Source organism: Notechis scutatus, chromosome 5 (genome assembly GCF_049901735.1).
Source record: "Notechis scutatus isolate UNSWTSFEM ecotype Mainland chromosome 5, rNotScu1.2, whole genome shotgun sequence".
Lineage (NCBI taxonomy): Eukaryota > Metazoa > Chordata > Lepidosauria > Squamata > Elapidae > Notechis > Notechis scutatus.
The window spans coordinates 64,407,815-64,479,903 of NC_142013.1; positions in this window are offsets into that span (position 1 = coordinate 64,407,815).

Sequence of the window (72,089 nt, forward strand, 5' to 3'; positions counted from 1 at the left end):
GGGGAAATTAGGTATGCCCTGGGAAACTGTGAAAAGATTGTTCCTTACAAGAGGGGTGGGGAGAAATTATCATACTGGCTTTTGTTTCACTAAATACACATCGAGATAAGGGGAGGGATTCTAAACTCCCTTATGTATCCCTGTATGCCTGAGAGACCTCAGACGCTGCTTTGAACTCCTACAGGAATTGTCTCGTCTCAATAAAGAATTCCTTTGTGATACATTTGGATACGTTTTCAGAAGTTCATTCTAGTTGAGTGAATGGGAAAAGTTCTGTAGCCTGACAATTACTAATGTTAATCTAGTCATTTCTGCACATTCAAATATTTTCTCAATTATTTTTCCTTCTGTCCAATTTCCAATTTTCCAATTCTGAGCAAATACAATTCTAGCTGCTGTTAATAGATGTTTAATTAAATAAGTTTTTTCTTTGCTATAACCTTCAGGTACCATTCCTAATAAAAATATTTCAGGTTTCAAGTCCATGTGTTGTTTTATCATTTTTTTCCAACCATGTGTATATTTTTGTCCAATATCTTTTAGCTTCTATACAAGACCACCACATATGGTAATACAGTATGTTCCCAGTGTTTGGTGGCACTTCCAGTATTTAACTGGTTTATCTTTGAACATCTTAACTAATTTTGCTGGTGCAAAGTGCCATCTATAAAACATCTTATACAAGTTTTCCTTATATGCCGTCGATATTGTTAATTTATAATTCCTATCCCATAGCTTTTGCTATTTATCTAATTCTATAGCATATCCAAAGTTTTTTGCCCATGCTTCTTTAAATTGTTCTTCTTCTAATTTAACACTTAATAAATAGCAATATAATCTTTTAATCAGCTTATCTTCCATTCCTGTTAATATTTTATCCAATTCTGTCAACTCCTTATAAATCCCTTCAACTTTAATATTTTTTTCATATCTTGATTATATTTGCATATATGAATACCAATGCATTTCCAACCCTTGTTCATTCAATTCTTGTTTGTTTTGAGCTCACCCTTTTCATTTAAAATATCTTTATATCTAGCAATAATTCCCATTTTACAAACATTTGGATATATAAGCGCTCCCATTGTTGAAAACCAGACTGGTATCTTCATATAATGGTGTTCTCTAGTTTTTTCCCATGCTAATTACAATGCATTCTTGACCATGTGTCTTTGAAAGTACCCATGTATTTTGCTTCTCCCATACCACAAAAATGCATGCCAACCCATTTGCAAATCATGTCCTTCCATCATTGGCTATCTTTTATTCCTCAGTGTTATCCATTCTTTCATCCAGGTTAATACCATGGCCTGATAATATATTTCCCAATTAGGTAACCCAAATCCTCCTCTAGTTCTCGCATCCTGCAACATTTATACATTAATTCTTGCTTTCTTCCCTTGCCATATATATTTAAATACTATTTTATTAATATCTTCAAAATATTTTTTCAAATTTTATCAGAATTGTTTGAAACAAATACAATACTTTTGGTAATATGTTCATCTTAATCACCACAATTCTTCCTGTTAATGATAACTGCATATTACCCCATTTTTCCAAATCTGTCTTAATTTGTTGTTTAAGTTTATAATAATTGTCTTCTTTAATTGTTCCACATCTTGCCATCAACTGAATTCCTAAATATTTAACTTTCTTTACTTTTTCTGTTTCTCTGTCATATTTTTACCAATATCTTAGTTTTCCCTTTGTTTATTTTCAATCCAGCCATTTTCCCATAATCCTCAATTTTTTATTAATTTGGGTCCTGTTCCTAGAGGCTCTTCTAATATAAAAACTAAATCATTTGCAAATGCTTGCAATTTATATTCCTCTTTTCTTATTTCCATCCCTTTTACCTCCTTGTCTTTCCTAATATTTCTATTTAGCACTTCTAATGTTAATACAAATAGCAATGGTGACAAAGGATACCCTTGCCTTGTTCCTTTCTCAATATGAATTTTTTCCATCAGTTCTCCATTAACCAGTGGTGGTATTCTACTGGTTTGGTCCAGTTCTGCAGAGCTGGTAGCAGCGATGAGCAGTGGAGATCAAACTGGTTCTCTCTCCCCCGCTCTGCTGTTGGGCCCACCCGGCCACCTGAGTACCATGCTCACCTTTATCCTATGAATGAAGCAGAGCTGCTTTGCACAGCACAGAAGACCGGGATCGTGCAGGCTTGCAGGAGGTGAGTTAGAATGCCTCTACACCTGTGCAAATGCCTTTGCACCTGCGCAAAGTACGCATTTGACATGTGCGCGCACGCAAGCCATGCCCACTGAACCAGTGGTAAAAACATTTGAATCCCACCACTGCCATTAACCATTATCTTTGCATATTGCTTATAGTACACTGTCTTCGTCATGTTAATAAACCTTTCCCCAAACTCCATTTCTTCCATTTGTGTCTACATAAACTGCCAGTTCACATTGTCAAAGGCCTTCTGTGCATCTAAAAATATCGATGCCATCTGTTTTTCAGGATGTGCTTCATAATATTCCAAAGTGTTTTAAATTATTCTCATATTGTCCTTTATTTGTCTCTTAGGTAAGAACCCATTTTGATCTGGATGAATAAATTGGTTTAAATATCTCTTTAATCTTTCAGCCATTATTGACGCAAATATTTTATAATCTGAGTTTAATAGCAATATTGGTCTATAGTTTTTAATAAGTTGTAAATCAGTATTGCCTTTCTGAATAAGAATAATGTATGCTTCCATCCATGAGATAGGTATTTTTGCCTCAGTCAATATTTTGTTTACTATTTCTAATAATATATTGCTTAAAGAGTCCTGTAAGGTTTTGTACAATTCTGCTGGTAGGTCATCTGGCCCTGGTGCTTATTTTGTCTTTTAATTGCTTCTGTTAGTTCCATCATTGTGATTCTTTCCTCTTACATTATTTTAATTTCTTCTGGTATTTTAGGTAATTCTACCTTCTTTAAATATGCTTTTATTTCTCCTTTCCCCACTTGTTCTTCCTCATATAGTTCTCTATAATATTTTTGTATTATTTCTTTTTTGTTTTCGTTTCTATGGCAGAGGTTCCCTTTACCATCCATTAATTGAGAGATCCTTTTCTTTTCCTTCTCTTTTTTCATTCTATATGCTAACCACTTTCCTGGTTTATTTGCATTTTCAAAAAAGTTTTATTTGGATTTTTTTATTTTTTGTGCTAATTTTTCTTTATCTATTATTTCTATCTTGTGTTTTGTTAAATTCATTTTATTTTGTATTTCTTTTTGGGGTTTTTTAAAGTTCTTTCTCCAATTTTTTATATTCTTCTAATATCTTTTGTGTCTGTCTTTACTTTCTATTTCTCTTTCCCATATATGTTATTGTTAGTCCTCTTATATAAAGTTTAGCTGTATCCCATACGTTTTGTAATGAGGTTTTCCTTTTATATGTATCATGTCTGGATGGTATGCTTAACCTATATCTGCATTCAACATGTTAATTAAGCACAATTTTCAGAATTTAAGCAAATTAAGTTCATTCAAAAGAATAGATGACAAACCAAATGCATTGTCTGGAAATGTACAATAGACAGGCCATTAGCCAATAAACCACATTTTGATCTGCCATGTTTGTCAATCTATTGTTGTGTTTACTATAGGGACCTTGTTCTTGTGGGTATGCGTCAGAGTAAATGAGAGAAAAGCAAGAGTACGGGTAATCCCCGGGTTACAAATGTTCCTTTAGTGGATCCACTCCTCAGAATCTCCATTTAGGCATCCAGAGAACTCCCCCAGCATGTTGCAGTCCAAAATGGAGCTTCTGGAGGCTGGATCCAGCCTCTGGAAGCTCCATTTCAGCCTGCAATATGCTGGTGGAAGACTGAACAGATCATTGGAAGGCTGGACGTAGCCCCTGGAAGTTCCATTTTGCCCTGCAATGGACTGGGGGAGGCCTGTGGAAAGCTGAATGGAGTGTCAGAGTGCTGAATTCACACCTCAGAATCTCTGTTTTGGCCAGCAACCTACCAGGCAAGTCTTGTGGAGGCCCCATGGTTGAGGGAGGGAAAGCAATTTTGGGGAGCATGAGGTATTTCAATGGGTTGGGCAGGTGTCCTGTTCCATCAGTAGACCCCCACATGGCCTTCCCCACCCTGAAATGTGCACTTAATGAGCCTCACATTCAATTAGCAAATGTGTGGGGAAAGGGGGGGAGTGATTCCATTCAAGGTACGAGATTCACTCCCACGCATCCTCGGGTTACAAAAGGAATGGGCAGGACCCATTTCATTTGTAATTCAAGGACTATCTGTATCAAAATTGACAGTCTGATGTAGATAAATGAAGAGTTTGTGTGTATGTATTCTATTTCTGTACATTTTTAAATGAAAAAACTCAATCCACAAAAAGACGAGGGACAAATATTGATATGAAAAAATATCATATATCTACTTTTTAAAGACCTGTTTTTTTCAATTCTCATTTCACATAAATATAATGGTCTGGGAATAAGACAAAGCTTTTCTGATGACTTGTTAGAAGGACAATATCTAAAAGATCTGAAGTGTATCAATGAAACATCTGTATGGTAGAAGTAAATATTATAAACTATGGATTTTGTATTCATTCTGTATCATAACAGGTTTTTTAGAAAACAAAACCACATCAAACTCTTCCAAATACACAAAGAAGGACTAAGACATCTAATCCTTGCCATTATAATTTCATTTTCATTTTTTGCACTCTAATTGTAAGTGCATATGAAGACTTGAGCTTATTAATGCATACTCCATTTGTAACATCAATAATAATATGAAAAAAGTCACATTATTAATGTGAAATCAAGGTAAAATGCTATCTTGTTATGAATTAATATGAGATGATTAAAAAAAATCAATGGTCAGTTAAGTCAATCATTCAAGCATACTTATTGTAATTTTTAGATAGGTACCATATTTCCCCAAAAATAAGATCCTGTCTTATATTTTTTTACTACCAAAAAAGGCACCAGGTCTTATTTTGGGAGGATGTCATCCACTGACTAACCTCACTTGTGCACATCACCCCAGGCCTCCTTTTTGCTGTCAGAGGCCTTCAGGAACTTCTACCAGCAAGGCTTTCCCTAAGGCCCCTGCAGGTGCTAACAGAGCTCTAGATCAATCCAGACCTTTGTAATCAGCTACAGAGGCCTTCAGGAAAGCCTTGCCAGCCTTGCTGGTTGCAGAAGAATTGGCTTGCAAGGCAGTTGTTGGGGTGTGCGAGGCCTGGCTAAAACTGTCCAAAGGTAAGTAGTAGGGCATCTCCATTCCCCCATCCCAACCTAGCTTAATTTTTACCCGTGCACTCTGGAGTGGGTGGGGTCTTAATTAGGGCTTATTTTGGGAGTAGGGCTTATATTGGGTGCACATGTAAAAATCAAACTAAGACTTACTTTTGGGGTAGGTCGTATTTTCAGGGAAACAGTAATAATTGCTATATTGGTTCCAAGGAATAATTATACTCTGCATAGAGGATAATGAGATAATGAGGTTCCTGTAAACCTGCATATATTATACTGTCTGTCAGAATATATTATAAAGCTGCAGTCTTCTAGATATTGTTGATCTGTAGTAAACATGGTTAGTAGTGAAGGATTCTAAAAAGTATAGTTCACTTGTGGTAGATCACAAATTCCATGTTGCTGTTATATTTTCAGCCAACCATGAAACCAAAATAATGAAAAATGTGTCATGATATCACAATGCAAGATTAACCTTTTCATCCTTGTATCTTGATGTTGCAAACAAATGTGTAAAGGGCATAGTTTACATAATATTTTATCAATTGGCTGCCTCTGTATGATCATGCTATTATATATATTTTATATATAATTATATATAGAAATAATATATTTCAATGGGGAAAAAAGGAAGGGAGATAAGAAGGAAGAAAAAGAAAGAAAGAAAAAAGAAAGAAAGAAGAAAGAAAGAAAGAAAGAAAGAAAGAAAGAAAGAAAGAAAGAAAGAAAGAAAGAAAGAAAGAAAGAAAGAAAGAAAGAAAGAAAGAAAGAAGTTGGAGGAAAGACAAACTCTGTTGTCAAAGTGTAGTTCTTTTTTATTCTATTAGAATGTCTCTTTTGAAAGTTACCATGCTGTGATTTTGAAACCAAGTCTTTTTCATAACCCCTCACAAGATGGTACTATATCATAATGTAGAACTCTGCAACTATATGTGAGGTGTGAAAGTAATACCCAGAGGATGGTAGCATCTCCTATCTAAACAATAACAGAGAGATGCTTTAGCTATCTCTCTCTCTTTTTCTATTGTTATGTTTGATGTTACTTTCATCTTTTGTGCACTGCAAGATAAGAGAGTTTTAAGTTATTGGTAGCTGTACCACGGTTTCCTCCTCAATACTCTTTTTTGTATCTTATTGTGACAGAGAAAGGAAGGAAGAAGGGAGGGAGGGAGGGAGGGAGGGAGGGAAGGAGAAAGAAAATCTAAAATCCATTTTGTTTGTATCCCCCAATACCTTTGATGGGAAGCCAAATGAATTGTAGAAACAAAGGCAATACAGGTATGATAGAGATTACCAATAGGAAGCAAATTTTATGCCAGTTAATTTTATGGATTCAAGAATGGGTGACAATCACTGTAACATGGCAGTGGGGAGACACCCTGGGAAGTGAACTGAGACAAGCTTTTGATATACACTGCTTATATAAACAGAGAATTCCACCCTCAGCCCTACCCAGAAATTATAAAAGTGATTAGGTTTGGAGCCTGATCCAGGAATCAGTACACACTCACACAATTATTGTCTGCTTATGACATATAGAGATTGTCCTAATTTATCATGGCTATGGGCAGTTTACAAAATAAAACAATGAACCCCCCCCCCAAGATGCACGTGATTGAAAAAGAAACTCCAGGAAAAAGAAATACAGTCCAATAAACCAAAACATTGCACAGGGTATGTCTCACCCAGTCTAGCCTGGGGGAAAGCTTGATTTGAAGGGCTTCTTTAGATAAGGTTTACAAATTTCAAGGTTAATATTGTTCTAGAGGGCAGGCACATTCTACACAAGAATGGAAGTCCATGGTGTCCTCAGAACTTGATTGTTTTTTTGCAGACATTTTATTATCCAAACTAAGTAACATCATCAGTGGTCTGAAGTTTGTATTTTTAAATGATAAACATGTTGCTTGGAATATGATGATAGCTGGCCACCCATTCCTAATAGTCAACATTTAAAGAATCAAAAAATAGCACCAAAGGAAGTATCTTTCAACTCCTAATATTAGGTCTAAAAATCATGTATTTTACTTTAGAAATCAGAACCTACTGTAGATGTCTCAACATCTCTTACTCCAATAACTTTTTTCAAGATTTCCCATTCCTTTTTCTTATTCCACTTTTGGAAACCTGCTTTCCTTGTAACATAAAACAGGTTGTGAAAAGCTTACCTCCCTCCCATTTCCCCTGAGTCCTTCTGACACAGCTCCTTCATCATTGTTGCTTATGCCCTTGCTCTGCCAGCAATTGGCGTTAATTTTGTTCTAAGTACAGTTTATCTTCTATCTCTACCTTCAAGCCATATAGGCAATCTATTGTAATTGTAGCTTTTATATCATCTTGAAGATGCCCTTCACCTTGGCTTTACCCATATTTCTTTGTTCATCCTGTTTTCCCATGTGATACCAACTTAATATCTTTCCAGCACTGCTATGCAGTTCAAAGCTTGTGCTTTTTTCTTATCTTGGCAAGTGGGAACGACATTTAATCTTTCTCTAGCTTATATACAAGATTGACACAACACAATCCAAAGTGGCTTCTTGAAACAAAGGACAGGAAATAGATAGCTATTGATATATTGCTGAATAGTCCTTCATTATAATAGTGGGGGGCAACTTTTAATCTGTAGAAAGCCACAAGCTGACACTTTCCTATAGATAGGTCTCAGACAGAGAAACTGCTATCCATGCTACTTTTAACTTTACATAGGGGTTTTCAGGCAATACCCATTTGTAATTAAAACAATTAATTACTCGGGGGGGAAAGATTTTGGCACCTAGAAGATACAAATTTATTATTGCTTAAGTTTTTGTTTATCATGATCCCTTTCACTAAATACATAGAATATAACTTGAAAAAGAAGCACTTATAACATAACCATGACCATTGTTATCATGGGAAAGAAAAGTGAATATGGGAATTATGCAAGGGTGGGCTTCAAAATTTTTAGCAACGGGTTCTCTACTCAATTGCTGGGTGGGTGTGGCCATGGTGGGCATGGTCTAGTTCAGAGGTGGTATTCAGCAGGTTCTGACCAGTTCTGGAGAACCGGTAGCGGAAATTTTGAGTAGTTTAGAGAACTGGCAAATACCACCTCTGACTGGAGATTTTACTGTATCCTTCCCCTGCCATGCCCACCAAGCCATGCCCACAGAACTGGTAGTAAAAAAATTTGAATCCCACCACTGGCCTAGTTGGCGTCCTGCACCATGGCAGGGGCCCATTTTTGCCCTCCCCAGGCTCTGGAGGCTTTCCTCGAGCCTCCAGGAGGGCAAAAAGCCCTCTGGAGGCTGGAAACAGGCAGCCCATTTTTTGCCCTCCCCAGGCTCTGGAGGCTCAAGGAAAGCATCTTTTGGATGCCAGATAAGTGCAGGGCCTGTGTGGAAGCTTGGGAAGGGCAAAAACCACCTCTCCGTGCTCCGGAGGCCCTCTACAGCCTCTGGGAGGCCCGTTTTTCACCCTTCCCAAGCTTCCACATGGGCCCTGCACTTACCTGGCATCCAAAATAGGCTGTGTAGAGACTCCTGGGAGGGGTGGGGCAGGGTAGGTGAGGCTAGCCAGGAGTGGGATTTGCTGCTTCGCCGAACCGGTAATTAAAAATGATAAAATTAGCTACCAGTTTGCCCAAACCAGGGTGAACTGGTAGCAGCCCACCCCTGGAATTTTGAAAGAAGAGGTGAAAAGGCAGAATTGCTTACAGACAGTGGCTACTGCAACACATAAGTTAGGTATGATATTTTCTTGCATTGATGACCTACACAGACACAGATAATAAAATAAGAAATTTTATTTTCCATTTAATCCATAAAGAAAACTTGTTAAAATTTCTTATAATGTAATGAATTTATTTTTTCAATATAAAATTCTAGTTCAAAAGTTTTGTAATGAAATTCTTTTTTTCAGAAAAAGATACTGGGTATTCAGTATCTTGATGAAATATTTTTCCACTGGCCTGGGGACATTGCCATTTCTGATTTGTGTCCATTTGTCTCTTATGCAGAGATTGGGCAGTTTATACAACCTAAAATAAAGTTGGATGATAACCTCTGTTACACTGGGAAATAAACAAAAGGATATCATGGTCATTTGATTTTTTGAGTAATAGTATAGGTCCTGTTGCCAGGGGGACAGTGCTGGTGTCCAGGTCTGTTGGAGTTTCTTTCTAGTGTTGTACCGCTCTCAGCTCAATTCACATATCATCACAGTAAAAACATGGTACATGATGTTTTTTAAATGAAATGTCTTTATGAAATTCATTTCATCCTCAATCCACAGTGGAGGCAGTGAAGAGTTATATTAGTTGTAGTTTTAAAGCAGTGCTTTCTCTCTTCTCCTGATACAATTTTTTGCAGTGACATGTTCTACAGTGATTCTGTCAACTATCCAACTAGTGAACCCAAAATAAGGAAACACTCTTGGGAGCTTTGAATTTCCAAAAGTAAAATTTTATTGGAAACACCATTTTGGTACTGAAGAATCAAAACCAGCTTGCCTAGTTAAACAATAGCTTCCCCTTCTCCCTATCCCTGGATAATCATATTGTCCAATTACGAAACATCCTATTATTATGGGAACGGTCCATCTCTTTCTCAAGTACCTGCAATGGTAATCTTCATGGTTTCCAGGCTCTTACGATCCATGTACACATTCTCAGCATTCTAATTCCCTCTCTCCTCTCCCCAATTCATTGGCAAGTTGAAAAGCATTAGGGTTTGAAAGAAGCAAAGCTGTTCAATCTTGACAAATTCCTTGACAATGTAGCTGATATCACATTAAGATGCTGAGTTTTACCTTATTGGTTTTTGGCAAGTTTAGATTGATACAATCTTATCTCTTCCTTCTACTTACTGAGTATAGACCTCTATAGCAGTTTTGACTTGGGGATATAGCAGATTTCTGGGTTTTGCAGATACAACTCTCCACCTAATTCTTGATTGATGTTTTATAAAATTTTGAAGAAGAAGAAGAAGAAGAAGAAGAAGAAGAAGAAGAAGAAGAAGAAGAAGAAGAAGAAGAAGAAGAAGAAGAAGAAGAAGAAGAAGAAGAAGAAGAAGAAGAAGAAGAAGAAGAAGAAGAAGAAGAAGAAGAAGATTTATTGTCATTGTACAAGTACAACGAAACTGTGGATGCACCCCAGCAACTGTTCGCAATACAATAAAACCAGAGCACTTAAAAATAAAGATAAGAAAAATAGAGTACCCACGTCTCCATTTGCAATTATAGAGTACAATATCTATGAATATACACAAAATATACATCCAACACTGACTGTGACGCTTTGCCGAGTATAATACACAAGAGATGGATTGTACTGTAATATGTTATGATCAGATATTACCCAAACTCCTTGGTATTATTATTTTAAACAAACCATCTTCATCTTCATAAATAACCTGAGCAGATATAGAGCCATGGTGGTGCAGAGGCTAAAATGCAATATTGCAGGCTAATTCTCCTGACTGCCAGCAGTTTGGTCCAGCTCAAGGTTGACTCATCCTTCCAAGGTGGGGAAATGAAGACCCAGATTGTTGGGGGCAATATACTGACTCTAAACCACTATGAATCAGTATATAGGTCTGTGTGCTATTGCTATTGCTATATAGTTATACTGAATCAGTGACTGTTATTCATGTAACCGGTTGTTCCAAGCACCTGTGAATTCTCATTCACACACCCAATCTATGTTAAGGAGAGTACTTTGGTTGTTTTTCTGCTACAGGTGTTCCTCAGTGAAAGATAAATAAAACTGTTAATTTTGTTTAACCTCTCTATATTAAAATGATAAGGACAATAACACTTACTAATCTTTTTATTAAACCATAAAGGAAGAACAGTCATGAACTTATGACCACAACTGGGACTGGAATATCTGTTGCTAAGTGATATGGTCATTAAGTGAGTCGTGCCCAATTTTATGACCTTTTTCCCATAGTTGTGAATCTGACTACCTCCATTTACTTTGCTTAATGGAAGTCTTTTGGTATGGTCACAAATAGCAATCATGTTATCCTGGCATGCTGCAAACATTATAAATACATGCCAGTTATCAAGCATTGAACTTAGATTGACCAACCATGACAAGGCGACACTGCTATAGTCATAAGTATGATGACTGGTGTTAGGGTTTGAGGATTAACCCTAGCAGAGTATTGCAGCAGTAGTCAAGCCAGGCAGCCAAAGGAGAGCGGAAGGGCCCCAGAGTATACACACACTGAACACAAACACTGTTTGTAGTTTAAATAGTTTTTAATCCAGTTAGAGTTTAAGCATTGCAGCCAATGGATTTCTTTCCTGCAGGTAATTTGGCATTCTCATAGACCTTCATATCACTTAATGAATTTAGTTCCTTATTCATTGCTGCATACCATTTTTCTTTTTCCTTATTAGGATACTTTTTAATTTCTTCAACAGAATTAGGAACTTGATTAATCTGGCACACTGTGTTAGCCTGGTACCTATCAGGCGGTCTAGATACACGTGTAGTTCTTCTGGGAATTACAGGGCTTACAGGAGGACTTTGTTGAACTACTACCTGTTCATCTTCCTCATCCTGTTCAGCTATTGAATCTGTTTCTTCCTCTATGGGCACTATTTCATCCTGTATTTGTCTCTTTACTTTATTTTTAAAGTTACAGGGATAACTAATGGGATTTCTATAGGATTCAATAATTACATCTTTATTGGCATCCTGTTCTAATTTCTCCCATCCTTCATGTTCTAGAAATTGGGCACTAGCACTACATAACACTTTAGATGTGCCTTTCTCCCAAAATCTATATGCCCTATGGTTTGCCTGATAACCAACGAAGAAAATCTTTTAGCTCTATGTTGCCCTTTTTCCTGAGTTGTGCAGGAATATGCACCCATGCTGGTGCACCAAATGTGTGCAGGTAACTTAGATCAGGTTTCCTGCCATGCCATCTGGTAAATGGAATTTCACCTGTTGTTGTATTAACAACGTTGTTCAATATGTTATTAGCACACATTGTAGCCTCCCCACAAAGAATCAGGTAACCCAGAATCATTTAACATTGTTCTAACCATTGCCTGTAGTGTTTGGCCTCTTCTTTCAATAAAAGCGTTATGTTCTGGCCTGTATGGAGCAGACTTCTTATGCTCTATTCCAGCTATCTTAAGTCTGTTCTGGAATTTGTTATTAATAAATTCCGTACCATTATCTGTCACCAGGGTTATCAGTTGCCTTTTAGACTTTCTTTCAGCAAACCTAAGCCAATTGAAAAAATGTTGATATGTTTCAGTTTTGCTTTTCATTAAATAGCAAACCCATATCTAGAATAATGGTCCATAATGCTCAGTATATATCTAGCACCCCCATACTGGGTTTCTTTGGACCTATTATGTCTGCAAATACTACTTCTAAAGGTTCTTTTGTTTTGAAACCATTTAGCCTATTTGCAGGCAATACTTTACTCTTATCTTCACAGCAAACATTACAACGCAAATATTTATCACAATGTTTTAACCTTATTCCTTCAGATAACTCAACTGTACGCTTTAGCATTTTAAAATTTACATGCCCCAAACGCCTATGCAATAAATGGATACATTCATCATGAGGCTTTGTATTATTAAATACAGTTTGAGCCTCCCCTTTCTTACTATTATCTAATACATATAATGTTCCATTTAAAGCTGCAGTTACCTTTTTGTTATCTTTTCAATTATGCAATTATTATCTTTAAAAGTAATTACATAACCTAATTTATCTAATACCCTTACTGAAAGCAAATTAAACTTTAGTTGCGGTACATACAACATTTTTATATCCTGGTTTATGTACGGACAACGTGCAAAACCTTGACCTTTCGCTTTCAGGTTCCAGCCATTTGCAAGAGATATATGTTGAGAACTTGTAGACATTTTTATAAATTTTGTCTTATCTCTTGTGATGCAGTGGGATGCGCCACTGTCAACCACCCATAAATTATTCTTCACATCAGAGTTGCTAAACATGGCTAGTTCAAATGCTTTCTTTGGCTTTTTTACATTCACCGGGGGTTGGTCCCCACCTCCGGAAACTTCAGACCTGTTGCCTCCAGCCTTGGCAGGGACCGCCTTCCTTGCTTTCATGTTTGTTTTACAGGGCACCCCCCTCGCTTCCGTGTAGCCGCGGCCCACCGAGGTTGGGGTAACCCGAGGGGGTCAGCGCGCCAAAGGAGGCGGAGGGCCCCAGGCACCCGCCAACCGTTTGGTTTAGTTTTCGTGGAGCTTGCCGTCTTCCAGTTCCCAGAGCCCGTGTCCAAGGGCCCTCGCCGGTCTCCCCCGGCCAGGCAACGTTCAGAAAAAGAGAAACAACGCGCACAGGCCTAGCCCGGGGGCCCGAAGTCAGCAGACAGGGCTTCCGCTCGCCTTTGCCAGCCGCTTAGGCTTGCCGTTGGTAAAGGTAAGCCTAACCGTTCTGTTTTTTTCACCCACTTTGGTCAGTTTCCTGGCATAAGTAATTTTATTCAATGGTATCATAACTTCAAAAGGTTGTAAAACAAAGGGTCGTAAGTTAAGGACTACCTGTATAAATCTCCTAGAATGCAGCATGACAAAATGTACACAGAACGAGAACAAGAATTAAACTATGATTGTGTTAAAATTAATTAATATAGAAGGAAAAATAAGAGATCAGAGATATATAGCCCATGGTTTGTTATATTACCTGTCTGTCCTCCTGTCTGTTGACAGGAGTCAAAATAAGGTTATTTTGAAACAAGAAAGTAATTGTAATTTAACATTATAATTAGAACCTAACAGAAGTTACTAGATTAATGTTATTCAAAAGAAAAAGAGCAAATAGGACATAGGGATAATTGTAGAGTAAATGTTTATATACATGCTAACAAAGCCATGAATATTTACACACTAGCAATTTATTGCATAATCCTATTATCATCATGACTGTATATTACTAATGAAGATAGGCTTTAGATTGCTACTGTGGCTTGGAGATGCAATAAATCCATTAAAGAAAATATTGAGTATGATAGTCAGCTTAAAGCATTTTAATAAAAATAAAAAAAGATAGGAAATAGTAATAATGGTACCATTGAAGGATAAAAAAAGTAGAAGAAACTGCAGCAAAGTCTTCTACTTATATAAGTCAGGCTAAGCAGATTTGATTATTCCACCACTGATATTAATAAATTTTTAAAGAAAGTATAGGCTTTCACCAGTTAAGATGTTGGTCAAGAACTAGAGAGACTCAGTGTGATGACACAGGACAGGCACAGAGATAATACACACAGCTGGCAGTTGAAACCACCTTTTTATTGCTCCAAATTATCCCAAACGCTCCCATGTTTCTGGCAAGTCCTAGAGCAGAATGTTAACAAACCCCCACACAAACCTCAAGCAGCCTCTGGCTACAAATAGCCCAGTCCAGCGCTGTCTGCACCAAAATTGCATGTCCATAAATCCCAAATGTATTTGGCAAAACAAGAGCAAATCAAGGAATTCAGGGAGCAAAAGATCTAGATAATTAGTCCAGAATGCCAAAAGGAATGCAAGGACTCTTGGCAAGTTCAAATATCATCATGCAACACTTCAGGAACTCAGCGTTTATTCCCGACAAATGCCCCTCCCAACAGCATCTCTTTAAGTCTCATTCCCCAGGTGTGCCTAGTGAAGATGGGTGGGGTATTCTCGTCACGAGTAGCCTGCTCCGTCTGTGCTGATCACGCCTTCTCTGCACTCTCCGAGCCTGTTCAAGACTTCTTGAGAAAGTAACAATCACACGCTGTTCCCAAAAACCTTTTGTTATTTCAGTGGCTTGAATTATACGCATTCACAGCCCGTAATGAGTCCCAAGCAGTTTATGAATACAGAAGTCTGCCACAGTCTTTTGGGATAAGGCTGATAAACAACCACCTTTATCTCCCTTGAAATTCTGCCAATGACTAAATTGCCAATTAGCTGTACAAGGCCAAACAGAGTACAAAGTCAACATGGAGCTTCAGATTTTAAACTGACCAGAATGAACAAAGTTGCTTCCTGCAAAGGCTCATGTCCCTTTGTTCCTCCTTTATGTATTATGGGATGTGCCAATCATCTCCAAGCCTTACTCCTGAGTTGACCCTTTTGTCTTAACTGTTCTTGCCTTCTGGCAGCTCTATGCAAGCGTGCACTAGGAACAGGCTTGTCCTGTTCCTCTGCCTCACTGATGTCAGATTCTGGAGGCTCCAGAGTCAGCACATAACTCTCAGATGGCCCTGGCCCTATCTCTGTGTCGGGTGCAGATCCCTTGTCCAAGCCCTCGCCAGACTCCAGAACTGGCCCATGTTCCTCCTCACTGTCCGACTCTGCTGCCAGCTCTGCAGGCTGCTGCTGGACCACAACAGAGCGCTTGCATCAGGGAGATGGTTCTTGCTCCTCGTCTGAGCTCTGTCTCTCATGTTCATCCTGCCTCTGTTCCTCCCTGCTTGCAGGCCTTACTAATTCCAAAAAGCATTGCCTGGGCTGACTCTGCCCTTCCCCAGTTTCCTCCAAGGCCAATGGAGCTGCTCTCTCAATTGCTGTCAGTTCTTGTTCCAATTCATCTTTCCCCACAGATTCAGACTCTGAAGGGGGCATGGCACTCAGCTTTGAGTCCATCTTTAGTCATAGAAATTCACTAGATTACTTAGTACTAGTTACAATTTTTCAGACTACGGTAACTTGTGGGTTATTCTAATGAGAGACAAAAAATTTCCAGTGGAAAAAAAGATATAAAATTTAAAGGATTATTTAATGAATGTAAAAAGAGAGAAACGGTGCTGATAGTGGCAATTCTTGTACTTTAATTAATATGCTATCTATCAGAACTTGGATTCTGCTAAAAATAGATTCCTAATATGTATGCTGATGTTTCCATTTTACAGAAAGTAGATGGAAAATACAATACATTAGAGGCAACATATATCTATGACCCAAATTTCTAGGCCACCTGACTTCAAATGACTCTGGATAATTAATATTTACAGAAATAATAACATCAACAAGAAAACCAAATATTATAGATAATGTCACCTGACTAGATTAAGATAGGTTGACCAGGCCAAGAAACCAATGCTATATAGGGCAAGGATACAGATATCACGATAGATATAGTAATAGAATCTTGCAATTGAATCTGAAAGTGCTTCTGTTTCTCTCCCTTTATCTTTGTATGAACTGGAAAAAGACATGTCTGACAGATTTTTTCAAGTTACTTTTTTAGCTGAAGTTCAAACCCAACTTATATGATTATTGCCTTGATAGTCACTCTTCCTATTTTTCTTCTGTGAAAAAAAAAAGTTTAAAAAGGGTGATCAGCAGCCAGATGGATGTATTCATTTACAGTGGCAATGAGTGCACCATTGGAAAATCTGAAGGACCAAGAAACAGATTGTCTTCCAAGAGGGAAGTCTTTTGGAAAAAATGTAAGAAAAATGCCTAGAATTTAAACCTTGGAGCACACACTATGCTGCATGTAGGCCAAGAGTTGTGTGAATTGCAGTAGGCCAGGGGTGTCAAACTCAAAGCCTGTGGGTCGGATCAGGCCCACAAGAAGATTAGATCTGTTCTGGACAGGAGAGTGCTGCAGGAGGTCTAGTCTAGGCCGAAAACAAGATGCACGGGGGATGCCCATGGCTAGGGATGGGATTCAAATTTTTTAATAACTGATTCTGTGGGCGTGGCTAGGTAGGTGTAGCTAGGTGGGCATGGCCATGTGACTGGGTAGGTGTGGCTTCTTCTTTTTTTTTTGCAGCACCCACCCGTTTTTTTTGCCTCCTGGGCCTCAGGGGAGCCTCCTGGGAGGCATTTCTGCTCCCAGAAGGCTTCCCTGGGGCCCAGGAAGGAAAAAAACAGAGCTGGGGGAGGTGCGCAGCACCCCCCTGTGCTCAGTTTTTGAGCCTCCTGGAACTCAGGGGAGCCTACTGGGAGGTGTTTTTGCTCCCAGAAGGCTTTCCTGGGGCTCAGGAAGGCAAAGAATGAAGGCTGGAGGGGCGCGCAGCACCCCCCTGCGCTCCGTTTTTGAGCCTCCTGGGTCTCAGGGGAGTCTCCTGTGGGGGGGGCATTTTTGCTCCCAAGAAGCTTCACTGGAGCCCAGGAAGGCAAAAAATAGAGTGCAGGGGGATGGAGTGCTGTGAGCCAGCTAGATGCTGCAGGAGGCCATCCAGGTTAAAAATGGGGTGCGCAGGGGTCTCCCATGGCCTGTTTTGGCCAGCAGGGTGCTGCAGGAGGCTGTCCAGACCAAAAACTGGGTGCATGGAGGCCTCCTTGATCTTGGCCTATTTTGAGATAGGAGTCTCAAAAGAGTCACACCTGCGCATAGCACATCAAAGAAGCATAAACAAGAAAGTTTCCCCCCAATTTATACAGTTCATCTCTAAACCTTCAGTACATTTCCCACACCCATAAAGCCCAATTATTTCACCCCTCCCCCTGTTACTATGGCAGCCAAAAGATGCAAAGCAAAGTAAAGAAATCTTGAAGGCTGACAGGGGAGGTACATATATGGTACAATACATGTTCTCAAGTAAGACAGAAATGTTACAAAGAATAAGGAGATGTCTTCCAACCACCATGTTGTTGACTGATGCTTGGACAAAGGTGGAAAGGGCCTAAACTTTAAACCTTGAAGAAGACATAATTTTGATTCTGTGTATTGCAGCTCCTGAATGTCTATACTGATTGATCTAGCTGGCAAAAGATTGAACTAGAAAGGGATGGTTAAATTGTTGTTTGAACTTCCAAGCATATATTCTCCACCTTGCTTTGCATGTATCATGTATCCAATCCAATTGAGGTCCCTACAATTTAAGGAGTTGTTGAGAATATAATGACATAATAATAATCTTTAAAAATGCAAAATTCTTGGAGTTGTTCCAGCACAATTAGTGGATACTAAGCACAGGAGCCCCCCAGGATTGTGTGCTAATTCCCTTCCTTTATTCTTTATACACACATGATTGCACCCCATTGTATAACACTAACGCAATTATTAAATTTGCGGATGATACAACAATGATGGGGCTCATTAATAAGAACAATGAGTCTGCTTATAGAAAGGAAGTACAAGGGATAACACTGTGGTATAAAGAAAATAATCTTACACTTAACACACACACAAAAAACAACTAAAGAACTTATAATTGACTTTAGGAGGAAGAGAGATGTACATTTACCATTGTACATAAATGATGAGGAGGTGGAGAGGGTTGGTAGTTTTAAATTTCTGGGCACTTATATCTTGGAGGACCTCTCATGGACTATGAATGCTAACATGCTTGTAAAGAAGGCACAGAAGAGCTTGTACTTCCTGAAAATACTCAGGAAGATAAATCTATCTCAGCATCTACTTCTGTCCTACTACTGCAGCACTACAGAGAATCATTAAAACTGCCCAGAATATCATTAGGCTCCAGCTACCAGCCGTGGATGACATCTTCACATTTCGCTGTTTGAGGAAGTTGCACAACATTCTCAGAGACTCTTCCCATCCTGCTTACAATCTTTATGAACTGTTGCCTTCTGGCAGAAGATACAGAACAATTAAAATTCGGACCACATGTTTTCTGAATATTTTTATCCTAGAGCTATAATTGCACTTAACAATGAAGTTAAGGACCACCATCAGTGAGTTGTTGGACTTGGTCTGTTGTGTGGATGCTTGTGTGTTTTTAAGAGGCAGGGAATTTTGGCGGGTGAGAAGGTGTTTAGGGATTGCCATGTGTGTGTGTATGTTGAGGCTGGTCTTTGGGTGTTATGTGTATTTCGTTGTATGTATACTGTGTATATATGTACAATGACAATAAAGAATTCAATTCAATGTGCATCACGTTTGCCATTTCAGACAGGAGTTTCAAAAGATGTCCACTTCTGAGGCAAGAAATACAAGAAATTATGTTGTTAAACTTAAAATAGATTTGACATACAGAAAAAGGCAAAGGACCAGAGGTGGTATTCAGCAGGTTCTGACCAGTTCTGGAGAACTGGTAGTGGAAATTTTGAGTAGTTCAGAGAACTGGCAAATACCACCTCTGACAGCCTCCCCCCACCATTCTCTGCCTCCCTAGCCTCAGATGATTGGCTGGGTCTTCTTTTGTTGCCCTGCACAGGAGAACAGAGCTGGAAAGCAGGTTAGTGCAGGTGGGGAGTGAATAAGATTTTGCAATATCCTTCCCCTGCCATGCCCACCAAGCCATGCCCACTAAGCCACACCATGCCCACAGAACTGGTAGTAGATTTTTTTGAATCCCACCACTGCAAAGGACCCTCCATTCCTCTTTCCAAAATTAAAAAATATATATGAAAATCTGAGTACAAGAACAAAAAGACAAAGATCAAGGTCTGTATTTTGCATTTAAAGGGTCATTGTGAATTTTTATCCTAGTGGGGAAAACATTATATACTGTATAGTAGTAAAATTTGAGGGGAAAAACTGATAAAACTGCTCTCCAGCACAAGAAATGTCAATTTATTTCACCAATTTATAAACAAGATAAAAGAAGTCTAAGATAAAAAGAATATACATGCCTTACAAATGTAAGGAAGTTACTATTATTTTGACCTTTGAAAAAACCTATGGTCAGCTACCCTAGTACATTATGTAATTCAGCACAGCTGAACACAGTTCAACATTTTTATCATATTATAGATAACATATTATAGTCTAGCCTTGACCAGACCACATAAAGAATGTGACAAAGAAGATTGAGGGCCTGTCATCCTTGCATTCTTTATTTCACATTTTATTATTTTATTTTATTTTATTTTATTTATTTTATTTTATTTTATTTTATTATTTTATTTTATTTATTTTATTTTATTTTATTTTATTTTATTATTTTATTTTATTTTATTTTATTTTATTTTATTTTATTTTATTTTATTTTATTTTATTTTATTTTATTTTATTTTATTTTATTTTATTTTATTTTATTTTATTTTATTTTATTATTATTTTATTTTATTTATATATTTATTTGTTTTTGTCAATTGCTTACAAGATAATAGGTATAAGTAAAAACATAGTTATGAATACCTGGATACATATAAGAAAAAATAAATAAAAGAAAGAATAGGACAGGGATGGTAGGCATGTTGGTGTACTTATGCACGCCCCCTACAGACCTCTTAGGAAAGGGGTGAGGTCAATAGTAGACAGTCTAAAGTTAAAATTTTTGCGGTTTGGGGAAGAAACCACAGAGTCAGGTAGAGTATTCCAGACATCGACCACTCTGTTGCTGAAGTCGTATTTCCTGCAATAAAGTTTGGTGTGATTAACCTTGAGTTTGTATCTATTGTTTGCTCTTGTGTTGTTATGGTTGAAGCTGAAGTATTCATTGACAGGTAGGATATTGCAATGTATGATTTTATATACTATACTTAAATCAGACCGAAGGCGGCGTAGTTCTAGGTTTTCTAGGTCTAGAATTTCAAGTCTGGTGGCATAAGGTATTCTGCAACGAGTAGAGTACCTAACTCCAGCATAACACATGTAACTTCCACTTCAATCAATTCACCATTCAATCAGAAAATATTCTTAAGAAAGTTATACTCCTAGGTATTGGACATGTATGTAGATGTGAGGATCATATAAAGTGGACCAAATAGATTGTACAGTCAATTTAGATTTCCTTTCACCAATATCTGATGCTATTGATATTAAGAAATTGTTCAGAATCCAAGAAGACCAACAATTTAAAAAACCAGCAATATTACAAACAAGTTAAAACAAATCTAAATGTCTAAGGAGATTCTTGATCATCCAGGTCATGGTTGTCCCAGAGGTGCTTTTTCCAAAAGGCAACTGTATTTTCTTGCCTTTTTTCCTTCAAAAATGTTTCACTTCTCATTGAAGAAGCTTCTTTAGTTCTGACTGTTGGGGAATGGGCCATTCTCCTATTCTACCATTTGTAATATCTTTTCTTTGCTCATAGAGGTTACACTTGAATGTATGTATTTAGTTGCTTTGTTAGGTGCTCAGGTTTATGATTAAAAGTAGACAATCTATGACCTGAAATCAATTACCCATACATAGAAATAGAATGAAGGGCAAAAAATCATTGGCAGCAAGAGTTACCTAAAATTTCTGAATTGGCCCCTGCCCTTGCCTTGCCTTCTATCTACCGTTTAAGATTTGTACATTTTTTTATCTATATAGTGTCTGTTGTCTGTAGAATGCCACTAACAGATTCTGTAGCAATAACAAAATTTCTGAACAAATTTTTAATATCAGTAGATCATATACTGGTAAAATGAAAATCTAAATTGACTGCAATCTATTTGGTCCACTGAAAATTACATCCCAATATGAAATTTACATTTTATTAAAATAAATAACTAAATTTAGATTAATTTCAATGGTATGAGTTTGCATTCTATGTGTTCTGAGCTTTAGAACCACTATGGAATAATTCGTATAGATCAATATGCTATCTATCTTTAGTATAGATAAAGTTGATGTACAACTTTACACACACTATTTCAAAGTCTATCAATTGTAAAGTTGAGCATGTTTTCTAAATTGGGGTCCCCAACCCCTGGCTCATTATTCTGGATATATTATTTTTTTATTTTACTGTTAAGAAAATATATATGAAGTACCATTTTAAAATAAAAAATGTCCATGTTAACTAACAATCTGGAAAATTGGCACAATTGTACTTCTGTATAGCAACAAAAGGTCTATTCCCTTTCATTACATAAGTGCTAGTGTCCAGTAAATTTACTGCAAAACCTCAAACAAGTCAGTTTTGTTTGAAAGTTATTCAGACAATAATAATGGAGATGTAATGGAATGAAAATAGGAAAATTTTCTTTCCAAAACTATATGAAGAAGGAATTTGAAAAAAGTGTAAAGGAATGATCATTTTTTTCTATGAAAATATTGTCTTTTCCCCAATCAGTTTATATCCAAAAAAACCCCACTTTTTCTCTAGCTTTACATTATGTGTAAAGGCTCACATGCAAGCCTAAATCAGATCATGGCTAATCAGAAGTGTGGAAATTGCCAAGAGATTATAAACCCAGTGACAAAGACTAGATGTCTCAGACCCCACTGATAAATATACAAAAAATACTTTCATTATTTGCTGTATGAACATCACATGGAATTTTGAGAAAGCCTTATTCTCATTACATAAACATGTTTACTCAGTCCAGCCTGTTCCAGATATTTTGTACAACTGCCTTGAAAGGATACTCTAAGTCAGGGGTGTCAAACTCAAGGCCCTTGGGCTGAATCCAGCCCTCGGGGTGCTTAGATCTGGCCTGCAGGGCTGCCCTGGAAACAGTGAAGGACTGGCCCATGGTGCCTCTGCCAGCAAAAACAGAGCTCAGGAGGGCCACATGTGGCCCACCGGAACTCTGTTTTCAACTGCGATGGCCTCCGGCAACCCTCTGCCAACAAAAACGGAGCGTGGAAGCCACCGTGCCCCTGACACAAGTGACGTTGAGCTGGTCATGCCCACCCTGGCCACACTCACCCAGTCCCCTGAGGTCAAACACAACCCTGATGCGGCCCTCAATGAAATCGAGTTTGACATCCCTGCTCTAGGTAATCTAGCAAAAATGAGGTGCTCGAAATAGCCACGACTGATAAAATTTTCTCATTCCTATAGCAGATTTTCAGGATTCAGAGCTGGAAAAAAAGACACAATGACTGTTTCTTAATAAAAAGACTATGAGACCAAGGATGTCTTCTAGGGAGGGAGGGTATGCAAAAACGGATGATAGCTAGATTGGAGGGCCAACTTCATTTCTGCTTGAGTGATTGGTCTTTATCAGGCCCAAAAGAGAAGTGAAGTTGGTTTATTGGGAAATATAATAATTGCATTCTGCAAAAGGAATGCATATACAGATGAATTCTCATCCATGACCATTTTCTGTAATGCTGGCCAGAGGGAGGGAGAACAATGGCGAGAGAAGTTCCTTCTACAGCACCCAACAAATATGTGGAAAACTAGTGAAAGCAACAACATTTCTCTAGTTCATGAAATTTCTGTTCCTATTAGTACTTTCCAGTTATGATTTTATCTTTTTTCTTCACAAACAATGCCTGGTGATTAGCTAGTTTGCCTTGTTAAAAGTAGCAGAGTTTAGAAAGCATATTTTGGATGTTGGATAGGAATAGAGGTTAGGTCCACATGGTAATGATGTTAAACTTTAGTTACTCATTCTCAGGCAATCTTATTTCACTGAGTTATGAGGATAAATAATGTATTATTTCATGTGGATAAATAACTAGGGTAGTTAGTATAAACTAATCTGCCTCAAGTTAGTCTCTGGAATATTAACTGTTATGCCTTTGTTGGAGTCTGCTTCTGAGGGGGAGATTGAGCAGCTGATAAGGAGTGGGAGTGTGGCTCCAGTGGATGTGGAAGAAACAGAGGAAGGCCACAGTCCGGCTGGACATTCAGAGGAAGACCCATGGCCATCCTCTCTTCATCCTAGGGCATGCAGGGAGGAACAGAGAAGGGAGCAATGTGACTTATGAAAGAGAAGAAGTTCCTGATCCCTTTCATTAGTTGCAGCTGGGAGAACAAGAGTGGGGTGTTTGCACACGGCTCCTCGCTGGAAGCCAAGTGTGCATTATCTTGGTCAAGCCTTATCTGGGTTTTGGCATCCTCCCAACTGTGGGTGCTGCATTATCCTTTGAAAGTCTGCAATTTATCATCCTGGCCTGCCGTGTTAATTACTTCAGTGTGATTTGTGTTGGTTTTTTTTATTTCTAATTATCTTTACTTTGAGTTCAGACTGCATTTCTGCTCTTCGTAGACTATTTTTTGAAGAGTTTGTTATCCAGCTGAGGATAATTGGACATTGGGGCCAAGTTGGAGGCATTAAAGGGAATGTATTCTACTTTGGTGACTTTGTCATTTTTGTGTCATGCCCCGGGTCATCACATTTAACTATATTGCCTTTAAATTTTACACTCAGCATAACTTTAGGAATCAACCATGTAAAATTAAAAAGAATGTTAAACAGTTACTATTAGGTAACTAGCTTTTTAAAATAAAACAAAGAAAACTAAAATTAATTTATGTTTGTTATTTATTCAGATGGGGGGGTGGGATGGAGAAAAGAATGACTGAATTTAAGGTCAGCAGCAGACAACACCTGATGAGAGTGTGTGAAATGGAATGGAAAAGTGAATGAGAGAGTTGAACTGGGGCAACTAGCTGGGAAGTCACTAAGCAAAGCCCTGTGAAAGGAAGGGGCCCTTCCTCTGGAAGCAAGCAGGTGTCCTTCAGGACTCTCCTGAGTCTGAAAACTGTGAGTGAGGACTGTAGAGAGCAGCGGAGTCCTCCCAGACCCCTAATTTAACTGAGATTTATGGTGGGAATGACCAATGTGTGTAAACCTGAGAGCTCTGTTTTCCTCTCTTTTCTCCTTGTTTTTGTATATGTGTATGTATGTCTAAGTCTTTGTGAGCTCAATTTTGCCCAAGACCTCAAACCATGTGGTCCTGTCCATCATTGAACCATCCTTCCAAGCAGTCTCCATTTTTCCAGTGTCTTTCTTCCCACTTGGAACTGAACCTAAATGGACATTTCTTCCAACAGAAGGAATAATAGAAAAAGGAAACTCTGCACTCAGCCCTGATATTTTTTTAAAAGCATATAAGTCTAATGAACAAATAAACTTCAGTCTGAAACTTACTGTTTATTGAATAAATTCATTCTATAAAGTATATATTACTAATATAATTCAAGTTAAATTATGCCAAAACAGTTTTCTTCACACTAATAAAGAGTAACAAAGTGCAAGTTTAAAACTTGCATAGATCTCTCATGTAGTTTTTGATTCACAGAACTTGGTCCTAAATTGTCCATCTTAAAATTGATAAATTGCTAGTGACTATTATGTTTCCTGCCCCATATACAGTCTGCAGCATTTTGATTCTTTGAATCCCTTTGAAAATCTTCTTTCTGTATTTATTTTCTTGATAGATGCTCACAATGGGAGATACATGTATGTTGTTGAAATCTTTTCAAGGCCTTCCTGAAAATAGATGTTGCTTTGCTTCACTGACTTTGCCCACAAAATGCTACAAAATGTAAGTAGACCTTGATAGTGAAGGGTATATGTCACTTCTTTTTCTAGTATTGGAAGTACAGCTGTGATTTCTGGAAATACATTTAATAAGTACTAATATTTTTTTAAAAAAATATTTCTTAAATTTTTGTCCTCAAATGAAGTGGTGAGTTGATTCAGTGTCATGTCTCTTGTAAAGCATGCTCTCTGTTTATTTTCAACAGCAAAATGAAAACCTGGTTTTCAGACATATTAGAAATGTGTTGGTATATATGTGTTTTTGTTGGGGTAATAATATTTAAAGTAAATAAAATAACAGAACAACAATGTAATAATTATTGGTGGAGATGTTATATTTTCTGGGAACCATACTAAAATGTTTGCAGTAGGTAAATCTATAGCGAGTATGACAAATTTCATGGTTTTATTCAAAATGGGTCATTTTAAATTGAAATATTGATGCCAATATTTCTTAACAAACTAAAAAATGTCTATCATATAAATAGGAATTAAAAATAATGCTTATATTTTTAGATGCAGAATGTTAACTATCATTACAACAAATTATGCTTATAAGACCGGTCCAAGATATTTGAAAAGATAGTTATCTTTAAAAAGTAGGGTTTCATAAATCTGCAGCTTTGAGACAGGAGTAATTGAATTTTGAAATAATGTAGCAATTCCTATTTTTCTTTCCATGAGCTACATACTTTTTCTTTTTCCCCTCAAGTACCTGGAGGAAAGATGGAATAGTGAACAGACTGATTTATATATTTATTTTTTAAAAGCCCTGTGGAAAAGTAAGTAGCTCAGAGAAAGAAAAAAGTATAAGTTTCTAAACAGAATACTTCTGTATGTTAGAAAAGTGTTAGAATTGCAATATTATTATAGTCCTATTATTAAAATTAGATCTAGAAGATATGACAATCATGGATTCAGCCAAAGAAGTTGTATATCATTTCTCTTATACTGTACTGACTTAAACAAGGTATTCCCTAATAAAGAGGTATCAAACTCAAGGCCCATGATGAGATCAGATCCGGCCCGTGCGGCCATACTGGAAAGTGTAAGGAGCTGGCCTGCGTCTCTTCTGCCCGGCCTATATCATCCCGGTGGGCAGGCACACAGGAGGCAATGGATGCATTCATGTAGAAGTCCAGTTATCTGCCGCCACATGCAGGGCAACAAAAGTAGTCTGTGGGATTATGGTAAAAAAAAATTAGTTCAGACCTTCTAACCTTGTGAGATTTTTATTTTTCATGAGAAGTTGGAAAGTCTGAACTTTTTTATTTAATATATGTTTTATTAATACATTTTTTAAAAATATACATTAAAAACTCCATATCTATCTGAAGAACATGTTGTCTGGGTACAATTAGTTTTTGAGTAAAGATACAACAATAATCATAATGGTAATCATAGTATACATATCAATATTAATCATATCATAGTAGTACAATTAGCTTCTCCGTTTTAAATAATTTTCAGTTATATAATTAATGATTCTTTTAGTCTTAAATTTCTAACCTCTGTTTTCTGTTAGTTATTGATTGGTAAAATAAGTCCCATGTTAAGATGTATTCTGTTTCTTCTTTTCCTTTTATTTTAAGCATTAGTCTATCCATCTCGGCACATTCTAATATTTTTTAACACTTTCCTCTGCAGGGATCTCTTCATTTTCCATTGTGCAAACACAATTCTTTCTGCTATTAACACATGTAAAATTAAATATGTATTCCCTTTATTACACTGTTCTGGTAAGCTACCCAACAGAAATATTTCTGGTTTCAAATCTAGACATTGCTTTATCATTTTTTTCTAACCATGTGTGTATTTTAGTCCAATATTTTTTTGCCTTTAGACATGTCAACCACATATGATAATATGAACCTGGTATCTGATCACATCTCCCACATTTAGCTGACAGATTTCAAGCATCTTTGTCTTGTTGGTAGTAAATGCCACCTATAAAACATTTTATATAGATTTTCCTATATGCCATTGACATTGTTAATTTACTATCCCACAGTTTCTGCCATTTACCTAAATCTATTGAATAACCAAATATTTTAGCCCAGGTTATCATTGTTTACAGATTAATAGAGTTGGAAGGGACCTTGTGGGTCATCTAGTCCAAACTCCCCACCCAAGCAGGAGATCCTACACCATTTCTGACAAATGGCAGTCCAATCTCTTCTTGAAAGTCTCAAGCGATGAAGCTCCCACAACTTCCAAAGGCAAGCTGTTCCATTGGTTGATTTTTCTCACTGTCAGAAAATTCCCCTTATTTCCAGGCTAAATTTCTCCTTGTTCAGTTTCCATCCATTATTCCTTGTCTGGCCTACAGGTGCTTTAGAAAATAGCTTGACCCCTTCCTCACTGTGGCAGCCCCTCAAATATTGGAAGACTGCTATCATGTCTCCCCTGATTCTTCTCTTCACTAGACTAGCCAAGCCCAGTTCCTGTAACTGTTCTTCATATGTTTTAGTCTCCAGTCCCCTAATCATCCTGGTTGCTCCTCTCTGCACTTTTTCTAAAGTCTCAACATCTTTTTTGGTCGGTGTGGTGACCAAAACTGGATGCAGTGCTCTAGGATTGAGCTTACTAAGGCTTTATAGAGTGGTATTAGCACCTCATTTGATCGTGATTTACCTGGGGTGAAACTCCCGAAACCGAAGCTGTACTCGATAACACCGCGGCAATTAGAACAGGTGCGGTCATTTATCGATAAAAATTTGGCACGTGGTTTCATCCAGCCCGCTAGACCCCAGGTAGCGGCCCCAGTACTGTTCCGTGAAAAGAAAGATGGCTCCTTTCACTTATGTGTTGATTACAGAAACCTGAACACCATTTCCGTGGAAAACATGTACCCCCTCCCCCTGATGAAGGACATGCTGGCCCACCTGGCCAAGGGGAAGATTTTTACGAAGCTCGACTTGAGAGAAGCGTACTACCGGGTTCGAATTAAGGAAGGGGACAAATGGAAAACCGCTTTTAACTGCCCGATAGGTTGTTTCCAATTCCGTGTTCTTCCATTTGGCCTACAGGGAGCCCCAGCAGTATTCATGCAGATGATTAATCAGGTCTTACATGAACATTTATATAAGGGGTTTTTGGTCTACCTTGATGATATCCTTATCTATACGGAGACTTGGGATGAACATGTGAAACTAGTGCGATCAGTTTTAGAGAAACTCCGAGCTGCTAAGTTGTATGCTAAATTTATTTATTTTATTTATTTATTTTATTTATTTGATTTGCCAATTGTTTACAAGATAATAAGTATAAATGTATACATAGTTGTGAATACATGAAATGGGTACATATAAGAAAAATAAAAGAAAAAGAGAAACAATAGGACAGGGATGGTAGGCACGTTGGTGCGCTTATTCCATCAGGAGAAAATTGACTATTTGGGGTATCGCATCTCACATGAGGGCATAGAAATGGATCCAGGGAAGGTGCGTGCTATGTTGGAATGCCCCCCCCCCCCCATGCACCAGAAAACAACTTCAGAGTTTCTTGGGATTCGCCAATTTTTACCGACAATTTATCCTGGCTTTTGCAAAGATAGCACTGCCTATCACAAACCTCCTAAAAACCAAAGGGGAGGTGAAACCAAAGCCTAGTAAACCACTGGAGTGGTCCATGGAATGTCAAGCGGCCTTTGAAAAGCTGAAACGACTGTTTGCTGCTGAACCAGTACTAAAGCACCCGGACATGGATGCTCCTTTCATAATCCAAGCCGATGCAAGTGATGTGGCAGTTGGAGCGGTATTGCTGCAAATAAATGAGAAGGGGATTTTACAACCCTGTGCATATACCTCCCATAAATTATCTGAAACCGAAAGACAGTGGGCCGTGTGGGAAAAAGAAGCTTTTGCAGTTCGTTGGGCCCTACTGACTTGGAAACATTTCTTGGATGGAGCAAAACACCCATTTGAGGTGTGGACTGACCATAAGAATTTGGAGGCCTTAAAAAAGCCTCGGAAGCTGTCCCCCAAACAAGTTCGCTGGGCTCAGTACTTTAAGCGGTTTAATTTTTCATTGAAGTACATTCCAGGGGGGAGGAACTTCATGGCGGATGCTCTATCTAGACTACCTCAATATAATAGTGCTCGCCAGGAAGTAGTACGGCCGATTGTCCCAATCGAACAGTTGGCAGCTCCAGTAGTTACTAGAACCCAAAAGAAGAAGAAGGAAATGGATCTATCGAATGGTTTGACTGCACAATTAAAGGATGCTCTAAAACTTGATGATTGGTTCCTGGCTCATTTGAATAACTGTACAGTTAGAGAGGGACTGGCCTGGGTAGGAGCCAAGTTATATGTGCCAGAGAAACTGAGGAGCCAAATCTTACAACAAGCTCATGATTCTAAAGCGGCTGGTCACTTTGGATTTGTGAAAACCTTACACCTAGTTAAGCAGCAATTCTGGTGGCCTACTTTGAAGAAGGACATTGAGACTTATGTGGCTAGCTGTTCTACTTGTGCATCAGCCAAGAGAGCTCCTGGTAAGCCAGCAGGGTTGTTACAAAATGTGGCTAGACCCCAAGGCTCAGTGGAAGGAAATCTCTATGGACTTTATAGTGGAATTACCCGAAAGCGGGGGAAACACGGTTATTTGGGTGGTAACTGATTTGTTTTCCAAGCAAGCACATTTCATACCTTGTTCGAAGATTCCATCTGCAAAAACGTTGGCTAAACTGTTTATATTGCATATCTATAGATTACATGGGGTTCCTGAACGTATAATCTCTGACAGGGGTGTTCAATTTACCTCGAACTTTTGGAGGGAGTTCCTGAAGTTATTGGGCCCCGCCCAGGGATTAAGCTCCACCCACCATCCCCAAACTAATGGGGCCTGTGAGAGAACTAATGCGGTATTGGATCAATACCTTAGATCAGGGGTGGGCAAACTTTTTGGCTCGGGGGCCGCATTGACTTTTAAAATTTGACAGACGGGCCGGGTCAGCGCAAGATTTTTGGGAATCGCCCTTTCCCCCCTCTCTCCTCCTTCCCCCCCCTCGGAGGCCCCCTGAGTCAGGAGTTGCTACCACTGGCGCGGCTCGCACGGCTCCAGTCCCGTGTTGCCTCGGGAAGGGAAAGGCAAAAGGAAGAGCCGCGGCGGTGCTTTGCAATGGGAGCAGCGGTACCGGAGGCTCAGGCTCAGCGGCTCCTGGTTTTGCCTTTTCCTTCCCAAGGCAACGCGGGACTGGAGCCGCATGGAGCTGCGCCGGCGGTAGCAACTCCTGACAGCCCCAGCCGGACACCTGAGCGGAGCCCGGGCGAAACTGCCTGTTGCTGCTGCCGGAGCACCGCCGGTCGCCTCCTCCAAGCAGCCTGCCCGCCCACCGGGCTTCCCTCTGCCGCGTGGCTCGGGGCCAGGCGCAAGCGCCCGGAAGTTAAAAGGAAGCCGAAAGTTGCTGGGAAGTTGCTCGGGTGCTGGGAGCAGGCTTTTAAAGTGCCGCCTGAGCAAAGTTTAAGCAGCCCGCACACCGGGCGGAATCCTTCCTGCTCCTCGGCGGAAGACGTTCCAGCCTGCAAACTTTGCCTTTGCAAAGTTTAAGCCTGGAAGCCCGGAAACCCAAGCAACTTCCCAGCAACTTTCAGCTTCGTTTAACTCGCAGACGCCGTGCCTGGCGGAGGGAAGCCCGGAGCCTCCTCCAAGCAGTCCGCCCACCCGCCCGCCGGGCTTCCCCTCCGCCGCACGGCTTGGGGCCAGGCGCGAGTGCCTGTGAGTTAAAAGGAAGCCGAAAGTTGCTGGGAAGTTGCTCGGTTTCTGGGGCTTCCAGGGCTTTGCAAAGGCAAAGTTTGCAGGCGGGAGCGTCTTCCCGCCGAGGAGCTGGAAGGTTCCGCCGGCGGGCGGGGTGGGCTGCTTGGAGTAGGCTGCCGTGGCGGCTCGGGGCCAGGCGCGAGCTCCCGCGAGTTAAAAGTTGCTGGGAAGTTGCTCGGGTGCTGGGAGCAGGCTTTAAAGTGCCACCCGAGCAAAGTTTAAGCAGCCCGCCCGCCCGCCGGGCGGATTCCTTCCTGCTCCTCAGCGGGAAGATGCTCCAGCCTGCAAACTTTGCCTTTGCAAAGTTTAAGCCTGGAAGCCCCGGAAACTCACGCAACTTCCCAGCAACTTTCAGCTTCGCTTTAACTCGCAGACGCCGTGCCTGGCGGAGGGGAAGCCCAGAGCCTCCTCCAAGCAGCCTGCCCGCCCGCCCGCCAGGCTTCCTTCCGCCACACGGCTCGGGGCCAGGCGCGTGAGTTAAAAGGAAGCCGAAAGTTGCTGGGAAGTTGCTCGGGTGCTGGGAGCAGGCTTTTAAAGTGCCGCCCGAGCAAAGTTTAAGCCTGGAAGCCCCGGAACCGAGCAACTTCCCAGCAACTTTCGGCTTCGCTTTAACTCGCGGGTGCTCGCGCCGCCCGAGCTGCACAGCAGCCCGCTCCAAGCAGCCCGCCCCACCTGCCGGGCGGAACCCTTCCCGCTCCTCGGCGGGAAGACACTCCAGCCTGCAAACTTTGCCTTTGCAAAGCCCTGGAAGCCCGGAAAACCGAGCAACTTCCCAGCAACTTTCCGCTCGCTTTAACTTGCGGGCGCCGCGCCGCCCGAGCCGCACGGCGGAGGGGAAGCCCGGAGCACCGCCGGGTCGCCTCCTCCAAGCAGCCCACCCACCTGCCAGGCTTCCCTCCACCAAGTGGCTCGGGGCCAGGCGCGAGCGCCCGCGAGTTAAAACGAAGCGGAAAGTTGCTGGGAAGTTGCTTGGGTGCTGGGAGCAGGCTCTTAAAGTGCCGCCCGAGCAGGACCGCCGAGCCAGGAAACGGGCACCAAGGCAGGGCAAGGCTCCACCAGCAGCGGCCTAGCTTTAGGTGGCTCAAGCAGCCCGCCTCGCCTGCTGGGTGGAGCCCTTCCCGCTCCTCCTCGGCGGGAAGATGCTCCAGCCTGCAAGCTTTGCCTTTGCAAAGTTTAAGCCTGGAAGCCCCGGGAAAAAAGGGGATCGGCGGGACTCACCTTCGGAGAGGTCGCACTCGAAGGTGATTTCAAACTCCCAGCTGAGGCCTTTGCAAATTTCTTTTCTTTCCTACCCCTAGATCGCTCTGCACTGTTTTGCAGCTTTGGGGGCCACGCGGCACTGGGCAATACACCACGCCCAGCGATTTTTTTCAGGGGCGGGCCGGATTGGACAGACCAATGGCAGCAATTTTTTTTCAGGGGCGGGCCGCATTGGACAGACCAACGGGCCGGATGTGGCCCGCGGGCCGTAGTTTGCCCACCCCTGCCTTAGATGTTACATAAATTATCAGCAAGATAATTGGGCTGACCTATTTCCATTTGCTGAAGTGGCATATAACAATTCTATCCATAGTAGTACTGGATTTACCCCCTTCAAGGTGGCATTGGGACAAGACTTTGTACCCATACCTGAACTCCCTTGTGAGAGGCCTAGTATTCAGTCATTAGATGAATGGATAACACAACTCCAGCTTAATTGGCCAGTCGCTCGTAAAGCTTTGGATGATGCACATCAGGCTCATAAGAAATTTGCAGACAAAAAGAGGACTCCACCAACACCATATCAAGTGGGCAATAAAGTCTTTTTGTCCACCAGATATCTACAAACCACTCAAAAGTCAAAGAAACTTGGTCCTAAGTATGTTGGTCCTTTCTCGATTGAACGAATTGTAAACCCTGTGACAGTCCAATTGAAATTACCTAAAAGCCTTCGACGAATCCACCCAGTTTTCCACGTTAGTTTGTTAAAACCTGAACATACTTCCGATCTGACCCTCCTGTACCATTGCTTATTGACGGTGGACAACATTTTGAAGTTAAAGAAATTCTAGACTCTCAAAGATGGAGGGGTCGGCTCCAATATTTGGTTGCTTGGAAGCATTTCCCTTCTTCCCAGGCTGAGTGGGTCAATGAAAAAGATGTTAGAGCCCCTAAGCTTGACAGAGCATTTCGTTCTAATTATCCTGATAAACCCTAGATACGTGTCTCTTTTATGTTGACTGGTTATTAATTCGTGCCTTTTATATTTCCCTCTTTTATAGGACTAACGTCTTTTTTCTAGGAGGGCCGAATGTCAGCCTTCAAGATCTTCTTTCTGGCTGTCATGAGTAATGGGGGGAGGAAGGGGGGAAAGTATGGGAAACGGACTGGAGATGTTACTAACTAATATTGTATAAACTGAGGAGGGTGTCAGACTGTGCTCCTTCTAAATCCCAAGAAAGAAATACTCAGACTCCATGGTGTAGAGCAGAATTATTCTTTTACTGGAAATTGAATGGTAGCAACAGAATCAATTCCGAAACTGAGATATTGGCGGGTAAAATGCATATACAAAGGGATAGAATTTCTCCCCCCCTCCAAAGATCAAATGATTCTTCCAATTAAAACTTCTGAATAGGATCATATGGTCATCTCCAGGTGATGATGAGGCTACTGTCAGTGACCTTGACATATTTTGATAAAGTTCGCAGCTGCGCAGAAAAAAGGACAGAGGCTAGCGAAGAAATGGAAAGTTAAAACAAAGAATCCCCCCTCCCTTTCTTAACCCAGCAAAGGAATGCAAAACACCTCCTGCCTTCTTCCCCTCCAAGATTCCCCCCTCCCACCGTTTCATGACAGCCGAAAGAGAGAGAAAGAGCATAGCAACAAATAAGCAATAGTTAGGGGTGAAGATATCTTGATAGTTAGGGGTGAAGATATCTTGAGGCTGACATTCGGACCCCCTAGAAGAAGGACATTAGTCCCTGTAAGAAAAAACAATCATATATTAACATTGGCATACATTTCTATGGTTTATCAGGATATTTGGCATAAAATTCCTTAAGCAGTTGAGGGGCCCTAATGTCTTTCTCATTAACCCATTCAGCATAGGAAGGAGGAAAATGTTTCCACGCTACAAGATATTGGACACGACCCCTCCATTTCCTAGAGTCTAGAATTTCTTTAATCTCGAAATGTTGTTCCCCCTCGATCAACAGGGATACGGGGGGATCAGACTGGGTCAGTTGCAAGGTACTGGTATGTTCTGGTTTCAACAAACTGATGTGGAAAACTGGATGAATACGACGAAGAGTCTTTGGTAAAGTCAGTTGAACAGTCACCGGATTTACAATCCTCTCAATGGGAAAAGGTCCCACATACTTAGGACCCAACTTCTTCGATTTCTGGGTAGTCTGCAAGTATTTGGTCGAGAGGAAAACTTTATCACCCACCTTATACAACATCTGTGGGGCTCTCTTTCTGTCAGCAAATTTCTTATGAGATTGGTGTGCCTCGTCCAGAGCTTTGCGAGCGACCGGCCAATTTAGTTGAAGTTTAGATATCCAGTCGTCCAACGATTGGACATTGGGTTTTTCTCGAGGCAGTTCAGGTATGGGCACAAAATCTTGTCCCGTGGCTACTTTGAAAGGAGTAAACCCTGTACTACTGTGTACAGAGTTATTATACGCCACCTCCAAAAAGGCAGTAAGTCCACCCAATTGTCTTGCTGATAGTTTATATAACATCTGAGGTATTGTTCTAACACCCCGTTTGTCCTCTCACAGGCCCCATTAGTTTGGGGGTGATGGGCGGAGCTTAAGCTCTGGGTGGAGCCTATCAACTTCAAGAATTCCCTCCAAAAGTTCGAGGTAAATTGGACCCCCCGATCAGAAACTACACGCTCAGGAACGCCGTGCAACCTATAGACATGTATAATGAACATTCTGGCCAATGATTTCGCTGAAGGAATCTTGGAGCAAGGGATGAAATGGGCTTGTTTGGAGAACAAATCAGTCACTACCCAAATGACAGTGTGTCCAACACTCTCGGGTAGATCTACTATAAAGTCCATGGAAATTTCCTTCCAAGGAGCAGTTGGCCTGGCCACATTCTGCAACAAACCTGGTGGTTTACCAGGAGGCCTTTTTGCTAAAGCACAAACTGGACAGCTCGCCACATAAGTCTCAATGTCCTTTTTCAGCGAAGGCCACCAGAACTGCCGTTTCACCAAATGTAGAGTCTTCACAAACCCAAAATGACCAGCCACTTTAGAATCATGAGTTTATTGTAAAACTTGGCTTCTCAGGATTTGAGGTACATACAATTTTGCACCTATCCAGGCTAAACCATCTCGAACGGTGCAATTATTCGCATTTGCTAGGAACCACTCATCTGTTTTCAAAGCCTCCTTAAATCGTTCCATCAGGTCAGTGGACAGATCTCTCTCCTGGTCCCTTTTTGTGCTCTGGTAACTACGGGAGCAGCCAACTGTGTAGTGGACACGATTGGTCTTACCACTTCTTTTCGGATACTGTTGTATTGAGGCATTCTAGACAAAGCATCCGCCATAAAAAATTTTCCCCCTGGGATATACTTCAACGAGAAATTGAATCGCTTGAAAAACTGAGCCCACCTAACCTGCTTAGGAGATAGCTTTCGAGAAGTCTTTAAAGCTTCCAGATTTTTATGGTCCGTCCATACCTCAAATGGATGTTTCGCTCCTTCCAAAAAATGTCTCCAGGCTAGTAGAGCCCAACAGACTGCAAACGCTTCCTTCTCCCAGACGGCCCATCTCCTTTCAGTGTCAGTCAATTTACGGGAGGTATAAGCGCACGGCTGTAGCGTCCCCTTCTCATTTAATTGAAGTAAGACCGCCCCACCGCCACATCGCTTGCATCAGCTTGGATCACGAAAGGGGCGTCCATGTCGGGGTGTTTCAATACTGGTTCTGCAGCGAAAAGTCTTTTAAGCTTTTCGAATGCGGCTTGGCATTCCATGGACCAGTTCAACGGTTGGCTGGGTTTTGGTTTCGCTTCCCCCTTTGTCTTCAGGCGGTTGGTGATGGGCATGGCTATTTTTGCAAAAGACGGGATGAATTGCCGATAGAAGTTGGCAAACCCAAGAAAACTTTGAAGTTGCTTCCGGGTTCTCGGGGGGGCCCAATCCAATACAGCTCGCACTTTCTCTGGATCCATCTCGATGCCCTTGGGAGAGATACGATATCCCAAGTAGTCGATTTTTTCTTGATGGAACTCACACTTGGACAGTTTGGCATACAGTTTGGCTGCCCTCAGCTTGTGCAACACCGAGCGTACCAGTTTCACATGTTTGTCTTTATTCTCCGTGTAGATGAGAATATCATCAAGGTAGACCAGAACCCCCTTGTATAGATGTTCGTGAAGCACTTGATTTATCATTTGCATGAAAACAGCGGGCGCCCCCTGTAGGCCGAAAGGAAGAACGTTGAACTGGAAACAACCCATCAGGCAGTTGAACGCAGTCTTCCACTCGTCACCTTTCTTAATTTGGATCCTGTAGTATGCCTCCCTCAAGTCCAACTTTGTGAAAATCTTCCCCTTCGCCAGGTGGGCTAGCATGTCCTTCATCAGGGGGAGGGGGTACACGTTCTCCACCGACACAGCGTTTAAATTTCGGTAGTCCACCACCAGACGTTTTGAGCCGTCTTTCTTCTCGTGGAACATTACGGGGGCCGCCACTCGAGGTCTGGCAGGCGTGATGAAACCACGTTTCAGGTTCTTGTCGATGAACGCTCTCAGTTCTTCCAGCTCCCCCGGTGTCATCGAATACAGCTTCGGTTTCGGGAGCGTTACCCCCGGTAGAAATTCAATGCTGCAATCGGTTGATCGATGGGGAGGGAGCTCATCAGAGGCCTCTTCGCTAAACACTTCTCTTAAGTCCCAGTACTCCTTCGGGATTTTCTCCTCCCCATCCGCTCGTTTGACACCTGCGGAAGCTGCCTCGGCCGGAACTTGGGGCTTCGGATGGGACTTCTCCTCCCCCTCCTGAGGGTGGGGCTCCTCCCCTTCCGGTGGCCGATTGGTGCGGATGCGTATCCACCCCTCTCTCCAGTTCACCTGGGGGTTCCACTTCCGAAGCCAAGGTAATCCCAATATTAAAGGCTGTTCCATCCCAGGGGCCACAATAAAGCATAAGATCTCGCAGTGAGTTCCCATGGTCATCTCTAAGGGTTCCGTTATACAGCTCACCGGGCAACCTCCCACCACAGATCCATCCAATTGACAGAAAGCTATGGGCGTTCTTAAAGTTCTCAGTCCGATGCCCATATTTTTAACTACTTTCATGTTAATTACACACCTCGTGCACCCCGAGTCCAACAAGGCCAACATCTCTCCCTCGGTCCCCGATGTAGGCTCCCTTAACTTTATTGGGATGGTCATGGGCCCCTGGGTAGGACTTACTGAGGCGTCATCCTCCGAATCGGTCTCGTTCTCGTCGAGTAGGGTTGGAGGTCCCAGCTCCTCTCCCGCTGGAAGGGCGACCTCTACAACCTCCCTCGCCTTCAGTCCGGTCTCGCGGGGGCTTGGTTGGGGGTTTTTCGGCTTCCTCCCTGGACCCTGCGTCTTCGGTGGGACCAACTTGACTCGGCACTCCGCCATCCGGTGGCCCCCTTCCCGCAACGGAAGCAGGCTGTGGTCTTGGCCCTTGCCGCCATCCCTCCTCTTTGGGGAGTGGAGGTCTCTTGGAGCCGTGGGGGGAGTAGTTTTCTCCAGCCAGGGCCTCCTCTGTGTCTGCTTCGAGCCAGATCAATATCCACCTCTTCCGCCAGCAAGTACCATGACTGCAAATCACGTGGGTCCCTCCGGGAGATGCACATGTGGTATACATCTTCATTTAAGCCGTCTTTGTAGGTTTCCACCAGGGCCTCTTGGGGCCAGCCTCGGAGACAGGAGACCAACTGCCTGAACTCCTGGGTGTAATCTGCAACCGATCTCCCCCCTTGGGTTAAGGTTTTCATTTTGATTCTAGCTCTTCTCTCTGCCAAGGGGTCCTCAAAACTTCTCCTCAATGCAGTCATGAAAACATCAAGGTTTCGCAGTTGGGGGGAGTTATCATTGAACAAAGTCACCACCCAGTCTGCTGCCATCCCTTCCAGGGTCCTGGTAACACATCTCACTTTGGCTGCTTCAGAATTGAACTCCCTTTCAAATTCTGCCATATAGCTTCCCACTTGTACCAGGAAAAACCCCAAGTCTCTGGGATTTCCTCCAAATTTCACATCTAAGGGAGGCAGGGGGCGTCTTCCAGGAAGCACACCTATTGCTGGGGCTCCCCAGGCGGCTGTGGGTGGCTGCGCCGGCGTAGGCTGGGCTAGGGGGGTGGGGGTAGCTCTACTTCCCCGGGCTGACTTCGCTTCCTCTTCCCCCTCATACCTTGGAGCCGTGCCGGGCTTTTCATAAACATCCATAAGGAATCTGCCGCCTTGATCCAGCTTGCATTCCATCTCCTCCCCCTCCTGCCACAGCCGTTCCTTCGCACCCCTTCGTCTTACAGTGATTCTGGGAGGAGGGGGGTCGTCCCGATCTCTCCAACCAACCCCCAACGACCATCTGGGCATCTCAGCTGGGGTTTCTTCCAGAGTCAGGTCGGCCAGTAAGTCAGCAGCCGGCATCTCTGGTAGCAACAACGGCTGCCCCCCCACAGTTCCCTGGTCCTCTTCATCGCTGGCTGGAGACGACATGAGATGAAACCCCCTCGGAAGAAAAGTTGCTGTTTTCTCTGGGTGGGTTGATGTCTGAGTTTCGGAATAATGTCAGACTGTGCTCCTACTAAATCCCAAGAAAGAAATACTCAGACTCCATGGTGTAGAGCAGAATTATTATTTTACTGGAAATTGAATGGTAGCAACAGAATCAATTCCGAAACTGAGATATTGGCGGGTAAAATGCATATACAAAGGGATAGAATTTCTCCCCCCCTCCAAAGATCAAATGATTCTTCCAATTAAAACTTCTGAATAGGATCATATGGTCATCTCCAGGTGATGATGAGGCTACTGTCAGTGACCTTGACATATTTTGATAAAGTTCGCAGCTGCACAGAAAAAAGGACAGAGGCTAGCGAAGAAATGGAAAGTTAAAACAAAGAATCCCCCTCCCTTTCTTAACCCAGCAAAGGAATGCAAAACACCTCCTGCCTTCTTCCCCTCCAAGATTCCCCCCCTCCCACCGTTTCATGACAGCCGAAAGAGAGAGAAAGAGCATAGCAACAAATAAGCAATAGTTAGGGGTGAAGATATCTTGATAGTTAGGGGTGAAGATATCTTGAGGCTGACAGAGGGTTTTTATTTCTTACTTGGTGTTCTCTTCTCTGCGCAACTGCAAACCTTTATCTGAGTAAGCCAAGGTCAACTAATCATCACCACCTGGAGATGTCCACATGATGAGTTTCACTACTTTTAATTGGAAGAACCGTTTGAACTATTGGTGGTGGGGACATTTCACTCCCTTGATATATATGATGTACGTGCCTATTTCCTCAGATTCAGAATTCTCTTGTTGCTACCACTTGACTTCCAGTAAAAGATATCTTTTCTCTAATTACAAGAGTCTAAGTATTTCTTTCTTGGATTTTAATTTTTCTAGTTTATGGAATACTTTTCTTCTTTTAGTGGCTAAATTAAGTGAATATTTTTTTCAATCTTTCTGCTATTACAGTTGTAAATATTTTATAATCAGAATTCAATAATGATATTGGCCTATAATTTTGAATTTGTTTGTTATCTGTATCCTCTTGATATTAAGGAGATAAATGCCTCTCTCCATGAATCCAGTAATTTTGCTTTCATCAATATATCATTATGCACTTCTAGCATTAATGGTTCCATTAGTTCACCCATTGTTTTATAAATTTCTCCCGGAAGCCCATCTGAACCTGGGGTTTTGTTGTTTTTCTGTTTTTTCACCACTTGTTTCAGTTCTATCAAAGTTATTTCTTTATTTAACATTTCCTTCATTTCATCTGTTATTAGCAATATCCCTTCCCCTTTCAAGTAATCTCTTATTTTTTTCATCCGCTGTTTCTTTGCATTTGTATAGACTTTCAAAATACTTATAAGTAATCTTTTTTTCCCCATCGTATGTTGTAGTTTCCCATTTTCATCCTGAAGTTGATGTACTATCCTTTACTCTCTCTCTTTTTTACTCTATAGGACAACAAAGGGTGGGATTCTACCGCTTTGCACTGGTTCTATAGAACCAGTTGTTAACATTACCGGTAGTTCTAAGAACCAGTAAAACAGACCCCTGGCTGGCCCTGCCACTCTCCGCCGCTCCTCCGCTCCCAAAACTGAGTTTTTTTACTGTGCATGCATGACATTTTTTGCACATGCATGACAATCCTTGTCTCATTCTCCCCCACCCGCCCCTCCCTTCTCGGCCCAGTTATTCATTATTGCGCATGTGCAACATATATATATTATACTATATATTAAGGATAAGCAAATTTACAATGACGAGGAGGGAGGGATCTTAATTGTGGAAATAATACTAAAGCAAAAACGGGTTTTACTAGTTGTAATTTATGTACCAAATGGGGGACAAGAACAATTCTACGAAAAACTACATAATATTATAAATGACATAGACTGTGACAATCTTTGAATTTTAGGAGACTTTAATGCAATAATAGACAAAAAACTAGATTACAAAAGTAATAAAATAAGGAAGGGATTTAGAAGGATATTACCTAGAACCTCCTTCAAAATGGTAGAAGAGTGGGGAGGGGAGGGGTGGGCAGAGAGGGGAGGGGCCAGCCAGGGGCAAAATTTGCTAGTTCTCTGAACTGCACAGAATAGTAACAACTGGTTCTATAGAACTGGTCCAAGCCGGTAGAATCCCATCCCTGGTGAAGGATGTGAAAGTATAGGGCATTTATAGAGAATTAACAATATTAGATAAACTATTAGTGGGGACTGTTGACAAATTGATAAAGATAACATATAAATATTTGCTACACTACAAAATGGAGGAAGAACAAGTTAAGGAGACAATGGTTGTATGGGCTAAAAACTTTGGATTTAACATTGAGCTGGATAGTTGGCAAAAACTTTGGGAAAGAAACAGGAAATTGACATTGGCCACATGATACAAAAATCTATAATGTTTTACAGGTGGCATCTTCCTTTGGCAAGATTGGCTAAAATGTTTAGTAACACAACCCTGAAATGTTGGAAATGTAAACAATCACCAGGTACATACTACCACATGTAGTGGTAAAAAAGTAAGGAAATTTTGGCAACAAATCCAGATGTGGTTAGAAAAAAAGGTTGGACAACGTATAGAATTTAAACCAGAAATATTTCTATTAGAAATTATAACAAATGGTTATAGTAAAGAGTCAATATACATAATATTACACATTCTGATGGCAGCGAGAATGGTATACACCCAGGAATGGAAAAGTGAAAATAATCCTTCAGAAAAGGAGATAATAAAAAAGATATTAGTTTGCACAGAATTGAACAGATTAACCTTAGAATTAAAAAAACAAAGGGGAGACAGAAGATTATGACACATGGAACAGATATTACCAATGGCTGGAATTAAGAGGTGAGAGTCGGAACATGAAATAACTAGGCTAAGAAGACCCGGAATGAGATATTATATATGTATTAGAATGAAAATGTTGGTCAAAAATAATTGTATAAGATTATAATTGTATAAGTAGTTGTTATGTCTCCCCTTTAATTGCAGGTGAGCAAAACAAAAAGCAGCCGTTTCAGAATTAGTTCAAATCAAAAACAAACCCCCACAAGAGAACGGCTGGAGTAATTCCAAAACACAGCAATAAATCCACACTCTGTCCGGCAATCCTGGCATAGCAGTAATTCACAAGCCTCAGAGAGTTTATTGCATATCTTCACTCCATTTAGACACTTTGCTTCTGGCGAGTTCCACCAGCCCAGCCGTGTCCTTTTATCCACTTATGGATTGTGTTAATTTCCCTAATTAATTATTGGCTCTACGCCTCCTCCCTAATTGCGATTGGCGTCTGAGCCTCCTTCTGTTTCTGATGTCAAGCCATAAGTTCTCCAAATTGTCATCTCCGCTGGAAAACTCTCTCATGCCTTCCCTGTCAGCCTGGCTGCTGCTCAGATAACGAACCAGAGGAGGTCGAAGGTCCTGACAACTCTATTAAATCAGGTTTATCTCCCTTGTTACATCCATCTCCTCATCCTGGCTACTATCCAAGTCACTAAGCAATGCCGGCTCATATTTTGCTGCCATATCTTCGTCGCTCGAACTCATATCTGCCACAGGAGCAGATTCCAAACCCGGAGCCACACTATCCCTCACCGCAGGCCCTTCCCCGGGTCTGACGATCCGGATGCGGTTTCAAAGGGAAACGTTCATGAAAGTCCCGAATAATGTCTGAGCATGAACTGCGGACGCATCTGTCCACGAAAAAACCTCCGAGTCATCCACTCTCCTCCCGACTAAGTACTGGAAACGACCCTTTAGCCAACGCGAATCAGTAACGCTGACCACCGTGTCATCAACATCAGCCTCCTCACGGGCGTTGATGGGGAAGCCGTACCAGCGGGAGCACGCAGAGGACACTCCGGGAGTCAGGAACCAAGAGGGAACGATGGAAAACAGGGTGAATGCGCATGGAGCGCAGTAAGGTGAGTTGATATGCCACAGGGTTGATGACCGCCTCAATCGGGAATGGACCGATGAAACGATGGTCCAACTTCCGGGTGGCGATCGACCCGAAGGTGCCTTGTGGATAACCACACCTTGTCACCCACAGCTAACGGAGGCGTTGCTCGGCGTGACCGGTCTGCAAACCGTTTGTAGTCTTCTTTCGCCCTTTTGAGTTGTTGCACTACTAAACAGTGAACCGCTTGTAATTCCTCCAGAAAATCTTGTGTCTCAGGAACCGGGGAATCCATCAAAGTTAACGGGAAGAATCGCGGATGATAACCCACATTCACGAAAAACGGCGCTACACGAGTGGAGGTATGTTGAGAGTTATTAAAGGTGAATTCTGCCAATGGGAGGTATTTTGCCCAATTGTTTTGTCGATGATTGACAAAACATCTCAAATATTGAGTGAGAATGCCAATAACCTTCTCAGTCCCACCATCAGTTTCCGGATGGTGCGCTGACGCTAGGCACACCTGAACTTGTAACACCGCCATTAACTGTTTCCAAAACTGCGCAGTAAACTGGACCCCACGATCCAAAACCACTCTATCCGGCAGTCCATGTAGACGAAAGACATGCTGTAAAAATAACTGGGCCATAGTGCGGGCCGATGGTAATTTCCGACAGGGAATGAAATGAGCCATTTTAGTCAGCATATCGACTACCACGAGCACTGTTGTGAAGCCCGACGAGGATGGTAAATGCGTGAGAAAGTCCATGGAGATCGCTCCCCATGGTCTTCCCAGAGTCGGCAATGGTTGGAGGAGTCCAGGGGGCGCACCCGACGCCGCTTTCGCTTGTCTACATTGTATGCAAGAAGCGACGTAAGAAAACACATCGTGTCGAACCCGAGGCCACCAAAAAGTCCGGGTGACCAAATGCAAAGTTTTATAAAATCCAAAATGACCAGCAGCGGGGTTGTCATGACATTGCGTCATGATGAAAGCTCTGAGCGACCTGGTGGGTACATATAATAAACCCCAATGTCGTAGCAAGCCCTCTTCAAAGGACCATGGGGAATCAGGTCCAACGTCCCCCCGTCTCTGCTGCATCCACGCGTCCAATCGTTGCGTCTCCCATATGCGAGCCCACAAATCTACTGGATCTTGAAGTAAGGCCAAGGATTCCGGTGGCAACACCGTTCGTGGAGGAAGAGCATCCTCGGGACCGATATATTCGGGTTTCCGAGACAACGCGTCTGCTCTCCGATTCTGTCCACTTGGAACATAAGTGACGGAAAAATTGAACCTTGCGAAAAACAATGACCACCGGATCTGACGTTGGTTCAACTTCTTGGCGGTAGACAAATGTTCCAAGTTTCGGTGATCCGTCTGAACCTCCACCTTGTGCCGAGCCCCCTCTAGATGATGTCGCCAGGTCTCAAATGCAGCCTTAATAGCCAACAACTCCTTTTCCCAGATGGTATAATTGCGCTCAGAAGCTGTGAGCTTCCTAGAATAGTATGCGCAAGGGAAAAGAGGTGCACCATCCTTCAGAGCTTGCAACAATACTGCCCCAATAGCTACATTAGAGGCATCTGTCTCGACCACAAATGGACGATTCGGATCAGGATGCCTCAATATCGGCTCGGCCACAAACACTTTCTTTAAAGTTTCAAAAGCCTGTTGTTGCGGAGGCCCCCACCGGAACGGGACCTTCTTACGGAGGAGCTGAGTGATGGGATCCATTAACTTAGCAAAGTCCGGAATGAAGGTCCTATAGTAATTGCCGAACCCCAGAAGACGTTGCACGTCCTTTACTCGACGAGGGGCTTCCCAACTACACAAGGCCTCGACTTTTTTTGAGTCCATAGCAATGCCCTCGGGAGAGATGATATGCCCTAAAAACTCTATCGACGACTGAAAAAAGAAGCACTTCTCCAGTTTCGCGTAGAGTTTATGCTCCCGAAGACGGTGAAGCACTTGACGAACCTTCTGAAGGTGGTGATCCCTGGACTGAGAGTAGATCAAAATGTCGTCCAGATACACCACGACAAACCTATCCAGCATGTCCCGGAAAATGTCGTTCATCAAATGCTGGAATACCGCGGGAGCGTTGGTCAGACCAAATGGCATGATGGTGTACTTGAAATGACCATAACAAGTGCCAAATGCCGTCTTCCACTCGTCCCCCTTGCGCATCCGAACCAGGTTGTAGGCCCCACGCAGATCGAGTTTAGTGAAGATAGTAGCCTCCCGCAACCGCTCCATCAATTCCGGAATAAGCGGCAAAGGATAGCTATTCCTCACTGTGATGGCGTTCAACCGTCAGTAGTCGCAGCATAAACGAAGCTCTCCTGACTTCTTTTTAACAAAAAGAACGGGAGCCGAAAGAGGGGACGACGAGGGTCGAATAAATCCCCGAGCTAAGTTTTTATCTAAAAACTCTCGGAGCGCAACCAACTCGGGCTCCGACATGGAGTATAACTGACCCTTTGGCAATGGAGCATCCGGTATCAGGTCCACGGGACAATCATAAGCACGATGTGGTGGTAATTGATCTGCCTCCTGTTCACTGAAAACATCGGAGAAGTCCGTTAACTCCGAAGGTATTGAGACAGCAGGAGCGGCGATATCTTGACCAAGGCAGATATGTCTCAGGTGGTCCACACATTGGAGACTTGGAAAAGAAATGGCGTTCTGCGCCCAAGCCACCAACGGATCGTGCAAACGGAGCCAGGACACGCTGAGAACCAAAGGGAGATGAAGGTTCGAGGTGACATAAAAACTTATCGCCTCCTCATGATCCCCAATAATCATACGCACTGGCTGGGTGGCGAAACGAATGGGCCCAGACTTGAGCTCACGCCCATCTACGGTTTCCACCTTAATGGGTGGATCCACAGCAATCAATGGAATTTCAAAATGCTTGACAAAAGCCCAGTCCATAAAGCTGGTTGTAGCCCCTGAGTCCACCAGTGCAACGGCGGGAATTCCCTCCTTCTGGGACTGCAAAAAGATTCGAGTGTCCAAAAGTAAATGCCTAGGAGGGCCAGGATTTACTTCAGCCATTTGAGGTGGAGGTGTGGAACGTGCCCGACCTAGGGTTTCCCCGAGGTCGGGCCTACCCTGTTTCCCGACGGGCCAGGAGTGGTTTCAGGCACGGGTCTGCGAGTCCCTCTCCGAGTGCAGGAATTAGCAAAATGTCCCGGACCCCCGCAATAAAGGCACAAGCCTTCCTGGAACCTTCTCGAACGTTCTCGCGCCGTTAAGGGAGGGCGGAGTGCGCCTAACTCCATCAGCTCCTCAGTCTTAACCGTGGTTTGAAAAACTTTCGGTGGCGTGGTTTGTGCACGAGAAAAAGAAGGTGGTTCCATAACGGGCCGTTTGCTTCCGCGCTGTTGTAAACGGGCTTCAATACGTAAGCACTGGATTACCAATGCATCCAGAGTTGAAGCCCGCTCTGCATGGACTAACTCATCCTTGATGGTATCAGACAAGCCTTCCTGGAACGCATCCATATGAGCCGGTTCGTTCCAGTTAGAGTCCATACACAGCAAATGAAATTCTGCAATGTATTCCTGCAGGGGACGTTTCCCCTGATAAATGTCCCGTAACCGTCTAGCCACAGTTTGCATTTTAATTGGATTTTCAAACATAATCCTAATTTGTTGTAGAAAATCCTGAAAGTTGTCCAACAACGGGCTATCTTGAATTAACAAGGGAGTAGCCCATTTGGCAGCCTGCCCAGATAATAGGCTAATCATAAATCCTACCTTAGCCCGGTCATTTGGGAAGTCTTCAGGCCTCAAAGATAGAAATAATTGGCACTGCCCCATAAATGCCGGGAACATGTCCGTTTGCCCTGAAAATTTCTCCGGCATGGATACCGGGCTTTTCCTCAAGGGAGGGGCTGAGGGAGCAGCAGCAGGACTTTGCAAGCTGGAAATACGATTCACTAATTGTGTCACCTGATTTTGAAGAGTCTGGTTGCTCTGAATCAGTTGATTTATCTGTTGCTGTTGCTGCTCCACCAAACGCTGCAGTTGGGTTTGATCCATCTTGGTTTAAAGATGGTTTGTGTGGCCAGAAGCAAAATGTTGTCTCCCCTTTAATTGCAGGCGAGCAAAACAAAAAGCAGCCGTTTCAGAATTAGTTCAAATCAAAAACAAACCCCCACAAGAGAACGGCTGGAGTAATTCCAAAACACAGCAATAAATCCACATTCTGTCCGGCAATCCTGGCGTAGCAGTAATTCACAAGCCTCAGAGAGTTTATTGCATATCTTCACTCCATTTAGACACTTTGCTTCTGGCGAGTTCCACCAGCCCAGCCGTGTCCTTTTATCCACTTATGGATTGTGTTAATTTCCCTAATTAATTACTGGCTCTACGCCTCCTCCCTAATTGCGATTGGCATCTGAGCCTCCTTTTGTTTCTGACGTCAAGCCATAAGTTCTCCAAATTGTCATCTCCGCTGGAAAACTCTCTCATGCCTTCCCTGTCAGCCTGGCTGCTGCTCAGATAACGAACCAGAGGAGGTCGAAGGTCCTGACAACTCTATTAAATCAGGTTTATCTCCCCTTGTTACATCCATCTCCTCATCCTGGCTACTATCCAAGTCACTAAGCAATGCTGGCTCATATTTTGCTGCCATATCTTCGTTGCTCGAACTCATATCTGCCACAGGAGCAGATTCCAAACCCAGAGCCACAACAAGTAGTATATAGGTTATTTGTCTTTCACTTTGGTGTGTATGGCAGAGGAAATGGCAGGATTGTCACACTATGTTCGATATACCCATATGTAAATAACAAAAATATATTTTTAAAAACAGTGTCAAAATGTACTAGGCATATATGACATATATACTTAGGATTAAATAATATACTTGAATGTTCAGTAGTAGTAAATAAATAGACAGGGAAATTGTATCTCATTGAGGCCTTTGAGGCAAGGGGCCAGGTGAGGCTATGCGCCCTGCAAGGTGAGGCAGGGCATGACAAGGAGTGGTGAGGAGGGATGGGACAGTGCATGGCAAAGAGAGGCTAGGAGGGGTGCCCCTCGACATGATTGATGTCAAGTTGGCCTTGCCCACTCAGTCACATGACCACCTAGTCATGTCTATTCAGTCACTCATTAGAGCAGAGAACCGGTTGTTAAATTATTTGAATCCCACCACTGGGTTTGTTGTTATAGAAATGGCCAGTTTATATTATTATATAAAAGTAAAAAGTTGAGTTTTGATGCTATTATCTTTTTTTTTTTTGAAACAAATTTTATTAATTTTAAAAACAAACAAAGCATCATTAGACATTAAAGACATTAAACCTCTTTCCATTATAAATTTTTACAAGGCAGATAAAACATTGTTTTATACAATATAATTCTGATATATCCCATTTCCACTTAAATATCTTTTAGCAGATTTCTCATTATTTCTCTTTGCTCTTATTCAATTACATTTTTTCTATATTTATCCATTTTATACTCATCATATTCATATTTCCCTCTGTCTTGTTTACAATTATTCTCCTCTCGCTTTCCTCCAAGGTTTTATTAAATCTCAAACGGACATACACACACAAAACACAAAAACATAAAACTTCTTTTTAAAAAGTAGCTTGGCCCCGGATTACCTCTCTTTGTATCGACTTCAATTAAATTCATGTTCAACTTATATGCCATTACCTATCTTATTTACCCTTCTATATCTTCATTATAACTTCTCCCCGCTTTCCACTCTTCTTAATTCTATTTTATTTATTTCATCTTAATTTAAATCATTATATTTGTATCTTTTGTCCATTCTTTTCCAATTATCCATTTATCTCATTCCCTATAGTAGAAAAAAAAGATTTCTCCTGAAATCACTAATCGAAGTGTGATGCCTTTCCATCGCTCCCCTAAATTAACATTTAAGGTAACACCTAGTTCCCTATCTGATTCTGCTTAGTACATTCTACCTACTAAGTTTTTTAAAAAAGAAAAAAAAATAGTAAATCCATAAATATATAATTAAACATTGAATCTCATAACATTCCAATTATCTATTTCAAAAACAAATACCACAATAATAAGTTCATACTAACATCCACTCTATACTTAAACTAAATATTTTATAGTATGAACTTATAATAAGTTCATACTAACATCCACTCTATACTTAAACTAAATATTTTAAACATTCCTTTTTCTTAAAATCTATCATTATTAAACCTTTAATGTTTTAATCTTTACTTAAGTCTTATAAAATTCTAATTTTCTATTTCTAATACTAATAGTACAATACTATCTTATGTACCTTGCAGAATCCTTTTGAAACAAAATTATGCATTACCCTTTATCCCTAAAAAAAAAATTCTTTTTCACATCTTGTTTCATACCTTTGTGGCTTTTTCCCCCCTTCTTCCTTCCTATCTGATCCCATCTGGTCTTTTTACCCCCCTTAGCTTCCACTCTCTGTTGTATTTTTCTTTTCTTTTGCTTTCTAACATTGTATTGATTTTGCATCTTATTTTTCTCTTTCTTGGATGTTTTTTAAGTCTTATGTCCTTTTTCCTTCCTCTTTTTCTCTTTCCTTTCTTAATCAACTTTGTAGACTCGTTAAAGATGGCTTCTTCTTCTTCTTCTTCTTCTTCTTCTTCTTCTTCTTCTTCTTCTTCTTCTTCTTCTTCTTCTTCTTCTTCTTCTTCTTCTTCTTCTTCCTCCTCCTCCTCCTCCTCCTCCTCCTCCTCCTCCTCCTCCTCCTCCTCCTCCATCAATTGTTGTGTTTGCTGACAAGTGGCAAGCGCCATTTCTAAAAAGCGAAAAATTTCTCTCACACCGTCTTTACCTTCTTTCTTTATTTTACCATATTCCTCTCTCAGTTCATCAACAGATAAAGCCATTATAAACCTTTTCTTCTTTTTTCTCTTCTTCTTCTTCTTAAAACAACCAAGATAATTCAAAGCTTGGAACAATTCCCCAAAATCCCAAAGTCATCAAACAATCCAAACAGAGCACAAAGTTCTTCACACTTTTTCTTCCTGGGGTAATATCAATTGGAAAGGGGAAAAAAACCCAATCTGTATTTTAAAGTCTTATTGCGATTAACTTCCAATCTCAAAATCTTCCAGGCATCTCCTCCAACAAAATCTTTTTTTTTTTAAGTAAAAGTTTTATTGATTTTAACAACAAACAAAAAACACATAAAACATAAAACATAACATAAAAACATCATCATCCTTCATAAATTTACAGACAGTGTATCGGTTGGTTTATCACTCCTTTTTGTGCATCCATTTCATAGTCATCATAATAATTATATTACATAATAAGTCATATTATCAATCAACAATTATATATCCTAATATCATTATTAAACAATCATTTGACTATAATTTTACTAATTCATACTTAAGCGAGATAACTATAGTTTAGTTAATTTATTTTCTAACAAATCATAAAATCATACCAAGTCTATCTTAATAAAATATTATAAAAATATTATCAACCCCCCACCAAAATGTATATTCATTATTTCCTAGGTTTCTAAATATTTTATTATTATATTGTATTATCTAACCATTGATAAAAAAGATCCCAAACTTCATAAAATTGTTTATCTTCTTGTTCTCTAATTTCAAATGTCAATCTACTCATTTCAGCACATTCCAATATTTTCTTAATAACTTCTTCTTCTAATGGTATTTTCTCATTCTTCCAATTTTTAGCAAATAGAATCCTAGCCGCTGTTAATACATTTACAATCAAATACTTTAAGTTTTTATTATATGTATCAGGTAAGATTCCCAATAAAAAAATCTCTGGTTTCAAATCTATATGTTTCTTTGTCATTTTTTCCAACCATATGCGAATTCTAGTCCAATATTTTCTAGCGTCCTCACAAGTCCACCACATATGGTAATATGAGCCAGGTATCTGATGACATTTCCAGCACTTTTCAGATTTATTCTTGAACATTCTTGCTATTCTTGTCAGGGGGAAATGCCACCTGTAAAACATCTTATACAAAGCACCAGGACCAGATGGTCTCCCGGCAGAATTTTATAAAACATTACAAGAATTAATGTTCACTGTTAGAAGTCATGAATGAGCACTTCACTGTTAGAAGTCATGAATGAAGTTATGATAAACAAGAAAATACCTAAAACATGGTCAGAAGCTTATATTACACTTATCCCAAAAGAAGGGGTTGACCCATTACAAATTAAGAACTATAGACCTATTTCCTTATTGAATGCAGATTATAAAATCTTTGCTTCAATCTTGGCAGAGAGGCTTAAAATATACTTAAACAACTTTATTCACCCTGATCAGAATGGATTTTTACCAAAGAGACAAATTAAAGACAATATGAGGGTAATCCTGGACACATTGGAATATTATGAGGCGCACCCTGAAAAGCAAATGGCTTTGATATTCTTAGATGCCCAAAAGGCATTTGATAATGTGAATTGGAGATTTATGTTATTATTATTGGAACAGATGGGCTTTGCTAGAAAATTTATCCAAGCAATAGAAGCCATAAGCAAACGGCAAAAGTAATGATAGATGGAGAATTTACAGACTCTATTAATATTTAAAAAGGTACAAGACAAGGATGCCCATTATCTCCTTTGTTATTTATATTGACTTTGGAAGTGCTAAATAGAAATATTAGAGAGGATACAAACATAAAAGGAATGAAAGTTAAAAAGGAGGAATTTAAACTGCAAGCCTTTGCAGATGACTTGGTTTTTATTTTGGAAGATCCTCTAGAGACAGCTTTAAAACTATTGGAAAAGATAGAGATGTATGGTGAGATGGCTGGCTTGAAAATAAATAAAGACAAAACAAAGATTTTGACAAAGAACATGCTGTTAAGACAAAGAGAAGAGCTGGCAGACTTATTGAAAATTCAAGTTACGAACAAAGTTAAATATTTGGGGATATATTTGACGTCAAGATGTACTACACTGAAAGAGAATAACTATATTAAACTTAAACAGCAGATAGCATTTGATTTGAAAAAATGGGAAAACCTACAATTGTCATTGATAGATAGAATTTCAACAATTAAGATGAATATTTTACTTAGAATTTTGTATTTGTTCCAAACAATACCAATTAGGTTAGGTTCTACTTTGAAGAACTGAATAAAATTGTGTTGAAGTATATATGGCAAGGTAAGAAAGCGAGAATAAAATTAAAACTTTTACAGGATGCTAGAATTAGAGGAGGATTTGGCCTCCCTAATTGGGAGTTGAATTATCAAGCTGCAAACTTAATGTGGGCTAAAGAATGGATAACGTTAAGAAAGACCAGATTGTTGGCATTAGAAGGACATGATTTATTATTGGGTTGGCATGCTTTTTTATGGTATAAGGGAACTAAATCACAGGATTACTTTAGAAGGCATTATATACGGGAATCGTTATGGTTGAATTGGGAGAAAACTAAGAAACAATGTTATTTGAAAATCCCAGTTTGGTTATCAACTATTGAAGCTTTTTCTTATCCTATAATCTATAAGAAGGAACAAACAGTTAAATATGGGGAATTATTAGATGAAAAGGGTGAACTTAAAACGATGCAAAATTTAGAAGAACAAGGCATAAAGATGAATTGGTTTTCATATGCGCAAATACATTCAAGGTATCTTAAAGATTCTAAAATGGAAGGATTCTATGATAAATTGACTGATTTAGATAGGATTTTGACAGGTACTGATGAAAAAGTGATCAAAAAATTATATAATTATTTGTTGGAAATTAAATTAGAGGAAGAACAGGTTAAAGAAACAATGATTGCTTGGGGGAAGAATTTTGGACATGGGATTGATTTAGAGAAATGGCAAAAATTGTGGTCTCAAAATTATAAAATGACAATGTCCTCCAACAAAATCTTAATATAAATTATTCTTTTGTCCTCTCCCTTCCCACTTGTAACAAAAAGCTTTAAATTTTTACCTTCTATAAAATAGCAGGATTTTCAATGTCCATTTATTAATTCCGTATGGAAGGAGAGTAAACTTTCTCTTTCAGCACTTTCACTCGCCGCTTATAAATCTCTTCTGGAAACAAAGTATCTTTCAAAAAATCAGGATTTTCAGGATATTTAATGTATCTTATAGTCCCAGTTCAGCCAAAAAACTTTCGCTTCAAAACTTTCTCCTTCTTCCTCCAGCACAATCTTGTCCAGCTGCTGGCTTCTTTGTGGCGGCCATTGCTGACCGCTGCTCCACTGCCTTGAGAAAAGGGGGTTATGCCGGGTGGGTAAGGGGTCTGTGAAAACCCCAAACCCCTGTCCGGGTCCCCCCTATCTTCGGCTGCCTCTATGGGGCAGCCTTATCCTCCAGACCCATTGGGATCGGAGGCACCAAGACGGCTAGCGCAACAGGGATCGCGGAGATCGCGAAACCCCGCTGCCACCGAAGCCTGGCAAAACCAGCATTTTGATGCTATTATCTTATTCTACTACACCAAAGGAAGTCAAAAGTCGATCCTTTTCTTTCTTTTTTCTCTTTGCCCCACATTTCTTCCTTCCCCTTTTCCTCCCTTGTTTTCCTACTGCAGGTAGTTCTCGACTTATGACCACAATTGACCCCAAAATTTATGTTGCTAAGTAAAAACTGTTAAGTGAATTTTGTGACCGTTCTTGCCACAGTTAAGTGAATCATAGCAATTGTTAGGTTAGTAACACAGTGAGTCTGACTTCCCCATTGACTTTGCTTGTTAGAAGGTTGTAAAAGGTGATCACATGACTCTGGGACACTGCAACCATCATAAATATGAGTCAGTTGCCAAGTTTTTGAATTTTGATCATGTGATCAAGGGGATGCTGCAATGATCATAAGTGTCAAAAACAGTCATAAGTCACTTTTTTCACTGCTGTTATAACTTTGAACAGTCACTAAACGAACTGTTGTAAGTCAAGGATTACCTGTATTTTCTTTTGTATTTCTGTATTTTATATTATAAGCTAATAAAAAAAATTGGTTAAAAACAATATTGTTATGTATATTGCATGATGTTTAGAATAGAATAGGATTTCTTTATTGGCCAAATGTGATTGGACACACAAGGAATTTGTCTTCAGTGCATATGCTCACAGTGTACATAAAAAATACATCCATCAAGAATCATAAGATACAACACTTAGTGATAGTCATAGGATACTAGTAAGCAATCAAATCATACTAGGAAACTAAATAAAACAATATAAATCTTAAGATACAAGCAACAATGTTATAGTCGTAAGTGTCATGCCCCTGTCGGAGTCTGAATCCGAAGAGGAAGACAAACATTTGACAGGGAGTGGGAATGTGACTTTGTTGGCTGTGGAGGAAACTGGGGAAGGGCAAAGTCTGGCTGGGCAGAGCAGGGAAGAGGTAGAACAAAGTAGGTGGAGTTCAGAGGAAGACCCAGGCCCACCCCCTCTTCATCCTAGGGCATGCAGGGAGGAACAGAGAAGAGAGCAACATGGGTTGCATGGCTTACAGGGGAGGAAAGGGCCCTGATTTCTTCCATTAGACACACCTGGTAACAGAGTTTAAAAGAGATGCAAACTGAGACTGGTGGCTGCTGGGAACAAATGTGAGGTTATCTTGTGTTGACTTTGGTTATCTGCATTCCTGGCATCCTCCCAACTGGGTTGAATTACTGCCGTTCCTTCACATCTGGAATTCCTTCTCTTGCCCTGCTGGACTAATTATTTTATCTTGCCTTTATTGGACTTACAGTTACAGTTTTTGTTGACAACATTTTGGACTTGAATCTCTGCAGCCAAAAGCTGTTCCTGGGAGAATTTTTCTCCAGCCCAGAAGGTAACCAGGATATTGGGGGCAAAATTGGAGCTAATAAAGGGTCTCCTGCTGATTATCTGACTGTGTTGTCTTTGTGCCACACCTTGGGTCATCACAATAAGTGGGAAGAGATAGATAATAGGAAGGATGAGAAGAATAATAGTGATACAGCCTTAGTAAATAGTTCGACCGTGTTGTGGGAATTAGTTGTTTAGCAGAGTGATGGCATGGGGGGAAAAACTGTCCTTGTATCTAGATGTTCTGGTATGCAATGCTCTATAACATCGTTTTGAGGGTAGAAGTTGAAACCATTTATGTCTAGGATGTGAGGGGTCTATAGATATTTTCACAGCCCTTTTTTTGACAGTATACAGGTCCTCAATGGAAGGCAGGTTGGTAGCAATTGTTTTTTCTGCAGTTCTAATTATCTGTTGAAGTCTGTGTCTGTCTTGTTTGGTTGCAGAGCCAAACCAGACAGTTCTAGAGGTGCAGATGACAGACTCAATAATTCCTCTGTAGAACTGAATAAGGCAATTTACACAAACTAGAGAGCAAAAGTGATTGTGAATGGAGATGTGACAGAAAACTTCGATATAAAAAAAAGGCACCAGACAAGGATGTCCATTATCCCCACTGTTAGTTATATTAACATTGGAAGTATTAACTAGAAATATTAGACAGGACCCAGAAATAAAAGGAATGGAAATGAAAAAGAAGAGTATAAACTAGAAGCATTTGCAGATAATTTAGTTTTTATATTAGAAAAAGCTCTAGATGCACTAGATTGATAGGGAAAATTGAGTATGGAGAAGCTACAGGATTGAAAATAAGTAAAGTAAAACTAAAACAATAGTTAAAAATCTTATAGAAAAACAGAGAAATGAACTGGCAAAGAAGATAGACCTTTAGATAGTAAAGAAAATGAAATATTTAGAAATCTATCTAACAGCAAGATGTGTAACAATTAAAGAGGATATCTATACAAAGTTAATGCTACAAATTAAGTCAACTCTCAATGATAGGGAGAATAGCTACTATAAAAATGAACATACTACCGTCTTCCGGTTTGTCGGCTTCGCAAGTGGCAGGGATTCGCGATACTGCGCGATCCCTGCTGCGCTAGCCGTTTTTGGTGCTCCGATCCGGACGAGTTTGGAGCTAAGGCTGCCCTGCAGGGGTGGCTGAAGATAGGGGGATCCGGAGAGGGGTTTGGGGGTGTTGCAGACCCCCTTCCCGGCCGGCAGAACTCCCTTTTCCCAAGACGGTGCAGCGGCGGTCTGCAATGGCCGCCACAAAGAAGCTGGCAGCTGGGTAAGAATGCGCAGGAGGAAGAGGAGAAAGCCTTTGAAAAGAGAAAGTTTTTCTTGGTTCCCAGGACTCTAAGACATATTTAACATAATTCCTGGAAATTATGGCTTTTTGAATGATACCTTCCAGAAGAGAAAATAAGCGGCAATTTGGAGGTGCTGAAAGGAAAGTTTACTCTCCTTCCCTACGGAATTAACAAGTGGATATTAAGAAACCTGTCTTTTTCAGGTAAAAACTGGCTTTATGTGATAAGTGGGAAGGGAGAGGACTAAAATATATATTTATATGTTAAGATTTTGTTGGAGGAGATGCCTTAAGGATTTGAAGACTGAAATATATTGCAATAAGGCTTTAAGATACAGATTTGGACTTTCTTTTTTTGATTGATACTACCCCAGGAAGAGAAAGTGAGAACTTTGCCTTGGCTTGGATTGATTGATGACTTTGGGATTGTTCTATTTTTTTGAAATATCTTGGTTGTTGCAAGAAGAAAGAAGGGGGGAAAAAAAGAAAAGAAAAGATTTATAATGGCTTTTTCTGCTGAGGAACTGAGAAAAGAATATGAGCAAACAAAAAAATGGCAAAGATGGTGTGAAAGAAGCCTTCTTTTTTTTAGAAATGGCGCTTGCTAACTATCAACAAACATTACAACAGATGGAGGCAGCAGAAGAAGAAGAAAGAGAAGAAGAAGCCATCTTTAATGAATTTCAGAATTTAACTAAGAAAGAAGGAAGAGGGAAAGGAAGGAAAATGAAGGACTTAAGATTTAAAAAAACACTCAAGAAAGGGAAAAATAAGGTGCAAAATCAATATAATGATAGTAAACAAAAGGAAAAAGGAACACAACAGAGAAGGGAAGCCAGTAAGGCAGAGGCTAGAAGAAGGGGGGGTAGAAAGGTCTGGTGGGGGAAGAAAGGAAGGGAAAAGGTGGAGAAAAGCCACAAAGTTTTGAAATTAGATGGGAAAAAAGGAATCTTTTTTAGGGACAAAGGGTAAAGTATAATTTCTTTAAAAAAGATTTTGCAAGGTACATAAGATGGTATTGTAGCATTGTATTAGAAATAGAAAATTAGAATGGTTTAAGAGTTGATAAGAGATTAAAATGTTGAAATGTTTAGTAATGATTGATTTTAAAATTTAATAAAATATTAAAGGGAATGTTTAGAATATTGAGTTTTAATTAAAGAGTTTAATATGACTATGGTATTGATGTTATTATAAAATTTTTATTGTAGCATTTGTCTTTGGAAAAGGCAATGGGAATGTTATAAGATTCAATATTTAGATCTACTGCTTAACTATGTATTTAATCATTTTCGATTTATTATTTTTTGTTTATTTAAAAAAAATATATTAGTAGATAGAATGTACCAAGCAGAATCAGATTGGGTATTAGGTGTTATTTTAAATGTTAATTTGATTAATTTAGGGGGAAGATAGAAAGGCATCATACTCTGATTAGTGATTTCAGGAGAAATTCTTTTTTATTATTATTATAAGGAACGAGACAAAGGGATAATAAAGAACGGACAAAAGATACAAATATAATGACTCAAATTAAGATGGATTAATTAAGATAGAATTAAGAAGAGTGAAATGTGTGGAGAAGCTAATATAGAAGACATAGAATGGTGAATAAAATAAGTAATGACATGTAAGATGAGCATGAATATAATTGAAGTCCATGAAGAGAGAGATACCTGGGGCCAAGTTACTTTCCTAAAAGATTTTTTTTTTTATGTTTTGTGTGTTGTGTGTTTATGTTTCTGGGAGAATTAATAAAACCTTGCAGAAATATAGAATGAGAATAATGGTAACCAAGTCAGAAAGAAATAGATGAAATAATAATAGTGAAATTGAATAAGAGTAAAGAGAAGTAAAGAGAAACTGGATAAGAGGTATTTGTATGCTCATATGGAAATGGTTTAAAATAGAATTATATTGTATAAAATAAGGTTTTATTTGACTTGTAAAATTTATAATGGAAAAAGGTTTAAGTATGTAATGGTTAATGATGATTTGTTTGTCTTTAAAAATTAATAAAACTTGTTTTTTTTTTTTTTAAAAAAAAATGAACATACTACCAAAGTTACTTTTCCTATTTCAAACAACATCAATAAAACTAAAGAATTTTTTTTTGAAGAATTAAATAAAATGACTTTGAAATATATTTGGCAAGGGATAAAATTGAAAATGTTACAGGAGTTTAAAGGAAATGGGGGCTTTGGGCTACCAGATTGGGAGCTATGTTATCAGACATCTGTACTTACATGGGTAAAAGAATGGATAAATTTGAGGCATAGAAGATTACTATTATTGGAGGGACATGATCTCCAATTAGGATGTCATTCCTTTTTATGGTTATGGAAGGAGCATGGCACACAAAGACAATATTTGAGGAATGCTTTATTTTTAGTATGGGTAAAAATCAAATCACAAAATTATCTGAAAATACCAATCTGTCTCTCAATAATGGAATCATTGATACACCCAAATGTTGTTAATTTGGAAAAAATTGTAACCTATAAAGACATTTTAAATGAGAACAGGGAATTTAAAACTAGACAGGAATTACAAAACCAAGGCATAGATATAGCTTGGTGGTCATACCTGCAAATACAATTGAGATACAAGAAAGATGCAAAAAAATTGGTTTTTTAAAATAAAAAAATCAACAATACTCGACAAGGTATTATTAGGGACAGATGAAAAATTGACAAGGAAAATATATAATTATTTATTAAATTTTAAAATGGAAGATGAACAAGTAAAATAAACAATGATAGTATTGGCAAAAACCTTCGGCTATATAATTGAATTAGACAAATGGCAAAAACTTTGGGATAGAAACTATAAACTGACAAGAGATAAAGGAGACACAGAATAGTACTTAACATGGAATAGGTTTTATCAATGGTTAGAGATAAGAGGTAGAAATTAGATGAAGAAAGAGAATTATTATGTTTAAGTAAAATATGAATGTTGTCTATAATTATATGTATGACAATATATTTAATAGGAACATAAATAAGTGAATATAATTATAAATATGGTTAGAATTATTTTGTTATATTATTATTATTGCTACCAGTATGTGTTATCTTTTTTTCTTTCCTTTTTGTAAAATTGTATACCCAGACAATACACTGTATTCAAAATAGTTATATATAAATTTTAAAAAACTTTTATTTTATTTGTCAATAGCTTACAAGATAATAAACATAAGTATAAATACAGGAAATGGGTATGAATAATTGGGGACAATGGGGGAACCCATTCCAAAACAGCCTGGACTTTCTCTGGCTCCATCTCTATTCCTTCATGTGAAATGCGATACCCCAAATAGTCAATTTTCTCTTGGTCAGGGGTGGGATTCTACTGGTTCGCACCGGTTCTATAGAACTGGTTGTTAACATCACCGGTAGTTCTAAGAACCGGTAAAACCGACCCCTGGCTGGCCCCGCCCCTCTCCACCACTCCTACAGGCCAAAAACTGGTGTTTTTTTTACTGTGTATGTGTGACATTTTTTGTGCATGTGTGAAAATTCTTGCCTCATTCTCCCCCCCCCCCACCTTCATTGGTCCCAGCCCCGCCCCTATCCACCACTCCTATGCTAAAAAAACATTTTCTACTGCGCATGCGTGACATTTTTGCACATGTGCAAAAATCCTTGCCTCATTCTCCCTCCCCTGCCCCTTCTTCGCTGGCCCCGGCCCCGGCCCCATCCACCACTCCTACACTAAAAAACCTGTGTTTTTTTACTGCACATGCACAGAAATCCTTGCCTCATTCTCCCCTGCCAGCCCTGCCCCACCCCTACCTATAGCGCATGTGCGCTACCTACAAAATTTTTCCCACCCAGCACCATCGCTCACACCAGCGGGCAGCAACAGCAGCAGCAGCTGAGGCAGCCAGCCAGTCAGCCAGCCGTTGCTGCCTGCCTTCTCCCGCGTGAGTGAGGGCAAGCCGCAAGTCCCGGTCACCACTGTTGCTAACTGCCCTTGCCCAGCCGGCCTGCCTCCCAGGCCCTGCCTTGCCTGGACTGCCTGCCTGCCTTGCCTGGACTGCCTCCCATGGTGGCTGCCATTAAAAAAGATGCAAGCCCCGGCTGCCACCGCTAGCCATCCTCGCCCACCTGGACTGCCTACCCCGGCCTCCGAAGATGCAGATCAGTAAGTACGACCTCCAACCTGGTCGCCTACCTGCCGCCACCAGCCCTGATCTAGTGCTGACTCCTGAGACACCCACCGCCCTCACTGATGCTCCCTGCCTCGCCTGCTGCCATCTTCCCTCACCTGCAGCCATCCATTGTTGCTGCCTAGCCTTCCACCACCAATTGGTGAGGGAAGAAGCAAAGCAGCAAGCCCCGCCAGTCCCCTACCTCCTCCTGCCGCCACTGCCATGAGTCCCAGTTGAGTGTCAACTCCCGGGCTGACTGCCTTTGCCCCACCCACCCGGCAGGTGCCATCTTGGCTAGACTGGCCACCATCTTGGCTAGGCCAGCTGCCACCTTGGCTAGGCCAGCCGCCACCTTGGCTAGGCCAGCCGCCACCTTGGCTAGGCCAGCCACCACCTTTCCTCAAACACTGCGGCCAAAGGGTTGCTGCCTTGCCTTCCCACCACCAATTGGTGAGAGAGGAGGGAAAGCAGCAAGCCCTGCCAGTCGCCTACCTTCTCCTGCCACCGCCGCCACCACCGCAGCCCGGTCGAGTGCTGACTCCTGGGCCAGCCATCCACACCACAGCAAGCTTGAAGACTGAGGAGAACCCCAGTGTAGCTGGCTAACCAGGTTACCTGCCTCATTTTTGGTAAGTTGCTTTTTTATTTATATATTTATTTATTTTTTTAGTATCTGTTTTTGTTTTTATTAATCATAAAAACAAAACAGATACTAAATAAATAAATAAATAAAAATTATTTTACTATTCATCTTGATGTTTCTTTCTCCTTTGTTTTTTCCTATTGGGAAAAAGCAAATCAGAAACAAATATCTATATGTAGCATCAATGTAACATAATGTTACATTCACATGGCTACCTGCACTGTCCTCTCCAGGGCTCCCCTGGCCTTGAAAACTGGCAAAAAACACTTGCTAAGCAACTGGCCACTAAGCGAGGACTTGGTCATTAAGTGAGGACCACTTGCATTTGGTTTGCCAGTCACCTGGCCACCTGCCCTGCCCTCCCCAGGGTTCCCCAGGCCTTGGAAACTGGCAAAAAACACTTGCTAAGCTACTGGCCACTAAGCGAGGACCTGGTTATTAAGCAAGAACCACTTAAATTTGGTTTGCCAATCACATGGCCACCTGCCTGGGCCTCTCCAGTCACATGACCACCTAGCCATGCCCACCCCAGTCACATGACCACCTAGCCATGCCCAGTCAGCAAGCCACTCCCACCCCAGTCACATGACCACCAAGCCACACCCACAGATTAGGACATGCCAACAGAACCGGTTGTTTAGAAATTTGAATCCTACCCCTGCTCTTGGTGAAATTTACACTTAGATCGTTTAGCATACAGTTCAGCTGCCTGGAGTTTTTTCAAGATTGATTGCACCAAGTTCATGTGCTCATCCATGGTTTCCGTATAGATAAGAATATTGTTGAGATAAGCCAACACCCCCTTGTATAGATGTTTATTAGTTGCATGAATATGGCAGGGGCTCCTTGCAGACCAAACGGGAGTACATTAAATTGAAAACAACCCAAAGAGCAATGAAATGCAGTATTCCATTCATCCCCTTCCTTAATTTGGACTCAATAGTAAACTTCTCTCAAATCAAGCTTAGTAAAAATATTTCCCTTGGCAAGGTGAGCTAACGTGTCCTTCATTAAGGTGAATGGGTAAATGTTTTCCATGCAAATGGCATTCAGGTTTTTATAATCCACGCATAAGCGAAAGGAGCAATCTTTTTTTTCTCAAAACAATACTGGGGCTGCCACTTGGGCCTGGCAGGTTGTATGAAACCCCGTTTTCGTTTTTTATTGATAAAAGACCACAATTCCTCCAAGCCTCACAGTGTTATCAAATACAATTTTGGCTTAGGGAGCTTCACTCCAGGAAGGATCTCTATACTGCAATCTGGGGAGTGATGAGGTGGGAGCACATCCAAAGCCTTCTCGCTAAAACCTCCCTCCCAAAATTCTTCCAAAATTTTCTCCTCACCCACAATGTGTTCACTGGCCACTGATGCCTATTCCTTGGGGTCCTGGGGCCTTACTAGGGTCGATTCCTACCCCTCCTGTGGTTGGTTGGAGCATATGTGCAGCAGCCCCTTCCTCCAATTAACTTGGTAGTTCCATTTCTGGAGCCAGGGTAATCCGAGTAATAGGGGGCGCTCCATCTGGGGCCACAATAAAACACAAAGTTTCTTGATGTCTCCCCATCTACATTTTCACTGGCTCCATTACAAAATGAGCCAAGCCACTGATCCAGGAAAAAAGTGCTATTTCAAATGCTGGTTCTCTGCACGCAGCGCTGCTCAGCTCTCCAGGCAGCAAGCTGATGACAATTTACAGGCGAGTGCGCAGCGTGCAGGAAAGCACATCATAAATCACCAAACCGATAATTAACCCTGTTGGATCCCACCACTGATCTTAGAGAACCAATGCATGCTGGGCTGAGCATGTCTTTGTATTCTGAACCATTTTTTAATGTAAATAGTCTGAAAAACTCACTGTAGGATTATCTTAGCTAAACCTTTATAAGAAAGTAGCTGCTGTTTTTTGTGTGTGTGCCAATAATGCTTTCCAGAGGTGGATTTGCTCCACTCTTAATTATGTTTTTCTGGTTAATGCATAGAACTAGAACCATAGAACTATATCTGGCATTGCATTTTCATTAAGAAAATTTAAGTTTAAAAAAATAGAAAGCTTGCTTTAAAAAGTAGTCATGCATTCTGCTTTTTAAATTCCATAAGTTATCTAATAATCTCTACAACTGTTATTAAATGATAAAGATAATTCTATGTTTCCCGGTCAAATATCAAAATCTAAGAGAGCATGGTATATTTAATGCTTTATTATCATAACTTTTGAGTTATTAAACAACTTTTGATTGGTATGTTGATAAAAGACAGGTAAGTGACTTTTTTTCTGTGTACTGGAGAATAAGAATGCTTCATCTAGTGGCTATTTTAGATATTACAGTTCATGTAAACGTGTATTCTGATAATACAGTAGCATGTTTTCTATTCCATCTAATGAAATAGGTGAGTACTGTTGATGTATTGGTGAAAACTATTTGTTGAATTACACCACATCTTTTCATGCTATTATAGTTAAGGGTGGAAGAGATGAAGAAAGTAAAAAGAAAATAAAGAGAAGGAAGGATTTTCCTGCAGTGAAATAATGTTAAAAATCAAGTATGTTAACTTCCACATTTTATTAGAATACTCAGAAATAGGCACTATACAATATGTTATAAACTATTTACACCTGTGTCAGCTTCCAAGAATCCTTCCTGACATCTTTTACTGCTTGACTCTTGCCTGCTGCCATGGAAACGGAGGGAAGGAATAATTGGGCTTTGTGGTGGTTGGGGGAAAGGTGCTGGAGGCTGAAGTTGTGTGAATTGTAAAAGATGGGATGCTTCCCTGCTTTCTGCAGAATTGCAGCCACTTATCTTTTCTAGGCCAAGGTCAACCATCTCGGCATACCAGATGTATGAGACACCACCTGAAGATGTAACATGACATTATACACACCTCAGATTGGATGTCCAGTTTGAACTGCTGGAGGAGGGGACTTGGGATAACTTTCAATATGTAATTTCCACACCTATTTGCCTCAGATCTTGCTTTCTTTTCGTTGCTATCACATCAAATCCAGTAAAAGTACTTTTCTCTATTTTAATGGAGTCTAAGTTTTTCTTTCTTGGATTTTGAATGGAGGCACAGTTGACATTAAGCAAGATCTCTCTCTTTTTTTTACCAGCCCACCCAGAGATTAACCTCTATTGAGGGGACTGAAAGAAAAAAATGCCTAACTCAGCCAGCGATCAAGAAGATCTGAGGGCTGCTGGATCTACCGCTTCACAGCTTCTTGGCACTCAAGAGGAGGCTGAGCTGCTGTCGGGGCAGATTGAAGAGAAACTGGTGGTCTGACCCAAATGGCCTTTGGGAATAGGACCGATGAGAATGTCGGAGGAGCTTCCCTCTGGGATGACAGCTGCCAGACACCGGCAGGGAGAAGCTGCCTGGCAGGAGGAAGATAGAGAAGACCTTCTGCTGACCCAAGCTCTTCATTTATTGAACAAAGCTCTTGAGGGTCAAAGAGCTAAAGAAAGGTATGCAGTGCCTGTGTGTGAAGAGGCTGGGGAAGAGAGGAGGGGAGCAGAAGCCCTTGAAGCCCCAGAAGTGCTTTCCATAGCCCAGCTAGGGCCAGCTCAGGTAGCAGGAATGCCAGTGGCTGCAGTAGCCCAAGCCCACCTTGCGGGGCAGGGTAGCACCATGGAGTCGTCAAATTCCAAAAGTTCCTCCACTGGAAGTAAAATACAGAGGGGATCCCAAGGAATTGAGATTCTTCCTAGCCCAAGTCTGGAATCATATGGAGGAATATGGGGATAACTTTGCCTCAGAAGCAGCCAAAGTGAGATGTGTCACCAAAGCCCTAGAAGGGACTGCAGCCCAATGGATGGTCACCCTTTACAATGATAATGCCCCTCAGCTAAGAGACTATGACATGTTTATGGCAGCCTTATGCACTTGTTTTGAAGATCCCCTTGCTGAACATAAGGCAAGGATTAGGATGAAAACCATAAACCAGGGGAGAAGGTCAGTAGCTGAATACACCCAGGATTTTCGAGAGTTGGAGTGCCACATGCGAGGTTGGTCTCAAGAGGCCCTGATAGAGGCTTTTAAAGATGTGCTAAATGAGGATGTCTATCAAAGCTGTATCTCCAGAAGAGATCCTAGAGATCTGCAGCATCGGTATGTGTTGGCAGTTGATGTGGAAATTGATCTGGTGGCCCCAGCTGGAGCAAGCCTTCACCAACCACTCCCCAAGAGCTGCCTAAAGTTCAAAAGAGTGGATTGGCTGTGAAACCCAAAACCATTGCATGCTTTCGATCTGGGAAGGAGGTTCACCGAGCTGCAGATTGCCGCACTAAATTGGATGCTAAAGCAACAAGGGAAGAAAGTTGAAAAAACCCCAGCCAAGCCACATGAGATGGCCCCAAAGGTCGTGGAAGTCATTGAGTTCGCTCCTCCAGGAAGAGAGGACTTGGGAACTCCGACCCCTTCGGGCGAGAGCAAGTCCAACTCCAATGACAATCCTCTGGTAAGTCAACAAGTGGGCCCCAGGACCATCCCAATGGAATTAAGGATACCTTCGTCCGGTTCCTAGGGGAAAATGTTGGCTCTGCTGGACTCTGGGTGTATTAGATGCATAATTAGCTCAGAGGTCATGGATAAACTGGGGTTGAGACTAAGAACTTTGAAAACTCCCATAGCATTTTGTCATAGTATTGTGTAAATACACAATACTATTTTCATTAAATAACAATTATCATGTAATAGGTCCATTTTTCACTGATTCCATTGGCCATACTGACTATCAATGATAAAAATCAGAATAGACAGAAACAGATGAAAAGTACCGGTAATAAGCTGGAATAAGTTGCAGTAAACAATTGAAAATAACTAGAATACAGGCTTCCTCTTTGGTCTGAAATACTACTATTCAGAGCACCAAAGAAAACAGAGCAATACTTCACTATTTTGCTTATCATTGCTACTTAGCAACCAGAAGCAGTGCTTTCAATATGAAAGATGTGATGTACAGGGTTTAAATTCTACATTTTAGATTATTCAAGGGGAAAAAAAGTAAATGAGATAAACTGGGCAAGAAAGTAAAAAAGCAAAAAAAAGTGTGGGAGAAAATTAAAAAAGGATTAAACAGATAGGAGAGGGGGAAACATTTAGTGGAGAAGTTGTTTCAGGGAACAGGGATTTCAATTATAAATTGATATGTTAAAGGTAATTATCATATGGCGGTGCAGTGGTTAGAATGCAGTACTACTGTGGGCTATTTCTGCTGACTGCCGATTGCCAGCACTTTGGCAATTCGAGTCTCACTGTCTCAAGGTTGACTCAGCCTTCCATCCTTCCATCTGTCAGATCCCTAAAAAAGTGATACTGCCATTCAATTGGGAGAAGGGAGGTCTTGGATTTGAATCAATTGTATTGCCTGTGACAAATGGTATTTTTATAACTGGTATCCTGGCACCTAAGCAGTATGAGATTACCTACCTCTTGGGGAGATGGACAGCAGGGAAAGCCATGCTAATGCCAGCAGAAGGAGGGTATGGGAATGTTTACTTATATGTTTTCTCAGAGCGACAGGGAAATAACATCTTCAAACCTAGGGAGTGGCTGAATTAACATTCTGGCTAAAAGGAGGGGTCTCTTAGGCTTTAATTGTACTTGTCTTGCCTAAGGGTAGATAGATGTTCCTTTGGATCGAATGCTGTCACTTCTGCTTAATAAAAACTTTCTTTTAAAATCCTTTGTTTCAAGAGTCTTCACTTTCTTAAGTAAGAAGAAGAGGTTGGTAATCTCAAACAATCCCTGATAGTTTGGGGCAATATGCTGACTGTGTAAAACGCTTAGAGAGGGCTGTAAAGCACTGTGAAGCAGTATATAAGTCTAAATGCTATTTCTATTATGGTACATTCACCACTAATTTGAAATTAAAGGTGAAAACTGCAACCTAAGCATGCATACCTGAAATTATTTTAATTTGGTAAGATGGACCAGACTGTCATTGTGTTGTACTGATTATAGCAATAGTCAGTTTAAATACTTATAAAATTGGATGTTTAAATGGCATGTCTTTTAAATGTATTTGCTGGACATTTTATTGCTTTTGCTATATCTGCTGCTATTGTAATCTACAATTAAAATAGTCATTAAATTTTCATTACTGTTTATAGTACATGAAATGTAAGGACATTTCTTGTAGATTTGTTCTTTGTTTATTGTTTATAATACTAAACTTCATGAATATCACCTGAGTGTCATCCTTTAAAAAGAAAAAAAATCAACAAAGTTGAACAATTTAATATACAGCGCTACCTCAGTACTCATTCTCAATTGGTTCTGAGAAGTATGATTACAAAAAATGCTAAGTACCAAATAAATTTTTCCCATAAGGAATAATGTAAAGCCACAAAGCAGCTGACAGCCACAAGTTCTAGCTTATGCATTGAGTACCAAACAAATTATGAATATTGGAACAAAAATTTTACACTAAAATGCATTGAGTACCAAATTTGATGTTTCAAAAGTTGAGTACCAAGGTACCACTGTATAGCATTCTTTTAAAGTATGTGAGAGACCAATAAGAAAACAAGTTATGTTCTTATAACTTCCCATTCACAATTCACCTCTTTGGATTCAAAAAGCAAAAATGATAAAATTGAAATTACTACTGTGCATCTTTGCATTTAATGTTGATAGAACTGCAAGTTGTGTCGTGTGCCCCTCACTCAATTTTATGTGAGTGATATTAACAGTATTGGAAAATATATTATCTAGCCTTATAGGTTTGAAAGATAATGTCTTTATTAAACTTTAATAGGGCCAAGAATTAAGGATGCACAATTGCCAAATCTTAAATGTGTCTCTAAACCAGGGATGTCAAACTCAATTTCACTGAGGGCCTCATCTGGGTTGTGTTTGACCTTGTGGGGCCAGGGGGCATGGTCGGGGGGCAAGACCAGCTTGAAGTCATTCATGTCAGGAGCACCTGTAGTGGCACAAATGCTCTGCCAGTGAAAATGGAGCTCGAGAGGGTCACGTGCGGCCCTCCCAAGCTCCATTTTCACTGGCAGAGGCACTATGGGCCAGTTCTTCACTGTTTCCAGGGAGGCCCTGCGGGCCAGATCTAAGCACCCTGAAGGCCAGATCCAGCCTGTGGGGCTTGAATTTGACACCCCTGTTGTGTAGCAATTATCTTCTTTCCTGAATTGAAACTGGTTTTTACACATAAATGTGATAATATGAAGCCAAGAAAAGCAGAGAACTGGGACAGAATGTTAAATTAAGATTAAAAACTCCAACCCTTAGAAATGGTTCTAATTTTGTCTCATTATTTCTTTGTTCTCTAGCACAGTTGACATTAAGTGAAAAGTCTATCAGTCATTCCATTAAACAATCTTTCTTTCTGATTCCCCTCTGGGTTTAGGTGTTGCAGCTCAAGCTTCTATTTGTGCCACAAAAGCATGTAAAATTATGGGGTCCTTACAATTATAATGGCAATGTTAATTAGCAGCTATGAATGCTCAAGTTTTCTATCCCATAGAGCAGGGGTTCCCAACCTGGGGTGCTCACACCCCCTGGGGTGCGAGATGATATTCCAGGGGGTGCGAGAAAAGTCCTGGTAAATAATAGGATGTTGGCTATATGTTGGCATTTTTATTTTCTTTTGCAATGGATTAACTTTGAGCAAAATATAAATTTCAGGGGGTGTGAGGTTCGAGTGAAATTTCTTTAGAGGTGCGGGGCGAAAAAAAGGTTGGGAACCACTGCCATAGAGTCTCTAGTCTAGTCTTGTTCTCACTGCAAAAAATAAACTTTCCATGGTCACACAGATCCAACTCTAGATTTTTCAAGGGAGCATATGTTGAAAAACTGAAAAGTCAATCAGAAATTAGCCTACATTTGCTTTATTTACTGTGTTATAGGTGATAATTTGGTTATTACACCTGAGAATATAAAGAGCCGAAATGAAGCCATTTTGTGTTCGCAGTCTGAACTTTTAAAGTTCAGAACATTTATGTAATGTGTTTTCTGCTAGAAATTATACAATATTGCAAAACTATGTACTTGACATAAGTTAGAGGTATGTGCTGGGGCGCTCTGACATTAGATGTCACATTAAGAGATATTAATGGCTTTCTTATAATCTTCTGGAATTTGAATAACGGGAACTCTGACTATAATGAGAATGTTGGGAGTTTTCCATGGAAGGTTGGAACTTTCTTATGAAAAAACGTTGTATAACTTCCATATATGGAAAACAGGAAGTGTTATGTAACCATGTGATTTGATAAACCTATATAAGCTGTATTCACTAAATGGAAGTGTCTCCTTCCTCAGAGAAAATTGTTTTTTTTTCTGGAGTAAAGGGGTCCATACTGCAGTATTTTCCCTAATAAAGCATCCTATGGATCAGATTATCAAAAGTCTGTTGATTCATTTTTATGTACTTCTCACATACTGCTTCAGGACCAGAAGTGGTATTCAGCAGTTCTGGAGAACCAGTAGAGGAAATTTTGAGTAGTTCAGAGAACTGGCAAATACCACCTCTGACTGGAGATTTTACAGTATCCTTCCCCTGCCACGCCCACCAAGCCACGCCCACAGAACTGGTAGTAAAAAATTTGAATCCCACCACTGTTCAGATTGTGGCAGGGGAAGGCTGATGGTTCTGATGTTCTCAGAACTTACTACTATTTTAAAAAACTCATACAATGTTTGTTGTCAGCAATACATGTAATAATTATTCACAATTGGGCTGTGCCAAATAAGTTGACCTTATATTCATGCAACAAAGAACAGAAGAATGTTAAAAATATTCCTCAGTCTGATGTAATAGCAATGTTAAAAATATTCCTTAGATTGACTGACAAGTTTCTAAATCAGCACAGTAATCATGCTGCTGAAAATGATTGCTTATTCTGCCTAAGCATTGTTCTATGGATAATACATTGAAAGAAGTAATTAATGTTGCCAACAGTGCCTAAAAATATCCAGTTTTATATATAATCATTTCAAACTCGATATTTTAAGTGAATATTTGAATGTCATCAAGCTTTTCCTTAGGCAGAATTTGGAACAACTGCAAGAAGAGGTTTTGAAGAAAATTTTTCCATTCCTTTGTAGAAAGTTAGCACCCATCCCTTTCCTAGAAGAATGAAATATTCTAGGAAATTTTAAAAAGGCAGAATATTTCCCCTAAAAGAGACATAGAAATCTTAAGGGACACAGAAACTCAGCCCCAGCAGATATTTTGGTGCCAGTTTATTTACAAGACAAAAGACTGGGCCATCTTATCTACAACACAAAAGACCTTCAGCTCCAGGGTGATAGCATTACCACTCACTCAAGATCCAAACCAAGACAAAGGCATTAAGCCATAATAGGAATTGCCCAAAGCCCCTTCATTAAATCAGTCAGCAAGATTCAACCAAGCCTGGGACTCAAGACAACCGACAAAGTTACCCCTGCATAGCCCCATGGGAGTCTGATAACCAATCAGAATACATTTCTTTCACAGGAGCAGGAAGCAAGTTCAAGGCCCAAGAGAGTGTATAAATATATCTCACTCTCCATCCATGTGGTCAGCTACCCAGGACTTCAAACCATGTGGTCCCTTGGTGGGATTCAAAAATTATTTACTACTGGTTCTGTGGGTGTGGCTTGGTGGATGTGGTGTGGCTTGGTGGGTGTGGCTTGGTGGGCATGGCAGGGGAAGGATACTGTAAAATCTCCATTCCCACCCCACTCCAGGGAGAAGGTTGCTGCAAAATCCCATTCCCTCCCCACCCCACTAACCTGCTTTCCAGCTCCGTTCTCCTGTGTAGGGCAACAAAAGGAGACCCAGCCAATCAGCTGGGACTTGGGAGGCAGAGAATAGATGGGGGCAGGCCAGTCAGAGGTATTTGCCAGTTCTCCGAACTACTCAAAATTTCCACTCTCCAGAACTGTTCAGAACCTGCTGAATACCATCTCTGATGTGGTCTTGTCCACCATTAAACCAACTTTCCAATCAGCCTCCATGTTTCCAATGTCTTTCTTCCCACTTGGAACTGAACCCAGATGGACATTTCTTCCAACACCTTATTCCACATTCTTCATTAGAAATAACTTTTTTCTCAACTTTTCTCTTACATTTTTGTCATACTTTAAAACAATGAAATTCAAAAAATTGAGTTATTCCTTCCTTTGACCTTTAAAAATGAGGTATTAAATAAGTGCTGCTGCTCATATGAACCTACAGTTGATTTTGAATAAAACATACAATATTTAAGTCATGTTTATTTTCTTTGTTGTATCAAAATATTGGTCTTTTCCTGTTTATTGTACAGCATGCTTCTGAAAAGGTCTGAGCACACAACCTGATCCTGTGTAATTTTAATTTTCATTCAGTTGATTCAGTCAAAAAGTAATTTAAATATGTATTAAGTCAGTCTTGATAGAAATACTTTTAGAATTGTGTAGTTACCTAAGCAGATTCAATTTCTGCAATAGAAAAGACATAAGATGTAAAATAATCTGAAATGTTTTATATTATTTTAGACAGTAAAGGAAAAGCCCAATTTATCTGGAAACAGAACACTCTTGCTTATTTATTCCATTATTATTTGGAGATAAGCTGCATGCATGATTATTTAGGGAATAATATGCTGGTCATGTTAGGTTTTAATAAGTTATTTCAATTTAAGCTAAGGCTATGCCCACATTCCTATTTTATATGAATGTATTTATTTTTTTGAAACTTTTGTATAATATTGTTTATATTGACAGCTCCTCTGACAATATAAACCGTTTACAAGAAATCTTCTTAACATTAACCTTACAATTAAAAAAAATGATCTACTTCTGAGTAGATGTATTACAGTTTTATACAGTTCTATAGTATGGCTCTTTACAGTCAAAGCTAAGTAAAACTCAACCAGTAATGAAACCTATGAGAGCCAGTTTGGTTTAGTGGTTAAGTCACAAGGCTAGTGAGTGGGAGACTGTGGGTTCAAATCTCATCTTAGCCATAAGATGTCTGGGTAATTTGGAGCAAGTCATTTTTTCTCAGCTCAACTGACTTCACAGGGTTGTTGTTGTGGGGAAGATGTTTACTACCTTGAGTTACAAGTAGTCCTTGACTTACAATACTTTGTTTAGTGACTGTTCAAAGTTACAACGACACTGAAAAAAGTGAATGAGAGAGTTAAACTTGGACAACTAGCTGGGAAGTTACTGAGCAAAAGCCCTGTGAGAGGAACCCTTACCCCTGGAAGCAAGTAGAGGTTCTTCAGGACTCTCCTGAGTCCGAAAACTGTGAACGAAAAAAAACCGGTAACACGAGATGTCCATACTCACTGCAGGGAGCAGTAGAGTCCTCCCAAGTGCCCTTTTGGTCTGAAAACTGCTAGGCAGGAGAATCCTTAACAGGAGGTATCCATACTCTGATAGGGAACCAGAGTCCTCCTGGATCCCTTTTTGGTCCGAAAATGTTTCACTTAAATGTTTCACTTAACAACAGAAATTTGGGCTCAATTCTGGTCATTAGTCAAGGACTATCTGTGATTGTAAAAATAATAAAAGCAGGAAACAAACAAACAAGCAAACAAATAATCTAAAATGGCCTT